This window comes from Dipodomys spectabilis, unplaced genomic scaffold (genome assembly GCF_019054845.1).
Source record: "Dipodomys spectabilis isolate Male_0828 unplaced genomic scaffold, ASM1905484v1 ptg000108l, whole genome shotgun sequence".
NCBI classification, from domain to species: domain Eukaryota; kingdom Metazoa; phylum Chordata; class Mammalia; order Rodentia; family Heteromyidae; genus Dipodomys; species Dipodomys spectabilis.
The window spans coordinates 712,519-784,307 of record NW_024870785.1 but is presented as its reverse complement, the minus strand read 5'-3'; the positions used below and the strand labels follow the sequence as shown (position 1 = coordinate 784,307).

The 71,789-nt window shown below is 49.0% G+C and overlaps 1 protein-coding gene across 1 annotated transcript; it reads right to left on the bottom strand.

The window, feature by feature from the left end:
• Window positions 1-38,787: 38,787 nt before the first annotated feature.
• Window positions 38,788-65,383, bottom strand: LOC122114410 (transmembrane and coiled-coil domain-containing protein 5B-like). The gene is made up of 11 exons (XM_042687575.1): window positions 65,302-65,383; window positions 46,879-47,028; window positions 46,511-46,628; window positions 46,126-46,176; window positions 45,504-45,572; window positions 44,522-44,578; window positions 43,776-43,835; window positions 43,286-43,350; window positions 40,455-40,530; window positions 40,206-40,249; window positions 38,788-38,986 (listed from the first exon to the last, which is right to left on the bottom strand). Exons 1-11 carry the CDS (start codon window positions 65,319-65,321, stop codon window positions 38,788-38,790), a joined length of 909 nt encoding a protein of 302 aa, XP_042543509.1. The 5' UTR covers window positions 65,322-65,383.
• Between the last annotated feature and the right edge of the window lie 6,406 nt (window positions 65,384-71,789).

Genomic DNA, 71,789 nt, shown 5'->3' with positions numbered 1-71,789 from the left:
GGCCCCTTGCTCTGCTTGCCTCTGCCGGAGGCACGTGGTAAGCTGTGCACCTTAGTTCAGTTGAGGAAGTCAGCTTCTCAGGTGGGGCTCCATGTAAAAGTACTTTGTGTTTGGTGAGTCTTCATGTCTTCCATTTCCTCTCCATGAACACACTGCTGAAAGTTCCCCAGACTCTTTCCAGTAAGCAAGTAGATGACTTCACTCTAGCTCAAATGGAAATAGCTGTTGTGCCTCACCGTAATGAGAAGTGATGGCCTTTTAGTAGATGTTATTCAGCGCTCATGACATATTTCACAAATGCCTAAAATTAGCTCCAAGAATTAGCTGCAGTAATTCTGTCTGCTGATTGGAGATTTCCTAACTGATCTGGCTGTAAAAGACCACGCCAATCTTTCTGTACCCAGTCACTGACACAGCCGTGCCCTGTAACTATATGTGAGTCCACTACTGTTAAGACAGATTATCTTCAACTTCCAATACTGCACTTCACATTTTCCATTTGTTCATTCAGGTTTCTAGCAAGTCCCCTGCACTCTTCATTTCTCCCTCTCTCTGTGGCTGTGACTTCCTGCAGGAAGCTAGCTTGTCCTGATAGCTCCTTTTGGGCAACCTACCTCTAGCTGCAGCTACTTTCTAAAGGTATGGTTACTGCTCCCTCCCCCACTTGCTTATTCCTAGAAGATTCAATTCTCCTGTCTTAGGATTTTGGACACGTTATTGCCTGCCTGCTTCCTTTCTATCCACCCCTGGGAGACAGTGAAGTGCTATTGTTTTTCAAAGAGGAGATTTGTTTTGAAGAAGAAGATGGTCTCAATAGTCATGGCTCTTGAGGCTGGAAGTCCAAGAACACAGGTTCAAGAACTAAGACAGGCTCAGAAAACATGAATGAAAAATAACCAGAAAAGCAAAAAACTGAACCAACAATTGACAGACCTGCATTCTTTCCATCACCTTTCTTTTTCTTTTAGGTGTTAAATGAGACACAATACCTCCATGTGTTAATTAGGTATGAGAAAAGAAAGTGCCTTTCTGAACTAGAAACCTCAGCCCACTTAAAGGACACAAACACGCTGGGGTGGAGACCACCCATGGATCCTGTCCTCACCTTTGCCTGTCAAGAGGCTCTTTTCATTCACCCTATTTGGTCTTCCCATGCTAAGTAGATCTCTACAGCTGCTACCTTGTATGACTCCTGATTACTTGGAAATTCATTTAGTCATTATTCTAAGGGTCATAGTAGACTTGGAAAATAGAACAGAGAGTAACCTCTTCCTAGGACAATCTCCCCCTTTCCCAATGTGGTAAGGTCTTCTTAGTGTGTCATCTCAGAGTAGAAGGTAGTAGGGCAAGACAGCACGTGAGCAAGAAGGGACCCATTTGCTTTTATAGCAGACACACTCACGATAGTGACCCAACTCCTGTAATAATAAATCTATTCATACGGGTTGAACTCTCCTAACTTAACGCCTCCCACTGGGCTCCACCACCAAACAGGGTTACATTAGGGATAGGTTTCTTTTTTCTTTTTTTCCAGGGCTGAGGACCGAGGGCCTTGCGCACGCTGGGCAGGTGCCCTTCCGCTGGGCTAAATCCCCAGCCCCAGGGATAGGTTTCTAACCCATGAACTTTATAGGATGTATGCAAACTATGACAAGAACAACAAAATGTTGTACAAAGTTTTTAATCTAGGCTGGTAAAATATCAAATGGAAAGCCACTGATGAGCCTGGATCAGGAAACTAGAATGCTCAGCACCAAACATGAGGGAGATTAATTTGGCAGTAATGTCAGAACAGATTGGAGTAGAAGGAGATTGGACAGAAAATTCAAGAACAAGGAGTGGGGGCATCAAATTCTGCAAAGAGGAAAAGAAAGAAACAAATTAGAAGGTAAGATCACAGACTTAGAAATACTTAGTTTAATAAAGCAACAAAACACTCTCTGTAAGAGTTACTAAGGAAAGAAATATGAATAATAACCTGTATAAGTACTAAGGTATCGCTTTTGCTACACTTCTTTTTAAGACATGAAAAACCTAATGTGTTTTAGGTTAAAAAGAAGGAAGTACAGCCAGGCTCATGCCTGTAACCCTAGCCAGCCCTGGCAGGAAAGTCTGTGAGAGTCTTATCTCCAACTGACCACCAGAAAACCACAAGTGGCGCTGTGGCTCAAGTGATAGAGTGCTTGCCTGGAGCTGAAGAGCTGAGGGACAGCGCCCAGGCCCAGAGTTCAAGCCCCATGATAAACAACAACAACAAAAAGGAGGAGGAGGAAGAGGAGGAGGAGGAAGGAAGGAAAGAAGGAAGGACAGCTGAGCACAGTGGCTATGCCTATTATAACCAGGTACAAGGCAGTGGAGTTAAGAGGTTAGGGTTCAAAGCCAGCCTGGACATAAAGGTGTGAAAGGACTAGCAGCATGACTCAAATAATAGGCACCAGCCTAGCAAGTGCAAAGACCTAACTTCAAATCCCAGTACTCCCTACCTATTTTTAAGCAGTAAAAAGGAGGATATTGATGGTATACATGACAGACGGGACAGACAGACACACAAGTGGGAGCGCAGGGGAAGGAACAGACACAAGATCAAGGGCACCTGAGCAAGAAGCCACCTTGACAAGAAAGAGGCACCTGTCATGTTAAAGACCAGAGCCAAGCAAAGGAAATAAACAGTCATGACCGTCATCACTGCAACTTTTCTTTATAAGGACTCTATGATCTTCTTTGCCTTCTTATAAGATCACAAAAGAGTAAGCTAATCCATGCTTCAGGGGCAAAACTCCTGCCTTCAAAATTCTGACTTAGCTGAAATATTAACACTACAAGCTGGATTTTATTACACTAGGAAACTGCTACAAAAAAATTTAAAAACACAGGCCACATTTTGATCCATTTTATTATTCTAGTTGATAAATATCTAGTCCAAGCCACAGTGGGCTACCATACAAAAACAAGAAACTTCTCTTTTGGTCATTTTTATTATTGTGGTTTATTATTGTGGGGAATCACAGCACACTGAGAATTTTCAGACAGAATTCTTTTTTCCACATGGCTGCTTTAATTAGTAAACTAGCCTCTTTTAGAGAAAAGAACTATTCTTGAAGAGCTAGGGTCTTATCACAGAGACTTCTAAGGTTATTTCTAGGGAGAGAATTAACATTCTGGGAGAAAAATCCTCAGTCTTCCTTTCACTCCTGTTCTACCAGAAATGGAAGTAAGTGAGCCCGTCCTGTTCCTCTGCATCACCCCTCCCCATTTGTGTTCTCAGGCAGTCAGTGCTTGAAAACCAAGCACAGTACAATGCTGGTGCATAGCTGGCATGGGTCTCCTTGAGAAAAATTCACTTCACATTGACACAGAGACACTGGAAAAATACCACTGCCCTCTACACACACCTTGCAGAATTTTTTCACACAGATGACAAAGCTGGAAGAAACCCTTACCCATTCCCCTTATACAAGCTTAAATATTGTTTACCATCAGAGTTACTGGCTACTGGCTCTAAGGGCTCAAAACTCTACTGTGCCTTATTCTTATTGAATTCTCACGTATACCACCTGATTTATCTTGTCTAAGATCAGCAGGTAAAAACACTACCCTGGATTTTCCCAAGGGCTATCTACTGATGTGACCCTGGTCTGGGACAGCCTATGGCCTTCTGGGCCCATAGATAGCCTCATAGTTTCTTGGCTTCCTTGACACTACAGAAACTGACTCACTTGCCCCTCATTGGGAAGATGGTCTACTGAGATAAGATGGTCTACCTCAGGTCAGCTTCTCTGAACACAGGTGCTCCTGTTTGCAGGCTCTCCACAGTACAAGTCAGAGGAAGCTATGGGAGCTATGTAGGGAAAAGGCTGGCATTGTACAACCTCAGCAGAAGCTCTCCTTCCACCTCCTACTTACCTGGCAAGTTCTATCTCCTCAGCAAAGCCAAGCAAAAATGGGTCCTCCCCTGGAAACCAGAGGGGAAGGCTTCCTCCCTTGAGCATCCTGAACACTTCTAAAAGGTCCCTGAACAACTACTACTGAATAAGCATTTGAAGGAGACACCCTGTGTCATCTCCCACTGCTAACCCATTTTACAGATAGGAAATGGAGCCTTAGAAAAGTGAAGGAGCTCAACGGAAAGAACACTCCTGGAGGAATATCAATACCGAATTTCAAACTCTACTATAAAGCCATAGTAATCAAAACAGCTTAGTATTGGCATAAGAACAGACCTCAGGACCAATGGAATAGAACTGAAAACCCAGAAATGAACCTACAGACCTATAGTCATCTAATCTTCGATAAAGGAGCTAAAACAATAGAATGGAAGACAGACAGCCTCTTCAGTAAATGGTGCTGGCAAAATCGGTTAACTACTGGTAGAAAACTAAAACTAGATCCTTACATATCACCCTGCACCAGAATCAACTCCAAATGGATCAAAGACCTTGAAGTCAAAGCAGACACTCTGAAAACATTACAGGATGGAATAGGAGAAACCCTAGGTCTCCTTGGCTCAGGCCGAAATTTTCTGAATAGAGACCCGGAAACACAACAAATCAAAGAAAGGTTGGACAAATGGGATTGCATGAAGTTGCAGAGCTTCTGCATGGCAAAGGACATAGCTAGCAAGATCAATAGAAAGCCCACGGATTGGGAGAAGATCTTCACTAGCCATACAACAGACAAGGGTCTCATACCTAAAATATACTTGGAACTCAAAAAATTAAATCCCCCAACAACAAATCCTCAAAGAAACAACTGCCCAATAAATAAGTGGGCTAAAGGCTTAAAGAGAAACTTCTCTGAAGAAGAAAGAAGGATGGCCAATAGACACATGAAGAAATGCTCAACATCCCTAGCCATAAAAGAAATGCAAATCAAAACAACATTGAGATACCACCTCACTCCAGTTAGAATGGCAAAAATCAAGAACTCTAACAACAACAGATGCTGGAGGGGATGTGGACAGAAGGGAACCTTACTTCATTGTTGGTGGGAGTGTAAACTTGTTCAACCACTTTGGAAAGCAGTATGGAGGTTCCTCAAAAGACTTCACATAGAGCTCCCCTATCACCCAGCAATCCCACTTTTGGGCATTTACCTAAATGTTTACAAACAAGACCACACTAAAGCTACCAGCACAACTATGTTTATTGCAGCATTATTTACCATAGCTAAGATCTGGAACCAACCCAGATGCCCCTCAGTAGATGAATGGATCAAGAAAATGTGGTATATATATATATATATATATATATATATATATATATATATATATATATATATATATATATATATATATATATATACACAATGGAATTCTATGCCTCCATCAGAAAAAATGACATTGCCCCATTTGTTAGGAAATGGAAAAACTTGGAAAAAATTATATTAAGTGAAGTAAGCCAGGTCCAAAGAAACATAGACCCCATGGTATCCCTTATTTGCAATAGCTAGTATATGTATGAGTCAAGCGGAAAAGGTCAGATAATGTGATGTTAGGAAAATGAACCCTTAGATATGTATTTTAATGTTTTTTTCTTTCATGCATTTGTTTCTAACGCATTTATAAGATTCTCTCTTTGTTGCTTTGTATGTCCCTCCCCCACAGTAGTTATACTACTTTCACTATATTTGATGTCAGTATAACTTGTGGAGGAGATGGGGAAAAACAAGTCGTTTAAGGATACAGGTGGACCTGTTGCAACAATGAGAAGTACAAGTTGTCATGTCCAAAACGAGCTTTACAACGTTGGTGCGGGGGGGTGGGGGGGTGGGGGGGTATTGGGGGGGGAGGCTGGGAAGGGATGTGAATGGTAAACAAAGGAGGAGGCAACAATGCTTGATAAGAAATGTACGCATAATCCTGCCCATGTAATTGTAACCCCTCTGTACAGTATGTTCAAAAAACTAAAATAAAATAAAATAAAAAAGAAAAGTGAAGGAGCTTGCTCCATGTCAGAGTACTACTAAAGAGACTACATCAGGCTGCCTCTCCACCATTAGACCACATTAGACCTTAAGTATGGTGTGTGTGTGTGTGTGTGTGTGTGTGTGTGTGTGTGTGTGTGTATCTCATAGCATATATCATATATATCATATAGCTCTTATACCCAGTAGTCAGTACACACACACACATATATATATATATAATATATGTGTATATGTAGAGAGAGACCATATATGTATACATTTTACACACACGCACACACACACACACACAGTTGTTTTATCCCTCCTGCTCTCTGGATTGTAATATCCATGCACAGGCCCTTTTCCTCATGACTTCTAATACAAACAGCTAGGTCTGCTGTGTTTCAGGAAGAATGAACATTATAACACGTCCTTTTGTAGAACTTAGGATGTTACTTCCCGAGCCTCCGTTTCCTCAATAAGTGCCTACTAAACAGGTTTTCTGTCAAGACAAAAGTAGATGTAATTCTAGTGCACTTACCAGAGTCAGTTACACACAGAGGCCCATTCAATTAAACACATACTCCTGGCCTTGGGATGCCAGGCCCTATGAAAGAGAAGAAAGAAATAAAACAGCTCTCCTAGAGCTGGCATACTAGAAATCTAGCACATGTTGGTACTCATTCCTTTAGGACAGGGACTGAATTATTCACCACTGAATTTCTACACTGATCATTTCCTAGTACCAAACATACCTGCAATAGTGCTATAGAGAGTGACTAATAATGATCTACACAATTTCAGACACCTGAAGTACTGGGGATTACAAATGATTATGTTAAAATGGTGGACTGGCATTTACCAAACACTTCCAAAATTAAAATGCAGATACCTCCTCCAGAAGTTATATGCATGAAAGTATTTAATCCATAAAGCTACCACTAAATAAGTCACAAAACTGTATTTATCCAACAAACAGAATGTTTTCACCTAAATGACATAAAAATAAATTACCACACAGGAGGCAAGAAATGAGGAGAAAGTTTCAAAAGAGTTCATCTTTTTTTTAAAAACAAAGGTAATTAATTGAGACTGTCTGAAAAGTTATATAAAAACACAGAATTATTATAACAATAAGTATTTACTTATTTAGGTACATAGCACTAGGGTTTGAACTTAGGCCTCGTGATTGTTAGATTGGCATTCTACCACCTGAGCCATGACCCCAGTCCGTTTTGCTTTAGTTATTTTTAGATAAGGTCTTAGTTTTTTGCTCAGTCCAACCTGGAATGTGAGCCTCCTACTTATACCTCCCACGGATCTGGAATCACAGGTAAGAACCACCACTGCTCAGCTTTTTTTGCTGAAATGGGATCTTACTAATTTTTTTCCAAAGCTGGTCTTAAGTCATAACCTTTCCAATCTCTGCTTCCCAAGTCCTTGGGATTACAGGTGTGAACAACCAACACTATTCATTCTTATAAAACCGTTTCTAAATATCCAGATAGATAGATGGGTGGATATATGTCTAGAATCATATTCATATGAGATTAACAAGGGGAATTGTTATCTTTATTATGTTTGATGTTCTTTAAATTCTTGATAATTAGCATATATCATTTTCAAGAGAGAAAATTTATACCAGAATAGACTTAGTTCTTCCGAGTAGGAGTATAGATCACTGTTATTTTATTATTTGTATAATTTCATATTTTCTTTAAAATGATTACACAGATCTATTCTACACACATGATTGTTTCTTTTCCTTTTAATTTAGACCTTAAAGAAGATAGAATATGTTTTTACTTATGTGTGAATGGTGTCTTCAAAACTACTTTGAGACTCTAATTCACAAAGCAGAAAAGATTGTACTCTTTATGAATGCAATCCATTGACTTAAACAGTAATGTATGTTTACACTATAAGTGCTTTCACAGAAGAACAGATTATGAAAAATGTCAGAACGTCAAACTATGTCTGACCGAGTCTTTAAACCAGGATTTTCAAACGAATTGGCTTTCATTGCTCCTTTTTAAAGATATTGACATCTGTGTAGTGTTTGAAGTGACAAACTAAAGTAATCCAACTCTTATCCCTAGCTAAGAACAATACTCAAATAGCACCATTGTGTTGCAAGACTAACTTGTGACTGCAGTTTTGAGAGGTAGATAGAAATACCTGGGTCACTTGTTAAGGTTTATCAAAAGATGCTGCAGAAACTCTTTAATTTACCTGGGAGACAACTGGAAGAACATTTGGTATTTTGACTTATTCCTTAAAGTAATTCAAAGAATCTACTTTGCCTCATAAAGAAATTCAGTATTCCCTGAGTTTTCTGTATTAAATTACAGAAAGTATTTATCAGCTTCAGCAAACTACTGGCTGTAAAAACTTCAATTGCTACTAGTTTCAATTCAGAGAACAAAAATATATTTTTGTTTCCTTTACTATTTGGAAATGCTTTCTCTCAATGACATATTGTAGTCTTTGTGTGTACACACATGTGCATGCATGCATGCATGTGTATTTTAATTAAAGGAGGAAAATTTCCGTAAACTATATTTGGAAATGTTTTAACTACTGCATCTGTCAAAATGTGGGATGGTTTATTAGTCTAGGAGTTCATTATATTTATGTAGGAAATGATGGGATCTTTGTTTTAAAGAGAACTTAGTATCCCTCCCAACTCCTCTTAATGCTATACTCTCCCTCATAGCAGCCCTTATAAAACCAGTCTTCTCTTGAGCTTCTATCATGGAGTTCTCCTCTCTAGAAGAGAGTCTCAGCATTCCAGACAGTTCTAATTGTAAAAATCTTTCCCTTATTCTAGGCCAAATTATGTCTCTATTAATTTTTCCTCAGCTGGTGCTTGTGTTCCCTTTCTGAGTGTGTTGAGTAAATCTAGCTCTTTTTCTGTCTGATTGCCTTTTAACCTCTGCAGGGAAGCTCCCTCGCATCCTGGCACCTTGCAGCCACCTCTCCAGTCAGTCAGTCCTCCATTCGTGAGATTTCATCCTTGAAAATCCTGCTCATCATTCAACTATTTTCCAGTGGCCAGTGGTCCTCCAAAGCAGTGGCCAAAGTTAAAAACCAAAAGCCAAACTTGCTGAGTGCTCATGGCTTATGCCTATAATCCTAGCTATTTGGGAGGCTAAGACTGGATCATGGATTTGAAGCTATCCTGGGCAGAAAAGTTCACAAGACCCCATCTCAGTGGAGAGCTGGACAGGGTAGCGGGCACTTTTGGGAAAAAGAGGGGAGAGACTTGTGGGCCCTGGAGGAAGGAGGGCCAGCCTCTGCTTCCTGCCAGTGTCCTCAGAGAGGCACAGGACTCAGTAGCTGTGAGTGGTATACCCAGGCAGAAGGAACCATAAGAAATGTCATCAGGAGCTTCCTGTGGGCCAAGCACAACCTGGACACCATGGCTGAGCAAGTCACAGACACAAAAGGGGGTTACAGTAAAAACCTGAGTGGCCTGATTCCATAGTGACCACAGGGTCACTCTGTCCCATGCTGCACACAGTGCCAGGTCCTGAGCCTTGACACAGCTCTGGAGAATGCTGTAACCCCAGAGCAGACTGAGGCTAAGTTTTTAACCTCACAGATAGCAAAGACTGCAGGAGCAATGTACAGGGTTTATTAAAATAAAAGTTTATGCCTGCTTTTGTAGACAGACACTCTTACCTGCTGTGCACAGGTGGAAAAGACAGGAGCAAGCAAGCAGGAAAGTTCTGCATCCTCTCTCACTGTGACTCTAACTACTGTCTTTCTCAAGCAACAGGATGTGTCTATCATACATTGACTGTAAGGCTGATAGCCTTCCTTTTAAAGAATTGGTTTAGCATCTTTCTAGACCCTCTTCTTGTTCATGACCTTGGCTCTTCTGATCGCTATTTCCCTGGGCCAGGTCATGTTCCTGTATGTGTAGTCTCAGGCAATGGCTGCTTCCCTATTCTGTATGGTCTTCCTGCTCAGACTCAGCTCAGGCAGAAGCTCCCCACACAATTACTATGTAGTCTTCAGCTACCTCGCCACTCAATTTGTGACTACGGTTTCAAATTTTTGCTTTTCTTAACAAATTCTGTGTTCGTTTAGCTCTTAAATTTGGCAAATAGTGCTATCATCTGGCAACCGTGAATATATGTCTCAGCCAAAGATGGAAAAAACCGCCCCTAAACCCCCAAAACTGATACAGAAGCTGACTGTCTCCTTCATCTGTGTAGTGGGCAGAAACTAATGAACACAACCAAGCTGTCGGATAATTGGCACCTATTCTTGGCTGTGCCACTGACCATAATGACTGTGGGCACGTCCCTGCTCATCAGTTTTCTCCACTGTAGAACAAGAACATCATCTTGTCACCTACATTACCTCCTATGGAGTCATTTGGACATAAGAATTTTAGGGTAAGGCATAAGATATCATGCTTGGTAATACATTATTTTTTTTAAATCAATCTGCCTTAGTTCTCCTTAAGATACCATGGCCTGGTAAAGCTCCAGTGCTTCATAAATAATAATCATAAATATTAGACTTAATCTGTTTTCAGAGGTTAAATTTAGGACCAACTTAAAGGAAATAAGAAAGTTCCCCTAACGTAAGGAGAGTATCCATCGTGGGTGTGATCTCTAAACTTACCTATCTTTAGATAAAGCATGCCACCACAAAAGAGAAATGAGAGGAGATAAGGCATTGCCCGCCAGGGACAGGGTCGACGCCAGTTCTGTACATGAATTCTATTTTCTGCAGATCTGCTGGCGTGTAAAAAAATTATTTGCAAAACTTTCCAAATGTGAACAAGCTTAGAAAAATTTTAGAAGTGGTTTCCTTCATCTACAAAGATGACCATTTTAATGCCTAAAGAAAGCAACTGTTCTTCTCACTAGATTCATACTCAGAATAGTAAACTGTATTTATGGCTTCCCCTGCTTTAAAAGTAAAAAAATAAAAATAAAGCCCAGTAGTGTTGGCTGTGGTCCCTAGTATACCATGAGAAAGTAGAATGCAAGGCAGCATGGGAATACTACCCAGATCTCACTTAGAACAACGCCTTCACCTCTCTGACCCCTAAATTCCTCTCTATACAACTAGTGCAGTGCCATTTACCTATTGTCCAGATAGGTCATAATACTAGGTAGCCTAAGGAAGGGCTTTAAATTCTCTGCATTAAGCCTAGGGTGGTCATGGAGGGAGGAAACATAATGTATTTCCCCTGCCTGTCATTAGAACAGACTTTGGAGATTTTTCTCACCACAGATCAGCAACAAGTTACAAAGACTATGTATATGTTGTAATGGGGAGAAAGTAGTTTTATTAGAATCACAGGGCTGAGGCCACAGAGAAGAGCTTTCAGTCAGTTAACAGATCACAGAGAAGTGCGTTCAGTCAGTTAACAGATCAAAGTAGCAAAGTAATCTTTGGAAATAGTGACGAAGATTTCACTTACTGCCTTTTGAAGACTAGCTACATTAAAATATAAGATTTACCGAGCTGCACTTCTCACAGATCATCAAACACTGTGACAGCAATTGTTCTGAAATATTTTCTCTATTTTAGTTCAGAAGTTTCACAATATCAAAGAACAAAAACCCCTGCTCTTTAGCACTGAGAAACCAAGACCCTGGAATTCTTGGGACTGGAAGACAAACTCTTGGGATAATAGACCACACCAGACCATCCATGTGCTGCTTGAAAGGGCTCTGTGTCACCGATATGTTATGGTGCCTGTCATCCAGCCATCCCTCCAGCCAGCCAGCCCGCCATCTATCCACTCATTCAACATCATTGAACTTCACAGTAGTAAGTTATCAAGGTTTAGAGCAAAATTACCTCACTGACTGGACCACTGGGGAGGGCTCTTCCTAATAAGTGGGAAGGTTTTCATTGTCTTTGGAACATCTGACTCTTCTTCTCCTTCCTTCCTTTTCTTTTCTTTTCTTGCCAGTGCTGAGGCTTGAACTCAGGTCCTAATCACTGTCCCTGAGCTTCTTTTGCTCAAGGCTAGCACTCTATCACTTGAACCACAACTCTACTTCTGGCTTTCTTTGTAGTTTATTGGAGATAAAAGTCTCATGGACTTTCCTTGTCTACTTTCAAACTCTGATCCTCAGATCTCAGCCTCATGAGTAGTTAGGATTATAGGCATGAGCCACTTGCACCCAGTTATCTTTTTCTTTCCATGTTTCCCAGAGACCATCATAAATAAAGCACTGGAATCTGGATGAGTGTGAACAGAAATTCATGGGAGTAAAAGTACAGCAACCACCACTCAAGGCCTGTTTAACAACTGCACCTTCTGTTGGGTAGGTACTGAATGTACCAGTGCTTGGGTCATTCATGTTCCTGGTGATTATTTCACAAAAACATGCCTTAAAGCATCTTAATGTAATGAAGATTCTAGAGTAGGGCTATAAGTACCAGGATACTGATAATACCAATAAAATTGTTTCCTGTCTTGATTCTATCCACCCTCCCTAGATAGCCCTCTGGCTGTGTCTGCTTATTCTAAATTAATGTCCAGATCCCAAGACCCAACATAAATGCTAAAAGTCCTACCTACTCCCAAAGCATTTCCACTAATATTCTGTGACATGGGAGACCAGAGAAAAAGTATTTAATTTGAAAGATGTTAGTCTTCAACAATGATCATTGTTCCTAATAAGATAATACACAATATACATGCTCCTAATAAGATAAGACACAAAACAAGTCAGGTTTGATTAAAGGAAGGGAATAAAAGAGCCATTGGTTTAGGAGGAAAAAAACTTGGCTAGAACCCTGCTTCCTGAAGAGAATTTCAGAGGCCTTTGAAGAGCCTAAAGGAGGACCCGAAACCTCCCAACGCCACATAGGTATTCAGGCAATATATGTCCAATGTCTAGAGCAGTTCAGAAAGCCAGAGCAAGCTCAGAGCTTTTACTTTTTGCCAAAGGACTTGAAATATCTAAGTAAGAGGAAATGGTCCATTTTATAGACCCAGCTTTTATGGTGACAAGGTAAGAAGGTTAGTAGCCTACTTTTACATCCTCCCAGGAAAGTAATTATTATTTCACAGGACATTCACATTACTACCTTGTCAGCACTTCAGCCCAGACCCTAAACACAGGAATGTTTCAGTGCCTACACCAGGCCAGCCTGTTACTGCAAGCTCACATTGCTACACATAGAATTCCCATGGTTTCATATTCCTGTAAGATCAAGCAAATAAGATTAATGTCCGTAACTCTGACAACATGCAGGCTGGAACCTGCTCAGAATTAAGCTGATTTTTAGGACAGAGGCTACATATAGCTAAAAAGTATGGCCACGGTTAAAACTAAGCTCCATCGAGAGGCTATGAGTAACCTCCGGACACAACCGAACTACCAATGGAGACTCACTACACATTAGTAAGTTTTTACCACTTACATAACAGAGTTTTAGTAAAGGACATTGAAGGCATGATCATCTGAAATATACCATAACCCCAGATGACATGCATGAGTCTCATACTTTAACCTTAAAGCATGTTCTGCAAGGTATGAGAAACATCTTGCTGTCTACTATCAAGAATGTTTACAACTGTCACATCATATTCCAGCCTGTTCCCATGCCCTTTTCTTTGGGGACACCTCCACCTATTTCATATCTGGCTATAGCAGAAGACAAGAATATGAATTCTACCTTCACACAATCATAACGCCTGCAGAACCTCATCCCTCTGGCCAGAGCACTTCGTTCAGACAGATTCACAAGTGGCCAGGCCTGCTCCCCAGGACGTAGGAGATAGAGAAGAGAGTTGTCTTTGGACTATAGGGTTAGAAGGATGTGAGCCCAGAGTTTAAGATGGTACCAAGTGGAGGAAAAGACAGAAAAGAAAGAACAACATGGGAAAGAAGAGTAGAACTAGAGATACAAGCAAAGGAAATTCCCAGAGGCAAAGAGACAGAAAACAAAAAAAGCCTCTAAAGTCAGGGTCAGTTTCCTCATTAAACTACTAGCGTCTGTCTAAGCTTAATTATGTGAGCCCAAAATACGCAATTCTGCTTTGAATCCTAGCTTCTAGATTTTTATCCCATATAATGTTAATATAGTTGGCAATATACTTTACATTTCCAAGTATCTTCCCAAAGCAGAACTGTCAGTCTCCCTTTTTGAATGAATTGAACCACATTGATATTCAGTGGTTCCTTCCCATTTAAATTCTATTTGAACAAAGGTATATATTATTCTTAAAGAAGAAAAATACTGTAAATATAGGTTATTGTAGGCTGGTCAGTTACAGTCTCTTCAGTTCCCATCAACTTTTAAAGAAAAGCTGTTTGGCTTCCCCTGGAAGGGGCCAATGAATGTACTAACTCTGCAAAAGTACGTTGTACCAAGTCAATGCAGTGAACAGTCAGCAAGAAAGAAGCAGCCTAGGCCAGACCCCGAGGCCTAGAAGTCTCTGAAGCTACATCTCCAGTGCACTTTAACCAAAAGCTGGCTAAGCACTAGCACAGTCTGAGACAAACGCAGGTAACTTGAATCAGTGGCTCCCTTCTAAGGTGTAGTCCCACGAGGAGCTTGGAAAGCACCAGACCCACAGGAATATGTTCTCTGGAGTCTAAAAATGGTAAGGAGTAGGAAGAGATCTTTGTTGGCTAGTATTATTAATGGCAGTTAATGCCAGGAGTTACTACAGTTTCATTGAATCCTACAACTTCTCCTAGGAAGCAGGTAACCTTGCCTTCAGCCTAAAATGACAAACGGCAGCTCACGAGGGTGACTCAGCTAACAAGTGCCTGCCCCAGGACTTAAAGCTTCATGAGTTTAGCCATTATGATACACTGCCTCTCAACCTTTGCCCATTGTTTTCTTCCTACCAGACCACCACATCCTTAGTTCCTGCAGTTTGTCTAAGGACATTTTTTCTGGTCCTGCTACTGGCTCCTAATACAGTCAAGAAAAAGGAGGTTAACTTTTACATAGCTCTGATCATGGAGAACTGGGATACCTTTAAATACCTTTAAAGCAGCATCTTCCCAAATTACAGTGAACTTGGTATGACTTTCTCAGCTTTGTTAGTAAAGTTAGTAAGTCTGAGATCCAAACGACTTTGTGGCAAGCCTCATAAACAGCTGGGAAATGGCTGCCAAATCACAGTCAAGTGCCTACCTGCTGTAGACAAGAGCAAGTAATTCTCCCCCTCAGGAACTTAGATACCTAAAGTAGCATAATGCATGATGACACACATCCCATGAGCAAGCACAGGGAGTAGAGGCGCTTTGATACTACGAGAGCTGCTGAGGGAGAAAAGCAGAAAGAGAACCGCTGCTCAACATGGTCTCTGAAGGTTTGGGTGCAGACTATGACTAAGGCATTCAACTTCTCAGGTCTATCCCACGGGTTCTGCCTTGTGTAAATGTCAACACAAAACGCCCAGGGACTCTGCAAGTCAGCCTGTGGAGAGTTAATAAAAAGGGGAGGTCGGGGCTTTCTTTGGCAATCTCAGCTGCAAATGAGAATGAGACCCCCCTCCCCCACATACACGGTGCCACGGGGTAAGGGCATCGCTGGTTCCTGAGGGCAGAATCCAGAGCCACCATGTCTAAACACAGTGCCTTCTGAGACCTTGGAGCTGCTCTGATGGGCAAGAGAGCTGCTGCTCCTGGTGGCAGCAGTGACCACGATGATAAAGATGATGTCAAAGGAAACCTGTGAGGTGAGTGCCACTTACAAATGCAAGCACAAAGTAACAACCACTGCCACTGCGCTTCTGGTCGCTGCCAACACCATCTTGACACAGTTCCCATTCTCACCCCAGCTCCACTGCGGTGTCCCCACACCCTGGCCAAATGCTTCACAGCACAGCACCCCCTCCAGCACCAGAGTCCCCCTCCAGCACGAGTCCCCCCTCCAGCACCCCAGAGTCCCCCTCCAGCACCAGAGTCCCCCTCCAGCACCAGAGTCCCCCTCCAGCACCAGAGTCCCCCTCCAGCACCAGAGTCCCCCTCCAGCACCCCAGAGTCCCCCTCCAGCACCAGAGTCCCCCTCCAGCACCAGAGTCCCCCTCCAGCACCAGAGTCCCCCTCCAGCACCCCAGAGTCCCCCTCCAGCACCAGAGTCCCCCTCCAGCACCAGAGTCCCCCCTCCAGCACCAGAGTCCCCCTCCAGCACCCCAGAGTCCCCCTCCAGCACCCTAGAGTCCCCCTCCAGCACCAGAGTCCCCCTCCAGCACCCCAGAGTCCCCCTCCAGCACCAGAGTCCCCCTCCAGCACCAGAGTCCCCCTCCAGCACCAGAGTCCCCTTCCAGCACCAGAGTCCCCCTCCAGCACCAGAGTCCCCCTCCAGCACCCCAGAGTCCCCCTCCAGCACGAGTCCCCCCTCCAGCACCCCAGAGTCCCCCTCCAGCACCAGAGTCCCCCTCCAGCACCCCAGAGTCCCCCTCCAGCACCAGAGTCCCCCTCCAGCACCAGAGTCCCCCTCCAGCACCAGAGTCCCCTTCCAGCACCAGAGTCCCCCTCCAGCACCAGAGTCCCCCTCCAGCACCCCAGAGTCCCCCTCCAGCACCAGAGTCCCCCTCCAGCACGAGTCCCCCATCCAGCACCCCAGAGTCCCCCTCCAGCACCCCAGAGTCCCCCCTCCAGCACCCCAGAGTCCCCTTCCAGCACCCCAGAGTCCCCCTCCAGCAACCCAGAGTCCCCCTCCAGCACCAGAATCCCCCTCCAGCACCCCAGAGTCCCCCTCCAGCACCCCAGAGTCCCCCCTCCAGCACCCCAGAGTCCCCTTCCAGCACCCCAGAGTCCCCCTCCAGCACCCCAGAGTCCCCCTCCAGCACCCCAGAGTCCCCCTCCAGCACCAGAGTCCCCCCTCCAGCACCAGAGTCCCCCTCCAGCACCAGAGTCCCCTTCCAGCACCAGAGTCCCCCCTCCAGCACCAGAGCCTCCCCTCCAGCTCCCGAGTCCCCTTCCAGCATCCAAGAACCCCCCTCCAGCACCCCAGAGTCCCCCCTCCAGCACCAGAGTCCCCCTCCAGCACCCCAGAGTCCCCCTCCAGCACCAGAGTCCCCCTCCAGCACCCAAGAGTCCCCCTCCAGCACCCCCCCCCAGCCTCCACCTCCCCTATGCCAAGCTGGGATAACTCTGCGCCTGCCGACCTGACAGCGACGGGTGTCCTGCAAAGAGGACCGCGGGGTGGCCGCGGGGTGGCCGCGGGGTGGCCGCGGGGTGACGGCGGGGTGGCCCCGGGGTGGCGGCGGGGTGGCCCCGAGGTGGCGGCGGGGGTGGCCGCGGGGGTGCCGGCGGGGGGGTGGCGGCGGGGTGGCCGCGGGGGTGCCGGCGGGGGTGGCGGCGGGGTGGCCGCGGGGGTGACGGCGGGGTGGCCGCGGGGTGGCCGCGGGGGTGACGGCGGGGTGGCCGCGGGGTGGGTGGCGGCGGGGTGGCGGCGGGGTGGGTGGCGGCGGGGGTGGCGGCGGGGGTGGCGGCGGGGTGGCGGCGGGGGTGGCGGCGGGGTGGCGGCGGGTGGCGGCGGGTGGCGGCGGGGTGGCCGCGGGGTGACGGCGGGGTGACGGCGGGGTGGCCGCGGGGGTGGCGGCGGGGGTGGCGGCGGGGTGGCCCCGGGGTGGCGGCGGGGTGGCCGCGGGGTGACGGCGGGGGTGACGGCGGGGTGGCCGCGGGGGTGGCGGCGGGGTGGCGGCGGGGGTGACGGCGGGGTGGCCGCGGGGTGGCGGCGGGGGTGGCGGCGGGGTGGCCGCGGGGTGACCGCGGGGTGGCGGCGGGGTGGCGGCGGGGGTGACGGCGGGGTGGCCGCGGTGGTGGCGGCGGGGTGGCCGCGGGGTGGCCGCGGGGTGACGGCGGGGTGGCCGCGGGGTGGCCGCGGGGTGGCGGCGGGGGTGGCGGCGGGGGTGACGGCGGGGTGGCCGCGGGGTGACGGCGGGGGTGGCGGCGGGGTGGCCGCGGGGTGGCCGCGGGGTGACGGCGGGGGTGGCGGCGGGGTGGCCGCGGGGTGGCCGCGGGGTGACGGCGGGGTGGCGGCGGGGTGGCCGCGGGGTGGCCGCGGGGTGGCCGCGGGGTGGCGGCGGGGGTGGCGGCGGGGTGGCCGCGGGGTGACGGCGGGGTGGCCGCGGGGTGGCGGCGGGGGTGGCGGCGGGGTGGCCGCGGGGTGGCGGCGGGGTGGCCGCGGGGTGGCCGCGGGGTGGCGGCGGGGTGGCCCCGGGGTGGCCGCGGGGTGGCGGCGGGGTGGCGGCGGGGTGACGGCGGGGGTGGCGGCGGGGGTGACGGCGGGGGTGGCGGCGGGGTGACGGCGGGGTGGCCGCGGGGTGGCCGCGGGGTGGCGGCGGGGTGGCCCCGGGGTGGCCGCGGGGTGGCGGCGGGGTGGCCCCGGGGTGGCCGCGGGGTGGCGGCGGGGTGGCGGCGGGGTGACGGCGGGGGTGGCGGCGGGGGTGACGGCGGGGGGGTGGCGGCGGGGTGACGGCGGGGTGGCGGCGGGGTGACGGCGGGGTGGCCGCGGGGTGGCCGCGGGGTGGCGGCGGGGGTGGCCGCGGGGTGGCCGCGGGGTGGCGGCGGGGTGGCCCCGGGGTGGCCGCGGGGTGGCGGCGGGGTGGCGGCGGGGTGGCCGCGGGGGGTGGCGGCGGGGTGGCGGCGGGGTGACGGCGGGGTGGCGGCGGGGTGACGGCGGGGTGGCGGCGGGGTGGCCGCGGGTGGCGGCGGGGTGGCCGCGGGGTGGCGGCGGGGTGGGCGGCGGGGTGGCGGCGGGGTGGCCGCGGGGTGACCGCGGGGGTGACGGCGGGGGTGACGGCGGGGTGGCGGCGGGGTGACGGCGGGGGTGGCCGCGGGGTGACGGCGGGGTGGCCGCGGGGTGACGGCGGGGTGGCGGCGGGGGTGGCGGCGGGGTGGCGGCGGTGGGGCGGCGGTGGCCGCGGGGTGGCCGCGGGGTGACGGCGGGGTGACGGCGGGGTGACGGCGGGGTGGCGGCGGGGTGGCCGCGGGGGTGGCGGCGGGGTGACGGCGGGGTGGCCCGGGTGCGGCGGGGTGGCGGCGGGGTGGCGGCGGGGGTGGCGGCGGGGTGGCGGCGGGGTGGCGGCGGGGGTGGCCGGCGGGGTGGCCGCGGGGTGGCCGCGGGGTGGCCGCGGGGGTGACGGCGGGGTGGCCGCGGGGTGACGGCGGGGTGGCCGCGGGGGTGACGGCGGGGTGGCCGCGGGGTGGCCGCGGGGTGGCGGTGCGGCGGGGGGTGGCGGCGGGGGGGTGGCGGCGGGGGGTGGCGGCGGGGTGGCGGCGGGGTGGCCGCGGGGTGGCGGCGGGGTGACGGCGGGGTGACGGCGGGGTGGCCGCGGGGTGACGGCGGGGTGGCGGCGGGGGTGGCGGCGGGGTGGCGGCGGGGTGGCCGCGGGGTGGCGGCGGGGTGGCCGCGGGGTGACGGCGGGGTGGCCGCGGGGGTGGCCGCGGGGGTGACGGCGGGGTGACGGCGGGGTGGCCGCGGGGGTGACGGCGGGGTGGCGGCGGGGGTGGCGGCGGGGTGGCCGCGGGGGTGGCGGCGGGGTGGCCGCGGGGGTGGCGGCGGGGTGGCCGCGGGGTGGCCGCGGGGTGGCCCCGAGGTGGCGGCGGGGTGGCCGCGGGGGTGGCGGCGGGGTGGCCGCGGGGTGGCCGCGGGGGTGGCGGCGGGGGTGGCCGCGGGGTGGCCGCGGGGTGGCCGCGAGGTGGCCCCGAGGTGGCGGCGGGGTGGCCGCGGGGTGGCGGCGGGGTGGCCCCGAGGTGGCGGCGGGGTGGCCGCGGGGTGGCGGCGGGGTGGCCGCGGGGTGGCCGCGAGGTGGCGGCGGGGTGGCCGCGGGGTGGCCGCGGGGTGGCGGCGGGGTGGCGGCGGGGTGGCCGCGGGGTGGCCGCGGGGTGGCGGCGGGGTGGCCCCGAGGTGGCGGCGGGGTGGCGGCGGGGTGGCGGCGGGGGTGGCGGCGGGGTGGCGGCGGGGTGGCGGCGGGGTGGCCGCGGGGTGGCGGCGGGGTGGCCCTGGGTGGCGCGGGCGCGGCGCGGCGGCCGCAGCACCGGCGGCGGAGGGCAGGGAGCGGAGGCCGCGCAGCGGGACAAATGGACCGGCGCCCTGACGCCGCCGGCGCGGGGGGCGAAGCTGGGGCCCGCGGCGGGGGCCGGGGCCGGGGACGGCGACGGGGCCGGGGACGGCGACGGGGCCGGGGACGGGGACGGGGACGGGGATGGGGCCGGGGCCGGGGCCGGGGACGGGGCCGGGGACGGCGACGGGGACGGGGACGGGGACGGGGACGGGGCCGGGGACGGGGCCGGGGCCGGGGCCGGGGCCGGGGACGGGGCCGGGGCCGGGGCCGGGGACGGGGACGGGGCGGGCGGGGCGGGCGGGGCGGGGAGGAAGACGGGCGGCTTTACCTGACCCGCGGCCGCTCCGGCCGCCTCAGGAAGCCGCGCTCGGGCCGCGCTCCTGACCGAGCCGGGCGGCCGGCGCCGTCCTGCGAGGCCCCGCCCCCAGCACGCGCGGCTGTTTGGGGGCGGTGCGCAGCGGGCCGATTGGCGGGCGTCTGGGCCAATGAAAACGCCCAGCGGCTCCCCCGGCGGGTGGGGGCGGGCGCAGGCGCGGCGGGCCGCCCAGGGACCCAGCGCCCGGCGGGCGGTGTTCGCGCCCGCGCCGCGCACGGCGGCCGAGGGCATGGCGGCTTCGGGCCCGGGCCCGGCCGGTGGCGGGCGCGGCGGGACCCTGGCCACGCCGGCGACGTGCGGTTCCCCGCGGCGGAGCCCCCCCTCCCCTCCGCCGCCCCGGTGGGAACGGCCGGGGACTCCGGCCTTCTCCTGCGAGCCGGACGGACGCGGGTCCGAGCAGAGAAGCCGGGGCTGAGGGAGAGCATCGCGACGCCGACGCCGCCGGGTCCCCAGAGCGCCTCACCGGGACGACCGCGGGGGACCCGGCTGTCCCCCGAGCCCCACCCCGCTTCAGCAGACCCGGCTGTCCCCCGAACCCGCCGGTGAGACCCCCCCCCCCGCCTCAGAAGACCCGGCTCCCCCCCCCAGCCCGCCTCAGCAGACCCGGCTGTCCCCCGAGCCCGAGCCCGCCTCAGAAGACCCGGCTGTCCCCCGAGCCCGAGCCCGCCTCAGAAGACCCGGCTGTCCCCCGAGCCCGACCCCGCCGGGGGACCCGGCTGTTCCCCCGAACCCGCCGGTGAGACTTCCCCCGCCTCAGCAGACCCGGCTCCCCCCCCCAGCCCGCCTCAGAAGACCCGGCGGCTGTCCCCCGACCCCCCCCCTCCCCCCCCCCCGCTTCAGAAGACCCGGCTCCCCCCCTCAGAAGACCCGGCTCCCCCCCCCTCAGAAGACCCGGCTCCCCCCCTCAGAAGACCCGGCTCCCCCCCCCTCAGAAGACCCGGCTCCCCCCTCAGAAGACCCGGCTCCCCCCTCAGAAGACCCGGCTCCCCCCCCTCAGAAGACCCGGCTCCCCCCCCCCTCAGAAGACCCGGCTCCCCCCCCTCAGAAGACCCGGCTCCCCCCCTCAGAAGACCCGGCTCCCCCCCTCAGAAGACCCGGCTCCCCCCTCCCCCCAGAAGCTCCCCGCGAGGGAAGCCACCTCCAAATCTTGTCAGGAGCAAAGCCAGACCGCCGTGGTCTGAGGGGAAGAAGGTTTTTCCAGGGCTGGAGTTGGATCTTACTTGTGTCCGCTTGTCTTGTTGTCTTGAGGTAGTCCTGCCTTGAGCCGAGGCTGGTTTCATTGCTGTGCACCTGGGGCTGGCTTTGAACTTGCAGTCCTCTGGCTCAGTCTCTAGTGTGCTGGGCTTACAGGTGTATACCACCACTCCCAGCTTCCAGCTACAGTTTAATCTTTGTAGGAATCTCTTTAAGTGCACCAACAAAATAATACGGCTTTAGCCTTAAAAAAAAGCCACAAAGTGTATGATAACAATTTTAAGTACCATTCCAGCATTATTCTGACAGATTTATTAAGAGATTTCCAAGTCCTGATCTGGCCTCTTAATAAAATCCAGAAATCTTGTACTTGATCCAAGCTTAGAGGACAGTCAGGGCAGGAGACAGTATTAGTCAGATTTTCAACACTGTCAAAAAAATACCTGAGATGATCAACTTAAAATCTGAGAAAGGTTTATTTTGAATCACCATTTTCAGGGGTCTCGATCCTTGGTTGCTTTAGGCCTGTGGCAAGTCACAGTACCATGACAGCAAGAAAAAGCATTGGGGGACACTTCTTACCTTATGATGGCCCAGAAGCAAAAGAGAAAGAAGCCACAGTCCTAGAACCTGCTTCAAGTGCACCACCCCACCCTGAAGTTACCTAACCATGGGCCCAAAGCAATGGCTGTCTAGAATCTATCCAGCTCAATAACATCCATCCTTCACTTATGCCCAGATGGATCAGCCTTGAAGAAGTAATTTGGTTAACTAGCAAAGTAGGTAATATCCCCACTTCATAGATGGAGAAACTGATGAGCAACAGAGTAACAACTGAGATACAAGGGGGAGGGCGGAGAGAAATGGAATGCAGAAATTCACTTTGGCTCCTGTCACTGCCTTCAACAACCAGCAACATGCCTGTCCTCAGAACACCTCACCTTAGCTTTTTTTGAAAGACTAAGCCATCTCTTTCCTAGAAGAAGGAGTGAAAGAGAAATTTAAGCCAAGCTTTGGACTCAAATGTGTTCTATAATAAAGTTTCTCCATCCTGTGACCATGACTTGCTACAAATGAAAGCCAAAGGTGACAGAGTCAACAGCTAATGGCTTTCTTTTAAAAGTGAGAGATATGGGTCTTTCTAATGTAAGTTCCAGCTCTTCAAGACACACTGCATTTATAAATTGCTTAGCTGAATGGCAAAGACCTGCTACAGCAACTAGGAGCTGGCAATAAAGCCTAAGAAGTAGCAATAGGAAATTCGTGGAGCAGGAAGCAGGGCTAGGAAATGGACTTCTCTCAGAGAAGGGCTGCCTCTGCCTCTAACAGGAACAAACCATTCTAGAAAGTACCCAGTACTTCATCTCACTATGTGGCTCAGCCCAAAGCACCTTAACAATCTAGATTGCTTTACTAATTTGTCCCTGGCTGAGAATAGCAAAGTTATCACAAAGCACCTGCCACAGGACCACTTTCTTCCCAGCTAAATTTGTACACACTACTTTCCCCAAGATATATTTAGCCTTTATTTCAGTCGTAAGACAAATCATGTGAGAGAAAGCCCATCCACAGAAAACAACAAACATGAAAGCAATTGACAGCATCCCTCTGAAATGTAGGGCATTGGGAGCCAGCCTAATCTCCAAGATGCTTCTACCTCATCTGCCCTGGGTTGGATAATCAGCTTTTCTCATCTGAGCAGCAGATAAGTGCAACTTGCCTACAGCGGATCCATCCCAGTACTTACTGTTGTATGGATAATAGCTCCTCAATGCCCACTGTCTCCCTGGAAATGGCATTAAAATGCTGATCTTACCAATATATCTGAGGAACTCAGACAGAAAAACAAGGCATTGTGCTGAAATGTTGTCAAGGAGAATTCAAGGCCTGGGAAAAGTGAGAACTTACAAAGTAAAGATACTTGCTTGAGCCAGCAATGCAGCTTTGCACCGAAGGAGCTCCTCTTCTGATGTATCATCCATGTTCACTTATTACCAGCTCAATCCAAAGAGGATTGGAAATGACAGGTTATCCTTGTCACATTGCAATGTGTAGGAGAATGTTGTGGAGGCTGATAAAATGTTTTCATACTAACAAGATTTTTTTTAGCTTGCCTACAGAAGTTTTAAAAATATCTTACATGCCACCTGACATGCCACATGGAGAAATCCCTCACACTTAACTTCAGACATTGCATTTATGCTATCATTTTGTAGAAAGCAAGCAAGAACTTGAATCTCAAGCTGAAGCATGGAATTGCTGTCTGAGAAAGCTTAGGTTTGACTCCACAGGGAAACATCACAGTGACTACAGCTCTCTGAATACAGGAGTGTTGAGCAAAGTGTGACCCAAAGATCCATGCCAAGAGACACATCAGACACCAAAGCAGGACCTGCAGGAGGTGAAATCCTACAGTCTTGTCATTAGCTGGCAAGACAGGCTTAGTGGGTTGCTTTGGCAGAGGGTCATTTGGGAACCGTAAGAGCCACAAGACTACATCCCCAAGGGCAGGAGAGAGAAGAGCAGGCTCCCTAGCGATCTGCCCTGCAGTGAGCAAGCCCACAGTGAGAGCAGGGAATAATCTGGGCAGAACTTCAGACAATATGGTGTAATCATGTTCCGAGCCTAACCCCGTAGCATACAGAGGAATGGGTCGCACAGAGCCCAAAGCAGCAGACTACAGAGAACAGCTGCAGCCTCGGAATGTTTTTTTATTATAAGTGTTTTTTATTATAAAAGTATCACATGATTGTTGTGATTTGAAAAATACAAGAAAGCACATGAAAAGAAGAAGTTATGATAATCCCACTGCTTATTTAATTGTAATTTTTTCTTGAACCCTGCTGATATGAGGCCCTTTTCTAGGCACTGGATATGAAAAGTCAGCACTGCCTGCCCTGTTTGAGCTTGTACTGCCTGAAAGGAGAAGGATTAGTGATATAATCACACAAAGGAAAACAGCATCACTACCTAGCCTAAGAACCACAGGGAAAGGAATGTAGCCTCCAAAAGCAAAAAGAAAGGAGCATGGCCAGACTCACGGCATGAGCGGAGAAGCCTGAGAAGGCTGCCTAAGGAGTTGCCCAGGAATTGATTGGTCAAAAGAGAGCGATAGAGATCCAGGCAGAACAATGAATACAAAGCTCCTTGGCAGGAGAGACCCAAGTGTACTGAAGGACCAAGAGAAGTCAGAGTAAGAGAGCAGAGCAAAAGAAGGTGGGGCCAGGCTACCCGCAGTTACATGTACGTGTGTGTATGTTAATTTCAGTTCATTCCCAGCGGTGTTACCTTTTTAAACTATAACATCAGAGAAGTAAAAATTATACCATTTAAGTTGTCATTTAAGAGGACAAATATGCATCAGCCTTGTTTTTCACTTGTTTTCACTTGTTTTTCAGAAAACAAGACCTCTTTCCTGGTTGAAAGTTGCGTGGTATTGTTCGTGTGAATTGAAGGCATCTGGAATAGCCTCACTGTTGAAATATCACTTGTAAATGTTCAGCCAAGGTATGTAATATCCCCTTGCTACTCAGCCCTGAGGGAAGAAAACATTCATGTGCAAGAGCAACCTATCCACTAGTGTTAGCCATTAGTCTTAGTTCCATTTAATACATAGGACTCAGATAATCTTGGCTATTCACAAATGGCTGCATGGAGAGGAAAGAGAAAAGTCTAGTAAGTCTTGTTGAGAACAAATAAGAAGGTCGGGTCTGGGCTTGACAGGAAATAGGTTGATCTGAAAATAAGGAATAGTTGGACCCAAGTCAGGAACTCCATGAGTTAGGCTTTATGCCAAGGAGGAGGAAGAAATAGTTGGAAAATGGAACACCTCACTCACTGGCTTTCTGTCCATCTCTTCTGCACAGACTTTAATATTGGAAAATCAGTGGTGATTGAGGGTGTGTGCCAGATGGAAGTTCTATACATACATAGTATGCAAACAATTGCTCCTGGGGCTTAAAACACAAAGTTAAGCTAGTGGAAGTCTAAGGACTTGAGTTGTAGGAGTGAGGAAGAGAGATTTACCTGTTTTTATCCACTAGGACACCAGTGTCCTAGACCTGCCTAGAGCTTCCTGGGTCACTCATTTGGGCTTCCCATCCAACCATCACAGATGTTTCCGTCTCAGCCCCTGTTGTAAATATGCCAGTGGGTTCGATGTGAGATAATTACCTCACAAGAAGATTCACCCCATAATTCATCTATCTATAAAGGTATTATAATTATATGCAAAATATTTTGCTGTGTCTTTGGGTTCATGTTTTGGGTAGACAGCCCAGGCTCTTTACTAGGCTTTCAAAGAGCTCCATGATTCTAGAATTAGAATGGACATAAGCTATATTTTAAATGATTCATATTTTAAAATACCATCTACACATAATCCATCAGTGCATCATTATCATGGATAACAAGGTGATGTATCTCTTCCCTAGAAACTGCACAGAGGGGATGTACGTGTACAAATGTGAGTGAGTAAGTGAGCATCTGTCTAGAGGTACAGTGAGACCCCTTGGATGGGGAAGGACCAGCACAGTGGAGTCCCCAAACTCTCTGTGGGCCCTGGAGTTAGAGGTCTTCATCACAGACATACATTAGGGCTGGTGACTCTTCATTTCTGCTTTCCTTTCTTGCCACATTAGCTTTCCACTTTGTCCCTGGCTATCTTCCAGATAATCCCATCTCATTACTTCTAGCTTCAATTCATTTACAGTCATTAATAACTATTAATGGGAGTGTATAATCTTATGTAGTGGATGATTCCCTCCATCGCCACCCCCACCCCCGGCCCAATGAAAAAAAGCTTTTTTCCCCAGAGTTCTTTCAGTGGCAAAAAGATAGAATTTATAACTTGAATTTAAGGTTTAGAAAAACAATTCTTAAATGAAGAAGAATCTGGGTAAATTCACTAAACTAATAAGCTTGTAATATATTTTCCCATCTGAAGCTGATGGTTGTAACTCTGACACTCACAGGAGTCTCTTGCTACAGGTACCAATTATTATTGTAAATTCCACAGCAATGCCCTGCCTCCTGTTCATCTATTAACTTGTCAGCTGAGGCATCGTCTGTAGGCAACCACCAGGAGTGGGGGTTGTCCTCTAAATCTCTACTCAATACCCCTTCCCAAATCCATTACCCACAATGAAAAGTCACTGTTAGCAAAACTCGCATTTATCAGATTCCTATAGGAAATTCACACAGAAGCAAGAGAATGAATCTAGAAAACACTTCTCAATTTCAGCCTTGTTGACATTTGAGGGCAAGAAATTACTTGTTTGAGGTGATTATGCATTGTAGGATGTTTAACAGCATCTCCAGTCTCTATACACCAGATGCCAGGAGTATCAACTACCACTCAAAAATGTCTGCACACATTGTTAAATGTCCATTTGTGGCAAAATTGTAACCACTTTAACATTAACTGAATCATTGAATCTTACACCAACTCTTAAAAAGAGCCCAGTGCAAAAATTTAGATGAGGTGTAGAGCAGATGCTTGAGTTCTGTCCACCACACCACAGGTGTCCCAAAAACAAATGCTAAAATGCTTTTGAGCCAAGGTTCTTCGTTTTTTTCTCATCCATGTGAATCCTGCTTTGGGGACTAGAGCACACATTAAGTCATTCCCCGTTGCTTCTTCTTGATGGCTCCTCCCACTTACTGGGTTCATGAATGGATTTCACAGTAGACCTTTGGGACAGTTGTCCAGCTTCACTTCTCCCCTGAACACAGACGTACCTAATGCCTGGATACTAGAGTCATGTGAGGTATAACGATGCTGCCACCAGGAAGAAGACAATCATGACTACAAGCCGGAACTCATGATTCCTAAATATCACTTGTTTCAGGCTCCCACAGCCTCCTATTCAGCAGGAGCCTTAGCTTTCTGTTAGTGACGGGGAGGTGTCTCTCTACAGTATTGACAGGACTCCTGTCTTACAAAATTTGACTTCACTCTGTATCATTAGCTCTCTCCACGTTTGTTTGTTTGTTTTTCAAAGTAAGGTTGATACTTGGGGTGAGGCTAGAATTCAGGTAATCAAATATCTGTCTCAGTCATCTGAATTTTTATCTTCCCTAATTCAGCCTACTGGCTTCTTGCCATAAGGCACAAGATGAACATCCATCTCTTATACAATATGAAGGAGGATGGTCTTCACCCTGACAATACCTGCTACGAAGTTTTGTTTCAGAAATTTAGTTTGGGGTAACATTTTTAAATGAGTTTGTCCTGATAAACTACATAAAATAAGAATAAAGACTTAAGACATTTTATCTCAACTACATGAATTATATTTGGGAAGTCAGGAGGGGTAGAAACTCCTTTTTGGTTTATTTGCCTTTGCATTTCAATGATTTCCCTATATTTGCTGAACTAAAGAAATTAAACTAGTTAATAAAAGTTCTTCACAACTGAGCTCTGGGGAAAAATGGCCAGAGGTAGGGATTCTGAGTAAAGAACCCTTGTAAACAAATGACATTTGCAAAAGTAGTAAGTTGAATCTTTTTACATCTCTTTTAAATAATTTATTGTAGAGATCAGAAAGTCCCACCACCAAAACTTTACCAGGACACTTTTCAGTCTGGAACCATGATCCTCCCAGTATCAACCTCACATGGAGTTTAGGTTAACAGGTACATGCCACTGCTCCAACTATGGGTTGAGTAGGGGGTCTCATGAACTCTTTTCAAAATTTTTACTGTAAAGATGCTATACAGAGGGGTTACAGTTACATAAGTCAGGTAGTGAGTAATTTCTTTTTGAACAGTGTTACCTCTTGTCGGGTCTTCGTCTGTCCCAGGAAAGACGGATGGGTCCGGGTCAGAGGAAAGGTAAGTGTGCTGCTTGCCTGTTCCCCAGCCTCCCTTAACCCGGGAGACAATCAGAGGCAGTGGGGAGTCAAGTCAAGCAGGAACTCCTTTATTAACACATAGCAAGCACTTTTTAAAGCAAAAGAGACCGGGTGGCATGGGGAGGAAAAGGAACCAAGCAATCACTGTAAAAGGTCACACCCTATCATGCACCTAAGCTTCCACGAGCTGTTCACGCACTGCCCACTCAACTCCCTCTCAGCGCCATCTTTGCTGCCATGCGCCCCACAACCTCTTGCCTCATTTTCTCCCAGTATTTCCCCTCCCTCATGAACTTTGATTCCCTGGATAGTTTCAAACACAATCATCCTATTCTCAGTCTCCCAAGTAGCTGGGATTACGAGTAAGAACTATCAACTAACACATGGCTGTAACTGTGATTCTTTCTTTGTGTGTGTGCCAGCCCTGTGGCTTGAACTCAGGGCCTGGGCACTGTCCCTTAGGTTTTTTTACTTAAGGCTAATGCTCTATCACTTGAGCCACAGCTCCACTTCCAGATTTTTTTTTTTATGAAAGTGGTTTATTGGAGACAAGAGTTTCAAGGACTTTCCTGTCCAGGCTGGTTTTGACTAGAGATCCTTAGATCTCAGCCTCCTGAGTTGTTAAGATTACAGGCATGAGCCATCTGCACCTGGACTATAACTGTGATTCTTAAATTATCACAAGATGCAAGTGTTAACTGTGTAAAAAATTGACATTTGAAGACTAGAGAGCTAAGAGGTTACTTATAATAAATGACCCACAAACAGGATTTGCTGGGTAATTTTTTTGTATAAGGAAAAGCAAAATAATGATTTTCAGCTTGGGGTAAGTTACTTGGATCATTTCTGGTTTCAGCACATATAATGTCCTGCAGTGGTATGTAACATGATGCCCATGTTACATGCCAGTCTCAGACTTCAACCATTGTGGGTGCCTTGACCCTACTTTGAGAACACACCAGGATTTTGTCATCTTTATCATCAGCATCAGAAAACAAGTACTGCCCAGTACTGCCCAGGGCAATTTGTAGTCAAGCTTTGGATTCCACCCACAGATACTGTCTTCATAGGAGTTTTGTACCCCCTCACTTGGGAGCAAATTTAAAATATTGTGGCTAGTCCACAAGATTGCATACCTTTATTTCCATTAGTAAAAAAGCAGTTAGTCTTGCTGGTAAGACTCTTTTAGAAATTCATTTTATGGGGCTGGGAAGGGGGTTTAGTGGTAGAGTGCTTGCCTTGCATGCATGAGGCCTCGGGTTCAATTCCTCAGCACCACATAAGCAGAAAAAGCTGGAAGTGGCACTGTGGCTCAAGTGGTAGAGCGCTAGCCTTGAGCTGAAGAGCTGAGGGACAGCGCCCAGGCCCAGAGTTCAGACCCCATGACCAACCAAAAAAAAAAAAAAGAAAGAACTTCATTTTATCAGCCAAGCTTCTGGTATTGATTAGGTTAGGTATAACAGTTTGCAGTAGCTCCACTAGGGTATGATCTTCCTGATTAGAATGCGAGCTGACAGAATTGGCCTGCCAGCTGGAGCTGGGCAGTAGTTTAACTTACTCTAATACAGACTCATGAAATCACTGTCTTGGCTATCTACATAGCTCTCGTATCACTCCCTCTCTCTCAAGAATATTGATACACATTATAGCCAGATTTCTCGTTCTGTTTTATGTTCTCTCAGCACCAGACTACTCACCTCATTGCATGGCTGCAGTTGACACCTTTAACCCTGATCTCCCAGCTGCCCCTCCCACAACACTCTGCTCTTCCCTCTTCTTGGAGTGATTTTTTTTCCCAGTGATTTTTGCCTGTCCCTGACTCCTCTACTTCATAATTTAAACATTACATAATCAGAGTAACTGTCTAGTCCACCCTACTGAATCCAGATGACCCTCATCCTCACTCTTATGACCCCAGATTGTCTCTTACCTCAGGTAGCTTACAAGCTGGAAGCAGTTTTTTGTTTGTTTTTATTGTCATATTTTACCTGTAAAAGCCAAATGGGAGGTCAGGTGTCAAGTATGCCTTGTTTACTGCTGCCTCCTCTGTGACAAGTAGCTCTTGTGCCTGGTATGAGATCATTAGATATTTCATCCAGGGACTCTGTGATCCTTCTTATATTATACTGAGGTTGCAAATCCAATCAGGTCTTCAGAGAACAAAAATCCTTTACTATGTTCCAGATCTCTCATCCTTCATGCCCAAAAAACTCCTTTCAATCTGTCAGGAATAGCAGAGCTGCTTACATACTACTTCATAGGTTGAACAGGTCATTTCTTGCTGTTCAAGTTGTTGTTCATACAGGCTTATTGAATCTGAGATCAAAAGTCAGTCTTGGGCTGGGAAGGTGGCTCATTGGTAGAGCGCTTGCCTTGCATGCATGAGGCCTTGAGTTCAATTCCTCAGCACCACATAAGCAAAAAGAAAAAAGCTGGAAGTGGCGCTGTGGCTCAAAGTGGTAGAGCGCTAGCCTTGAGCTGAAGAGCTGAGGAACAGCGCCCAGGCCCAGAGTTCCCCCCCACCAAAAAAAAAGTCACTCTTTTGGGCTGTTCCATGGAGCCCTTGAAATACTGTTACCACCATGAATCACAAGATGATATTCTGTCAGTGATAGGCCTTGTGCATAATGGTGGACCCATAAGATTAAAGTGAGACTGAAGTTTTCCTGTTAGCTAGTGTTTTTGTTGTACCTTTTCTATGTTTAGCTACATTTAGATACACAAACAAGCTGTGTTCTAGATGCTTACAATATTCAGTTCATCAATATGCTGGACTGCTAGTAGCCTAGGAGGAAACCTTGGAAGCCCCGGTGGGCAGTAGGCTAGGATTGCTCTCACAGTAATGGCCCTCTTAGCACATAATCCCATCACTCAACAGTGGATGACTGCTTTTAACTTTTGTGGCTTAGACTTTGCCCATAGAGGGCACTAGAGAGATGTTGCTAGGAAAGGGTTGTGTTCTGGGTTGTTTGCTTCTATGATATTAAGTGCCTTCTGCTTCCTGCACTTAATACCATAGTCAATAACAGTGGGCTCATGTCTTATATTCTTTTTTTTTTTTTTTGCCAGTTGTGGGCCTGAACTCTGGGCCTGGGCATTGTCCCTCAGCTCTTAAGCTCAAGACTAGCGCTCTAACGCTTGAGCCACAGCGCCACTTCCGGCCTTTTCTGCTTATGTGGTGCTGAGGAATCGAACCCAGGGCCTCATGTATGCAAGGCAAGCGCTCTACCACTGAGCCACCTTCCCAGCCCTATAGTCTTACATTCTGTCATAAGACTTCAGCATCTCAGTAGAACTGTCTTGTCTGACCTATGGCTAATTATTTGTTAGTAAACTTGCTTATAATTTGTCAAAATCTAGTGACATTGTAGCAGAGAATTTGGGCCCCTGGATACTCTAAAACTACTGCAACTTATGAGTCGCTCTGAGATGTACAGAACACTAAATTGTGTCCACGCCATAGGAGTTCCAGTAGAAGCCACAAAAAGAATATGAACTAAGTCAAGCCCAATCCTCCCATCAAGGTTGAATAATTACAGGTGGTAATATTTTAAGACCAGAGTAATATATGTCATTCATGAAAAAGTGGCATTTTAGAAATACGGTCACTAACCCCCAGGCTCTGGTTCTCGCTGGATGCAGGAAGGCAGGAAGAGCCCTGGAGCAGGTGGTGCAAACACAGACTAACCGGGCGCTTCTCCAGCTTTCTGCATTTGCTGGTCCCATCCTGCTTCCATCCCCAAAGCCAGCATCTACCTCACTTCCACCTCTACTTTGTCCTCCTGTCTCCTCCACGTCGGACGCTTTTCCTTCCTCTGTTATGATGATGATCCTGGGATTACAATGCTCTCCTTTCTGGAAAATCCAGACTCTCCTACCCAAAATATTTAATTGCACCTGCAATGCCCCAGGTGAGATATTTTCATAGGCTCTGCGGCCTCAGCTGGGACATCATCATGGCTGAGATGTTTCTATGAGATTCTTATTTTGAAATGCTCATTTGAAGGTGAAGCCTTCTTAAGTTGTTGCTTTAGCATGGTTTCCATCATACAGGGGCCTAATTTGTTCTTTCCAAAGTGAGGTGAATGGAATGGCAGGAGTCAAGGCTGATGTTGCTGAAGTAATGGTAGAATGTGTGTAATTGTGGCCTCTTTTGTGAGGATTTTTTTTAGCCTAAATGAATTATAAACATACTAAAAATTATAACTTGGACATAGGTACCCCTCCAAGCCAACTGCTGTCAGTCAGGTCATCTTTTGAGTGTGTATATATGTAGGTCTGTTGTCATTGTCGTGTTAATTTCTATGATAAACTGCTCTTTGTTTATTATGATAAATATGTTTTGAGTTTTCAACTCCGTGACCGAGTCATCTTCCAGATGTTTTCTTCACCTGCCCTGTTCGTTCCTGGATCCAGTGCCCTTGCCCACCTTTGGCGACAGTCACCAATAAGCTCTTCCGCTTATTCTCACACTATGGTGTAAATGACTTGTGATGCCTTAGTAAGGCAGGTACCCAAGACACTTAAGACTAGGAAATGACTGGGCTCCAAGTAAAATTTAAGGCAGTAAGTGGAATGATTGTGCGTCCCTTCACTCTCCTGAGGGAGAGAGGAATAGGAGTGGTTGAAAAGTTAACAGATCACTCATCCAGTAGTTCTGCTAACTGATGGCTGACGTTGCATTTGAAGATGACATCAGTGTCTTCATTACTTCTGACCATGAAGGACAGACATTCTGGGAAAGCCGAGCCTGGCAGCTATTGCTGATTACCAACTGCATATCTCAGGCAGTTCACCAAATTATGAAGTGGAGGCCTTGATGAACTATCTGATACAATTTCTGCAATACAACAGGTGATCAATTAGTGTAAAGGGAATGCTGAGCTCCCATGGAGTCAGAATTTATACCTCAGAGAAGCTTTAGAGTTGTCTCTAACTTGATATTGTAACTGGGCCCACCACACACTTTAGAGCATTACCTGCTAAGTCTTGAATTGTCTGACACATAGTAGGTACTCTAGATATTTTGCTGAACAAAGCCTGTCAGACCAGCTCAACTCCTTTTTTTTGTCAGTTGTGGGGCTTAAACTCTGGGTCTGGGCGCTGTCCCTCAGCTCTTCAGCTCAAGGCAAGCGCTCTACCACTTGAGCTACAGCGCCAATTCCGGTTTTCTGGTGGTTTATTGGAGATAGGAGTCTCACAGTCTTTCCTGCCCAGGCTGGCTTTGAACGGAGATCCTCAGATCTCAGCCTCCTGAGTAGCTAGGATTACAGGCCTGAGCCACCAGTGCCTGGCCTCAACTCATTCTTAGGAAGCAGCATCATTCCAAATAACAGTGAGACTGAGCCTTCCAACAAGGAAGAGGCTCCCAGAGAGACCCTCCAGGACAAGGCTGAGACTGCTGGGTGAGCTGGGAGGACATTTGGAAGAAGATTGTTGAGTCACCCCAGGACCTGGATGGACTAGTTCATAAAATCAAAGAATGACAGGTTGGATGATTTAGAACTCACCTAGAAACCAACAAGAAGGGTCTATGGCTTACATAAAGTTAGACTGACAACGAAGGGCTGGGGCCTGGGTCCAACCCACCTCCTTGTGTACTGCTTTTTTTTTTTTTTTTTTTTTTAATCAAGACAACACTAGGGATTGCAAAAAGGTAGAAATGCAATTTGTTAATTTTCATGTATGTAGAGGAGGGCACAGAGTATGCCGCTGATAGATAAGAGTCCTGTTTCACATCATTCTCCTCTGTCAAGGAAACTGATCTTCATGATGATATGGGAACAGTCCAGAATTGTCAGCTGGTAATTAAGTTTTAAGAGAGGCTAGAAGATAGAGTGCCTGATCAATTTAATTAACTCAAAGAACTTCCTCTCCAGAGTACTCTGAGACTGGGGAGAGCACTGCCTGCTTCTCTGGAGGAAAGGGCTGCTAGCTGTGCAGGTCAACAAGAACTGCAGGGCCACTAGAAGCCACTGGAAGCACCTTCGCACCTACCATTCGGCAATTTTTATTCTATAAGTACTGTGGGTCACATTCCTTAATAGAGCCAAAGTTCTTAATGATTGGAATGGGGGGGGGGGAACTGAAGCATCAAAAATAGTGGGCGGTTCCACATTAAACATTATTTAGTCTGTATAAATAGAAAACACAGGAGATATGGATTAGGGTTTATGATGCCTGTTTGGAGGCTGGGGTGTAGCTCCATGGTACAGTACTTGTTTAGCGTGTACGAGGACACGAGCTTGATCCTAAACACCACAAAACAAACCCATCCTTTGCTAAGCCTCCTAGTGGTTCATATTCAGAGGATCGTGAATCTTGGTGTATTTCCTTGTAATACCTCTGCTTGGATAGCAGGCGGAACCTTAGAGGCACTGGTGAAGGCTAGGGCTCCCAGACTCTGCCCATGGGACATCACTGCAGCACTCTGTTCAGCAGTGTGGGCGCCCAGGGTAGGATAAGACCCTACCCAACCTAGAAGCCATATCTTGTGAGCTTGAAGGACTCTGGAAGTTCATTTTGTACCAGAGAAAGCTGTGTGTACTTTCAGTGGTTGGAGCATGCAGGCCTTTATTTTGCTGTGCCACTTTATAGGACAGAACTAACATTAGATGAAGGCAACCTTTACCAAACATCAGTGAAAGAAAACTAGCATTAATTGAATACTCAACACTTCTTACTAGGTTCTATACAGTGTTTTTTAAACCTTTCAGATATAGGTGGGTATTTGGGGCAAGGAGCTTCAGAAGACAGATCTCTAGCTCAGCACTGTTTCTTTAAAGCAGCATGCTCCCTCTCTGCTTCTGGGACTTTGGGGATGCCCACTAGACCCTCCTGAGCCAGTTTCCTCTTTGGAGGCAGACCTTCTGGGACAGCAAAGGCCCTGTGCCTTTGCAACATCATCTTCCTGCATCCATTTCTAGATGTCTGACTGGGAGCGGAGGCTACCCAGTTCACATTTTACAAAGCTGCTATTTCATATTCATGCCTGTGGGGCAGGCTGGGTGTGGAGAGGACCCTAAGAGTTCCTGTGGTTGGTGAGGGACCGCGTGGCAGGGGAAGGGAATGAGGTAGGAAATACCACTCCTCTCCCCTGTACCCTGGGCATGTACCTGTGACCTGGGAGTCTCTGACATGCTGGTGCACTTCAGCCTGGAAAGGCTCTGGCCCAACCAGGCTTCCACTCAGATAGTATTTCAATGAGCTGATGGACTTTAATATAGTCAGGAACTCTGTCCAGAGAGCAGCATGCAGCTCTGCTTGTTCGCCTCAGTCGGTCTTCTAAGTAACGCCACCTCGTCAGTGTGTACTGAGCTGGCTTCTCCCTGGCACTGCTCATCCTCACATGACCATCAGATGCCTTGCTGCTTCACACCGCGCGCGCACACACACGCACACACATACACACATACCGTACACACACACATACCACACACACATACATACTGCGCACACACAGCACACACACACACATAACACGCACACGCACCGCACACACACACATACCACACACACACACCGCACACACACACACCGCACACACACACACACCGCACGCACACACACATAGCGCACACACACACATACTACACACACACCACACACACACACCGCACACACACACATACCACACACACACCACACACACAGCACACACACACCGTACACACACACACACCGCGCACACACACACATACCGCGCGCCCCCACACATACCACACACACACACATACCACACACACACACTGCACACACGCACCACACACACACACATACCGCACACACACACATACCACACACACACACACCGCACACACACACCGTACACACACACACACAGCACACACACACATAACACGCACACACACCGCACACACACATACCACACACACACACCGCACACACACACACACCGCACACACACACACATACCGCGCGCCCCCACACACCACACACACACACACACACACCATGCACACACACATACCGCACACACACACATACCACACACACACACCGCACACACACACATACCGCACACACACACATACCACACATACACACACCACACACACACACCGTACACACACACAGCACACGCACACCGCACACACACACACTGCACACACACACACACTGCACGCACACACACATACCGCATGCACACACACATACCGCACACACACACCACACACACCACACACACACCGCACACACACAGCACACACACCACACACACACACACTGCACACACACACCGCATGCACACACACACCACACACACATACCGCGCGCCCACACACACCGCACACACACACACACCGCACACACATACCGCACGCCCACACACACCACACACACACACCGCACGCACACACATACCACACACACACACACCACACACATACCGCACACACACATACCACACACACACACCACACACACACCGTACACACACACACCACACACACACCGCACACACACCGCACACACACACATACTGCACGCACACACACACCGCACACATACACACTGCACACACACATACCACACACATACACACACACACACCGCCCTGAGAGCAGCCAGCAGGTCTGTTTTGATCCTTGCTCCATCCCAAACATTGCCTAGCCTAAGGAAGATACTCAGTGAACGGATGAATGCCCAGTGGAATGGTTAGAAACACACACAAGTGTCCCAGAGTAACAGCTAAAATGTAAGAGGCTTCCATATGGCCACAAGAGGGTGGTGTTGGTCCTTTTGGTTTTTTACATTTTATAGGAGACTCGTTCTGAGATCATTCTCTGTTCTTCCTACCTAGTCTCCAGAAAGAATATCTGGGACAGGATCATCAGCTAAAGCAAAGAGGCAGTGTGTCTTCAGTGAGACTCAGTTTATCCCATATCAGGTATGGTCTCTAGGAAGAAAGATCACTAGAGCAAGACCCCCAGGACTGTCTCCACCATGCCCTGTTTGTCATAGAGGTGCCACCATGTGGCCACAAGACCTTGTGCTTTTCCTACATCCCTCCACCTCTCTTCTGTGCAAGGATGTCTTGTGATCTGTCCTACAAAATGTGAGCTCCTGTAATGCATTAGTCATAGTTCCGATGTTCAGACTCTGGAAAAGAAATAGCATCCAAGGAGTTGTCATTCTTTTACTAGGTTCTACTCTGTAAGATGCCATGCTCAGGAACTATGAGAAGTGATCTGGGAATGAAAAGGACAGTCTTAAGGTCAGGGTCCACAGTGATGACACAGGAAGGGAGAAGAGGACATGGAGACCCAGATGGCACTAGGAGCTGTGGCAGAAGACGGGAGTTGTCTCCCATCAGGAAGACCAGAGGGAGCCTTGTTGGGATGCGAGGGAGACCGGGGTGAAGCTTTTGCTGTACCAAAAGCACCTCCCAGTTTCATCTACCGTTTAGCCGCACTTGAATTTTAGAATAATTTTATTCTCACTTAAGAAGAAATACCTAAGAGCATGAAAGCCGTCAGTTCTCAGTATGTCCCACACCTGCAAGACATCATGCCAAGTAAGAAGAGCTGTAGGGAGATAGTGTGGCGTTACAGGGTGGATGGGACAAGCCTTAGTCCATCTCAGCAGTTCCTCAACTCAGTGCCCTTCATTCACACGAGAGGCCAGGCAATGTTACAGCTTACACACAGGATTCCCCCCACTCCTGATATATAATTAAAAATATGAGCCAATATACAATAGAGGTACACATGTTTTATAGTTTATTGCAACACTATTCATAGTCAGCCTAGGTGCCTAACAATCAATAAATGGGTAAAGAAAATAAGTAGTATACACACAATGGAACTGTATTTAACCATAAAAAAGAATAAAATTATATCACTTGCAGGACTATAGAATTGGAGAGTATCGTGCTGAGATTAAACCAAGCCCAGAAAAACAACTATTGCATACATTCCTGCATATGTGGAATCTGGGCCTAAAATATCCTAACTCTGTGACGTGATTGTAAAAGCAGGATGTTTGGGGAAGAGTGGCTTGATGTGGGGGGGGGGGACCCAGTCAAAGCGTATTTATGCATGTGTGGAATATCACAGTGAAACCCCTTTGTAAGATTAGTTTAAGCTGATACATTTTTCTTTAAAAATAACAACAACCAGGAACTAGACAATGGAAATCCTTGAGGCCTGTTGTCATTCTTGTCTAAGAACCTTTAAGTATCTAGTGAGGCCCCAGGACTCACAGACCAACACAGTGGGCTCTGGTCAGACCTATTCTTTATTTGAAAGAGAGACACCCAGAGGATGAGCAAGGAAAGACTGAAAAGCTCAAATGTCAAGGAGCAGCTCTGAATCAAGGACTCTACTCCCCTCCTGCCCCTCCCCACCCCACAACGCAGGGTCATTGCCATGGCCTGTCCTTTAGATGAACTGTGAAGCACTCCATGGCACCACAGACTAGTGTGGCAGAACTTCTTCCACCTCTAGAGTGAGGAAGGGAAATAAGATGTCCCTCAGCTGCTTCAGGCTGTGTCTGCTCATCACCATGGGCAGGGCATCTGTGAGAAAGTCTGGGTTTACGTACTGCAGGTGAAAAAGCACATAGCCCAGCAGCCTGACGAAGATCATGACCATGAAGACAAGACACTGGAAATGCCTGCAAAGAGACATCTGTCATCAGCATGAGGAAAAGGACTACCCAAGGGTCACGCAGTGGTGCGGATCCCATACTACTAAGCGGTGAGTGGCTTGCGTCAGGTGAAGCCCCTAGGAAGGGGGAGTGGGCCTGCAGAAGGTGAAGGGGCCAGCGGGCCCAAGAAAGTGGTATAGTCTGGAGGAACCGAACACAGCCCTCCTGACTTCTGTGTCCTCCAGCAGGATAAATGCCCATATGGGAAAGCTGGAGGGTCACGTGAAGGAGCTTTCTGGGTGTGAGGCAGGACTTCGGGAGGTTATCAGGACTGCCACACTATAAACCTCCTGACAGTGGCCCTTTTCATGTCTTCTACAACAAAGCAGCTCTGGAACGTGAAATAAGATTTAACCATCTCTGGTATCAACATAAATGCAAAGTCATGACTGGCTGTTTCTAAGCATCAAGTGCCCAACAAAACCAAGTCAAACAGTAAAATGTGTGTTTTCTCATGTGCATCCAAAAAAAATCTACTCTACCAACTGGTCTAAGGCTTCAGTTCTTCAACTGATTCAAAATGGCATAAGTTTTTGTGAAAGTACTACATAAATCACTTCAGGATCAATCTTCTCATTTCACAGATTAACAGAACTCAAATGATTTCTTTATCTAGAATTACTCAGCCTACAGTAAAAGAACCCAGAATATTCATGTAACCTTATACTCCCTTTCCGAGAAGCTACTGGGTTAAGGGTCTGAAACCATTATAATTAAGGATCATGAGAACGGAAATTGCACAGAGGCTCATGCCTGTAATCCAAGCTACTTGGGAGGCTGAGATCTGAGGATCACAGTTCAAAGCCAGACCAGACAGAAACTCCGTGAGACTCTGATCTCCAATTAACCACTAAAAAGCCAGAAGTGGAGCTGTGGTTTGAGTGTTAGAGTACAAAAAAAGTTAAGGTACACTGCCCAGGTGCACACACACGTGCGTACACACATGCACACACATGCACGCATGTGCACACAAAATGAAAATTACATCCAACAAACTTCCTCCCTGGACTTCACAGAAGTAGCAATTAATTGTTCCAGCTATGCACAACTGTGTAACTCTAGTGCTTTAACTCTGGTGTTTTTAGGTAGGTGTGCTTGTCCTTATTACTTTGGCCAGTGTTAGGTCACCTACAAAGAAGATTATAGAGCCCCCTAGATTACATCAAAGTAAGACTGTGCCACTTACCTGTACCAAAAGATTCTCTTCTGTTTCTTAATGATGGTCCTTTCCTGTTGGAAGCAATAAAAGTGGAAGGGCTATCTCTTCAGATCCTGGCAGACAGGAGGAGGATGGGGCTGCTTGGGCTTGAATTCTGGTTCTGCCTTTTCCTACCCGCTATAGTTTAGAGCAGGACACTGGATCTTATTTCCTAACTTCAGGGCTATTATAAAGAGTGGTGACAGAGAGATGCCAGGAGGGAAAGGGAAGACTTACCATGTTACTTTGGATGGTTTCCACCAGAATTGACCCAGGCTTCACTATTTGGGAAGAATTATTCTGGGCTTTGGATCTGGTGGAAAAGATCAGAGCCAAGAATTAGTAACTCAACCCGAGCAGCTGATGGAACATTGCTTGTTTGTTATGTGGTGGCACTAGGGAGGTTGAACTCAGAACCTTGCACTTACTAGGCAGATGCTTTACCACGTGAGCCATTCTCCCACTGCTCATTTTGCCTTTGTTATTTTTCAGATAGGCTCTCATGTATGCCCTGGACAGGCTGGCCCACAACTCACCCGTTCCTGCTTCCCGTGCAGCTCAGATAGGTATATGCCACCACATCCAGTTATTGATAGAAAGGGGCCTGTGTCTATTTCTGGGATCATTCAGATCTCTGCCTCCTGAGTACCTAGGATTACAGACTTTAGCTTTGGCACCGAGCTTTAAAAAAAACAAGAACAGGATTTCGCTGTATCCCAGGATGGCCTCAGACTCATGGCCCTCTTGCTTCAGCTTCCTGTGTGGTGGTAGTATGGGCATGCATCACCAATCACCATGCATGGCTGAAACGTGCGTGTCTAGGACTTCTTTCTTCCTTTCTTTCTTTCTTTCTTTCTTTCTTTTTGTTGGTCGTGGGGCCTGAACTCTGGGCCTGGGTGCTGTCCCTCAGCTCTTCATCTCAAGGCTAGCATTCTATCACTTGAGCCACAGTGCCACTTCTGGCTTTTCTGCTTATATGGTGCGGAGGAATCAAACCCAGAGCCTCATGCATGTGAGGCAAGAATTCTACCATTGAGCTAACTTCCCAGCCCTAGGATTTATTTCTTGAGTTCCTGGTAACATTCATAATGCTTGACATCAAAATTCTTATTGCTTAGCATACAGAGAACTAGGGAAAATGTGGCCCATTCTTAAGAAAAAGGCAATCTGCCCAAGATCCTGGCTGAGTTCAAAACCACAGGTGCTCAGAGCAGTCAGTGAGCAGCCCAGCTAAGGATCTAAGATGTAACCTGACTCTCGACTGTGTCCAGGAGACTGGCTTTCCTTGGACTCTAACATCAGGTCCAAACTGGTTTTCTACTTTCTTTCTAGCAGCTTTGGCTGCCTTGAATTCTTGTTTATTAGCCCAGATTTACTTCCAGATCTCTTGTATTCTAGGTGCCCCAAGGTACACCATCCCTACCCCACAGCTATAAAACCCAGAACGAACCCCGCTCTGCTCTCCTTTCTCAAGTGTTCTCTACAGAATCTGCCTGTTTGTTCTTTTCTTTTGTTGTCCAGACTTTGGGGATGTTTTCTGCTAGAGTCACCTTTATCCAGTATTCTCATGAGGCTTTCTTTTCATAGTCATCAAGTAAGGGAGAGAGAGAGAGGTGGCACAGACTCTTGGTTCTTTCATGACAAGCACCCTGTGCCAGGAGATCCCACTTTCAAAAGCAACTGCACGCCTGCATAAAATAGACAGCGTGGTCTGATTGCCAGAGGGCTACAAACCCTGGGTGTAGAAAAGCCACAAGCCAGTTTCCTAATGTAGACCAGGCAGTCCTCCAAGGACATTGGCGGATTCTGGACTTGAAGCTTGCAGCAGGAGGTGGTAGCATCACTGGCTGGGGAGACACAGGCTGGAGTTCATAATGCCAGAGAACTAAGGCTGGGGAGGAAAATTGGAGGGCAGAGGGACTACACAGAAGTGAGCTCAAGTATCGCTGGAGCAGCAGCTGTTCACCGGTACCTACAGAAAGATGTCCAGAAAACAGCAGTGCCTAAAGAGTCAGGCATATGCTGAGCATGGTGGCTCACCTCTGTAATCCCAGCTATTTAGGAGACAGAAATCAAGAGGATCATGGTTCCAGGTCAGCCTGAGCAAAAAGTTCCTGAGACCTAACTGAACAGAAAGGGCTGGGCACAGCCATGTGCATCCTTCATCCAGGCCTGCCCCAGCACAAAGCAAAACCCCATGAAGAAGTAATGAAAACTAAAAGGACATAGCTCAAGAGAGAATGTCTGCCTGGCAAGTGCAAGGCTCTTCGTTCACACCCCAGCGCTGCCAAGCAAAGAACGGGGCATAGGCTGGAGCAGCAGCACCCTGCCGTGCTGTAAATGGTGAACTCAAGGCCCGTCAACCCCAGAGGGAAAACATGACCATTTCAACAGACCCACACAAAGCCAAGGCCTGAAAAAATAAGACACAGGAACTTTAAATGGAAGAGTGTAGATCTGGTACAAGATGTGTTCAAGAGAGTCCCAAGCCAGGTCTACTTTCGGTAGCACGCTAGCGTGTGATCCTACACACAGTACTGTGTGTCCATCTAGTCTCTGTTGTACAGTCATGGATCATGCACACAGTGAGAAAAGGCTATTAAAAAAGTTTGGAAAGTTACAGCTGCCCTTCAAAGATGAACTTCTACAGGAGCCTACTAGGCATAACAGTAAGTGAATCTAGCAAAGCTGATGGATAAAGTTCAGTGTGCGACAGGCGTTTCTGTAGCTCTCGCACGTGCGCGTGTGGTAGTGTGACAGGTGTCTCTGGCCAGTCTGGTGGTTTCAGCACATCCTGGAAAAGCGGATGGTGTGGGTGAAGGGACATCTCCGGGCTGTTTTCAGTCACTTCCCTTTCTCAAGGTAGCTTGAGTCGATTTTGGGGAATTTGAGTCAAATAAGAATAAAGGAAAAGGAAAAAACAAAAAGAGTGAAGGAAAAGAACACTAGAGAGAGACACAAGCCACTGAGGGTGCCCAGAGGAAAACATGGGTGAGTTTCTGGCCCAGAACACGGTGGGGCACTCTGGGACCCTCAGCCCTCCACAGAGGTGGCTTTCCCAAACTTACATTTCTTTCTCCAGCAGTAGTGCATCCTTTTCCTTTTCCATCTGCCTCAGAATTTCCTGATATTTCTTCCCAAGGGAGGAAGAGGATGTCATAAACAATAATTTCAGTGTTTTATCTTCATGTCATTGATGCGACTATTTTGCTAAGACTGATTTCTAATATTCCACAAGTGTGCCGAGGGTTGGGGGTTGTTCTCGTAAAGAACTAGGCCAGCCTACGGAGGAGGGTAGGGCCTTAGGCCTGCTAGAGCTCAAGTCCCAGCTCTAACAGGACTCCAGCTGTGTTCCCCAGAACACATCCCCAACTCCTCTGAACCGTGGGGTCCTGATCATAACAGGATCAGCCTCACCGAGTTATGGGAAAGACTATCTGGGAGCGATGCTGTATGCTGTCTGCTCTGCTGTCCTTGCTGTTGATATGACACAGGGGTCAGGCTCTGGGAAGCCAAGGATCCCATGACCTCATCCGACCTCCCCCAGAAGCACCGTACCTTTATGTAATGGGCCTGGTCCTCACAGAGCTGATACACAGATTGGTAGTCACTCTCTATCTAGAAAGACAAGAAAATGAACAAACCTTAGTAGTTAAGTCAGAGCGACGACAGGCTGCTTCCTGGTACATTGGACATTTGGTTGGTTACCTAGCAACTACATGCTGGAGGAGAAACAACTACCTCACAGAGCAATGACGTCATTCACTCAGAGGGTCTAACTATGAGGCCTCTGTGCGAAGCCCAAGGGATGGTATAGAGCTTCAGCCAGGGGACAAAATAGTTAAGAAACAGTAATACTAGTACTTTTGTACTTGAGTACTTGGTTTTTTAACTCAGAGCCTCGTACTTGTTAGGCACACCCCCAGCCCTTTATTTTTTGGATAGGATCTTGCACTTTTGCCCAGGCTGGCTTCTTCTTTTGCCCTGGGGCTGGCCTGGACTGAATCCTACCTATACCTCAGATAGGCACTATTCCCAGACTATTGGTTGAAATGGGGTTCTTGATTTTTGCCTCAGCTGGACTTGAGCTTCAGTCCTCATAATCTCTGCCTCCCAAATTGCTAAGCAGTCAGAATCATAGACCTGCAACCCCGTGCCAGTAGATGCGTCTTACTCTTTACCTGTGTAAAGACATTCATTTGCCAGGTACTTTTGCTCCCCACCCCCCGTGTCTCAAACTAGTCCTGGCTTTAGATTCTCGGGTTCCTCCTCTTCATATCCCACGACACCCTTGTGTAGACTACCTTAGCCATCTCCTTCTGTTGCTCTGTGCAGGACTCCGTTGACTTTTGTAGTTGTACCTGAGGAAGGTGTGTTGGTAGAAAGTTAATAACATTCTCTGTGCCATGCAGATTATGTAATAGCCATCCTCTCCAAACCAGTGGAAACTGGGGTGACAATGACGGTCCCACACTGAGGAACACATAATCCTAGTCTCCAGTGGGCAGGGTTATCACACAATCAGAGGAGTGACCTGCACAGTGTCATTAAGTCTCAGAGTGGCAGAGCTGCTGTATAAACCACTGAGCCAATCTCCATTCCTCAGCAGTCTTTTCCTATTGTTCATTCTGTAGAATATGGCATGCCCTCCAAACCACACATGGGTCAAAGAGACCCCAGGCCTCTTTTAGAGGAAAGCATAGGACCAGGGGGCTCCGCCGTATACGTCTGCAGATGTAGGGTTTTGCTCCTGCTGGAGTCCATTTTATTTGTTTACTTAACATATGTTTATTGGACATCTGCTCTCTGTCAGTCTGTTTTAGACTCTGAGGTATAAATAACATAGTTTCAAAGTTTCATGTTCTCAGTTGTTTTACCATCTACTAGAGGAAAAAAGTTAAAAAAAATAAAGCCCAATTGACCTGCAAGCAATGAGATTGGAGAATCAAATCACAGACACAATCTTATACAATTGTGAGTGTTAGTATCATCTTTCTACCAGAATATCTGTATTTGTGCATCCTCCTTTAGATCATAAGCTTCTGGAGGGAAGACTGCATGCAGGTCTGGTGCTCTTCCCTGCTCCTGCTGACATTACAGACATCTCTGCTGCTAGGGTGAGCGATCAGAGGTGTTAGGGTGTCTGCAGGCATGGAATTAAGTAGCAGGAATGAAGGCCATGTGTTCACTTCTGATACACCTCTCCTGGGAAAACCACGAGAGCAATTCTAGAAGCCAGAACTAACACTGCTTCTAGAAAATCCCAAAGGTTGCTGTTTTACTCACTTTCAGTTCTACCAAACTCTGCTTCAGAGTTCCTTTACTAAGAACAGCATTCTTAAATCTCTTTGAGACCTGAAACACATTGCCAAAAAACATGAGCTTAGAATGAGATACAAACATAAAGGCCAGGGGTGGTGGGTCCCAGGTCCCAGGCTCTGGTGTAGCTGATGGGAGTCTCCTGTTCCTCTAGAAGCTCTCCGGCCCATGCTGCCTGGACAGCCCTTTCTGTTCCCCAGCCCAGGAAAACTGCCCATGAGCACAGAGGAGGAAGAGACCGAGTCAAGTGGATGGGGAGGGAGGGCCCAATCTCTTCTGCCGTTGCAATCCGTTGGTCCTCTTGCCATTGTCTGAATTTCCCCCAGAGCAGGGGCTGTTTAGCCAGTCTGTCAGAAGATTCAGAAGGTGAAGGGAAGGGAGCTCCTTTGTGACTGGCAAGTTCAGGAAGCTCCATTAAGACTCCTAAGAGACAAGCCCGTTTCAAGAGTTGGCTTTGTGGTATGGGAGACAGCCCTCATCTGAGAATGCCCCGGTCTCCTTTCCATGCTCCATGCCCCTTCCCCTGTGTTTCTCCTGGGAAGGTGATGTCCTAGGGATCCAAGGAGTTCAAGACCTGTGGTCCCCTTACCTTCTTCTGAAGCTCCCCCAAGTTCCTGGCTAGGATCTTGTTCTTTTTTTCCTGTGGGGAGAAGGAAGTAAAGGGGGCAAGCATGCTCAGTTTTACACACACACACACACACACACACACACACACACACACACACACACACACACACACACACACACACACACACACACACACACACACACACACACACTATGGGCCACTGAGATAATTCTGAAAGAGTGTGGTACTGGATGGAGCCTGTGCCCAGCCCCAGGCTGAGCTTCTCACTCAGATCATGGCCCCCATGCGGTGAATTCTCTACAGATGCATAGGCAGGTGTGCACGGATGGTGGATGGTCCCCAGGAGACTGAAAGCCCTGATTTCTGCTTCTGGAAGGCTCTTTACCAGCTTGGCTGTCTCTAGTTCCAGACTCCTCAGGGTGTCCTCCTTGTCAGACAGGAGCTGGTCCGTCTCTTCCCTCTCTTTGACTCTTCCTACTGACAGGGCAATATCTCTTTCCAGACTGAAAAACAAGGTCCATGGTCTCAGCCTGTGCAAGAGATGCTAGGACCCCAGCTTTAAAGGGCTGCTTTGGCTGGGGGGGGGTGACTAGCGCAGAGCAAATGCAAACCCAATGTGGCAGCCTATTGCAACACTGTATCTGTAAAGCCTGTGTTTCAGGGCTTAAATAACACAAGCGAATTACCCTCTCCCCCCCCCCCCCCCCCCCCGGCTCCCCTTTCCCAAGCGGCACTGAGGTGAGGCTCCCCAACCTTTCAATGGTTTCCTCTTTCTCTTGAATTTTTCTAAGAAGCATCTGATTTGTCTCATCCAGTCTCTGCAGATCATTTTCAAGGTCTGAGTTTAGGTAGTCAAGGTTCTGCTTTACCACCACTAAGTTTGATATCTCCATCATCTTGTGCCTACAGGAAAATTGGCTTCATTACTCAGCCAGGAACAGGAAAACTCACTTGACCACCACTGTTGTTTATGGGCCTGGTCAGTTCTACTTCATTTTCCAGGATCAACTGATTTCTACAGGGTTTTGCATAGAATAAATTTCTGGAGTCACGTCACATTTTAATTTTAAATATTATGATCAACTCTTACTAAAATGCAACTCTTTTGGGAAGCAAAGGGAATATGTATATTTGCCAGTCCTGGAGCTTGAACTCAGAGCCTGGCTCTGTCCCTGAGCCTCTCCGTGCTCAAGGCTAGCACTCTACCACATGCCACAGCGCCGCTTCCAGCTTTTTCTGTGTATGTGGAACTGAGGAATGGAACTCAGGGCCTCATGCATGTGAGGCAAGCGCTCTACCACTGAGCCACCTTCCCAGCCAGGAAATACTTTTATATGAATAATTGTCCTAAGAAGGGCTCGTGGCAGGTGGTTTCACAGAAAGGGTGAACGGTACAATGTGGGGATATGTTCTTCATCAGTGGTTCTCCACTGATGCAGACATGCCTGCAGCCCTGGGGTGTTTAACAGAGGTGTTCTAATACAGCCTTACTGATTGCAGCTCAGCTCTGCTGAGAATCATGCCAGTGCACACTGTGTGTTGTTGCTGGTGAGAGCGCACTAATGCGGCTGACGATCCGGGAGTTGGAGGGAGGGAAGGGCGAAGAACGCCTATCCGAGGTCACAGAAGTAGGCTAGGTGAGTCGCTTGGCATCCTAGCCTGTGAGGACCCCCTCGGAGCTCACCTTTCTTTTCCCAACTGAGTTTCTTCTGTTCTCAACAGAGATTTCCAGTCAAGCACCTGGATTTTCGGAAAAGGCATATTCTAGCTGAGGTCTCGCGGGACCCGCCAGGGCTGCCCGGGCGGGGCAGCATGTCATAGTGGGTGGACATGGGTGGGTCAAACAATGCCTCCCAGCTCTGTGCAGAGCAGAGGAGGATTCCAGAATAGGCACTTCGGAAACAGCAGGGCAGGCTGCGGAGCAACTCAAAGCCTCTCCTCAGCATCTATCAGCCCTGCATCCTAGTCCTCGGGGGTTTTCAGGACTTGTGGTGGTCCTCATTTCCCTTCCATGATCTCTGTGTGGCATGTTCACAGACTTCTGCCACAAAACCACACCATGCATCTCTTTTTAAGTATCTTTGTTGTAAAGGTGATAACAGGGTGTGTGTGTGTGGGGGGGGGGGGTTACAGTTACACAAGTAAGGTAATGAGTGAATTTCCTTTGAAACACTGCTACCCCCTCGTTCATTTTCTCCCACTTATCCTCCCCCACTCCTCCCCTGCCAAATGGTATGGTTCATTTCCAACACAGTGTCTAACCAGTATCTTTGTTGCATTAGGTCATCCTTTGTCCTGCTGATTCTGTGATTCCTTTTCCCCTCCATAGATAAGATAAAATTATATACAAGACAAAGGGTACGGAAAAGTAAAACAAAAAATAGAAATGGCTGCATACAGGACATAATAGCCTCTGGTGTCCAGTTCTTGGAGTTCACTATCTTCATTATCTTCATTATCTATAGTCCTATGCACTTAGTGATTAGGCTACTGTGACCCCCTGTTAGGAATATCATAGACATAGCCTCATTATTACAAATGAGGGAAACAATGCAACCTACTTTTCTTTAGGCCTAGCTTGCTTCACTTCATATATTTTTTCCAGGTCTTTCCATTTCCTTACAAATGGGGCAATACCATTCTTTCTGGTGGAGGTGTAGAACTCCATTGTCAAGCCATGCATCTTTAATCAGGACAGTTCAGGAGCTCTGGGACTGGAAGGTCAGAGAACAGTCCAGGAAGACTCTGAAAGAGGTCTTGTTCATGAGCAAGTGAGCTCTCATTCTTACCACACTAAATTCTTAGAGCTACAAAACAAACTCTTGTATTTTCCCTGGACTGGTATTGCAGGTCGTTGGGAAAGAAGGACCTAATATTTCATAAGTGAAGGACTATTTGGAGATATAGCAAGAAGGAGAGAAAAGAGCCATTTGTCTTTCTGAGCCTGTCTTCCTTTTAAAAAATAAACAAGATTGACCTATGTTTCTAGCCTACTTTTCACATTTGATGATGAGTTCATCTGACTTTCTTCATGTTCAGTTTATTACTGAACAAACAGTTCCTGTATCATAGATGTCCAAGCAGAATTATAAAAGGGCAGAAAACTAGCCCAAAGGACAGAAGGAGAAGAGAAGAGAGAATTGAAGTTCATCATAAAAAACCTGGAAAAGGAGAGAGGAGAAAAAAGGGAAAGAGGCAGGAAGATGGCACAATGGGTAAATTGGGAGTTAGATGAGGAGCAAGAAAGATACGTCAAAAAGTAGACCAGAGGGCTATTTTGGTCCCACATAAGTAGGATCTTCTTCATGTTAAGGTGGTGCAGAGTATGGGAGGGAGAATGAATTGTGCCTCCTCAAACCTGATACCCACAGATACAGAAAGGACAGTCGTGATCTGAGTCACATGGAAGCTGCCCCACAGACTCCACAGAGGGAAGAAGGGAGGGCCTGTGCCATCCAAAGCTGAGCATTCAAGGAAGCAAGTCCCTTCCAGGGGAACAGACCTGTGGGACAAACTGGACAGACCGGGTTCAGGCAAAGTCCTACACCCAAACCAAGTCGTCCAGGAGGCTGTGGCCAGTGATGTGAACAGCCAGTGTGGAGGCAGCAGCCGTGGCTTTCCCCCTCATATCTATGCTGGCTGCCGTGTTAGCGGGAAGGAAATCAGATGCAGGTAAATAAACCCTGGCTCTAGTTTCTGCTGGAGTCACTTGACATTGTTTAGTAGCTTGGGGAGAGCATCTAATTAAACATTTTCCATTTGCCAAATCGCACCATGTTCCATTGCTGATTGGTGGGGGCTTGTTTATTTGGAATACAGAGTGTTAAGTGTTGATTTTTAAGATGGCTGTGCTGTCAATCAAGCCAATCTATTAAAATTCAAACATTCAAATTAAGCAAATTAAGTCAGTTAAATTTAACACTGATTTGCATAGTGTCTACTGTTTGGATAGTATTTGAATTTTGCCTATGACATTCTTTTTTTGTCTGTCTGTTTGTTTGTACCAGTCCTGGGGCTTGAACTCAGGGCTGGGGAGCTGTCGTGCTCAAAGCTAATGCTCTATCACTTGAGCCACAGTTTGCTTCTGTTTTGTTTTTTGTTTTTCTTTGATAGTTTATTGGAGATAATACTCTCATGAACTTTGCTGCCTGGGCTGGCTTCAGACCAAGATCCTCAGCTCTCAGCCTTCTGAGTTACTAGCGTTTGCCTAGTTTTAGTCCTCTTTTTGTACGAGCACTTCTGCCTTCTTTTGTTTCTCATGACACTGATATTTTAAGAATTATAAATCAGCTGTTGCATAGAATATATGAACATATGAACAGTATATATAAATAGCTTTATACCAACCTCCTTAATACAAAAATCACCCAATCAACTCAATATCTACAAAAAAGGCCTTTGTCAAAATTCAATATTCCAAACTTGGAAAAAATTATATTAAGTGAAGTAAGCCAGGCCCAAAGAAACATAGGTCCCATGGTTTCCCTTATTTGCAATATCTAGTATATGTATGAGTCAAGCGCAAAAGGTCAGATAATGTGATGTTAGGAAAATGAACCCTTAGATACGTATTTTAATGCTTTTTTATTTCATGCATTTGTTTCTAACGCATTTATAAGATTATCTCTTTGTTGCTTTGTATGTCCCTCCCCCACAGTAGTTATACTACTTTCACTATATTTGATGTCAGTATAACTTGTGGAGGAGATGGGGAAAAACAAGTCGTTTAAGGATACAGGTAGACCTGTTGCAACAATGAGAAGTACAAGGTCATGTCGAAAACGAGCTTTACAACGTTGGTCGGGGGGAGATGGGGGGGGAGGGGGGAGGCTGGGAAGGGATGTGAAGGGTAAACAAAGGAGGAGGCTGCAATGCTTGATAAGAAATGTACGCATTATCCTGCCCATGTAATTGTAACCCCTCTGTACAGTATGTTCACAAAAAAAATTAAATTAAATTAAAAAAAATAAAAAAATTCAATATTCCTTTATGATAAAAGCCCTGAGAAAAGTAGGAATAGAAGAAAAATGCCTCAATATAATAGAGGTTATTTATGACAAACATATAGCCAACATCTCCATCTCCCTAAGTGAAAATAAACTGTATTCTCTTTGGAGTCAGAAGGAGACAAGGTACCCATTCTCTCCACTTGTATTTATTAGAGTGCTTCAATTCTTAGGCAGAGCAATAAGAATAAATAAAGGCAGGTGCCGGTGGCTCACACCTGTCATTCTAGCTATTTAGGAGGCTGAGATCTGAGGATTGCAGTTCAAAGCTGGCCCAGGAAGGAAAGTCTAAGACTCTTCCTCCAATAAACCACCAGAAAACTGGAAGTGGCACTGTGGCTCAAGTGGTAAAAGTGCTTACCTTGAGCTGAAGAGCTGAGGGACAGCACCCAGGCCCAGAGTTCAAGCCCCACGACCAAAAAAAAAAAAAAAAAAAAATACAAGCAGGAAAGGAAGAAGTCAAATTATTTTTATTTGCAGATGATATGATCCTTACCTAAAGGACCCTAAAATTCCATAAACAAAAGAAAATAAAACCTCCTAGAGCTGATGAAAACATTGTTTAAAAAAACACAGATAAGACATCACAAAACCAGCAGCTTTGTTTATATGCTGTTGACAAGCTGAAAAGGAAAGAAATTCCATTTGCAGTAGCTTAGAAAAATAAAGATACCTAGAATTAACCTTGGAGGTGAAAGAACACCACAGTGAAAACTATGAAACTATTATCAAGGAAGTTGAAGAAGACACCAAAGATGGAAAGACCACCCACGTTCATGGATTGGCTGATTCAATATTTTGAAAATGGCCACAGTACTGAACACAATCTACAGATTCACTCACTGTAGTCCCTATAAAATTCCAATGTCATTCTTCAGAAAAATAAATCCTATAATTTATACAAAAGACCACAAATAACCAATGTACTGCTGAGTAGAAAGACAAGTACTAGAGGGCTGGGAAAGTGGCTCAGTGGTAGAGCGCTTGCCTTGCATGCATGAGGCCCTGGGTTCGATTCCTCAGCACTACATAAGCAAAAAGAAAAAAAGCCGGAAGTGGCGCTGTGGCTCAAGTGGTAGAGTGCTAGCCTTGAGCTGAAGAGCTGAGGGACAGCGCCCAGGTCCAGAGTTCAGGCCCGCGACTGGACCCCCCCCCCCAAAAAAAAGAGAGAAGTGCTAGAGAAATCACAGTATCTGACTTCAAATTATATCACAGAACCAAAGTAACTATGACAACATGGTACTGGCACAAAAACAGACATGTAGGCAAATATAATGGAATAGAAGATACAGAAATAAGCCTACATAACTACAACCATCTGATTTTTTTCTATGGTGCTTAAATCATAGATTGTGGAAAAGACAGACTCTTAAACAAATGTTGTTAGGAAAACTGGTTATGTACATGCAGACAACTAAATCTAAAATCCTATCTTTGATTATGTCCAAAAATCAGTTATGTAACTACTATAGGAAAACACTTCAAGATAGAATCATAGGCCAGGACTTGCTGAGTAGGATCCTAATAACTCAGAAAATAAGAACAAGTATTGGCAAATGACAGTTGGGAAATTGGAAAGTTCTGTATGGCAAAGGAAACAGATATCAGAATGCAGAGGGAACCCATAGAATGGGACAAAATCCTTAGCAACCTATTCATTTCACGAGGTCTTAGTATTCAGAATACATTAAAAAACAAAAAATAAAAAGAACAAGTAATCCAATTAATGAATGGGAAATGAATTGACATTTTTCCAAAAAAGTACAAGTAGCTAATAAATACACAAATGTTTAGCTTCACTAGCCATAAAGGAAATGCAAATCAAAACAATATTGAGATTCTATTGCAGCAAAATTAGAATGACAAGCAGCAAGAAACAAACAGTAACAAACAATTTTTGGCAAAGATGATGGGAAAGGAACTCTTAGACACGTTGACTGGGATTGTAAATTAATTAGCCCCTATGGAAATCAGTATAGAGATTCCTCCGAAAACTAAAAATAGAACTACTCTAGACTGCTGGCTACCTTCTGAACTCAGTCCTTTCCTGTGACATTTTCCAAAAATGGCTCCTTCTAGAACCTATTACTCCTTGTCAGGTTGAGGAGTTCAAGTCCCTTTGAATTGGACCAGACTTCCAACAGTGGAAATGACAGCTTCCCCAAATGCTAGTTATGGGCTTCTCCCATTGGTTGGTAGTAGTCTCCAACAGTCATAGAAAGAGCTTTTGATCTTTTCTAAAATCATTAGCAACCCTTTTTCTTTTGCCTTAAGTATATCTGAGGATACTTTGAAGAGTTAATAGCAATTGATAAGCTGTAATGAGGGACTTGTGGTTTCCCTAGAGTTTGCAGCCAGTAGCTACAGAATCTTATTAGAGAATTTAATTAATCTATCTCCATTTACATTTTCACTTATGAGGAGAGGAGCCAGAGCAGTGGTGAAAGGATTTTCACAGAAATGAAAAAAAGAGTTACCTAATTTACCCTTCTCAAACCTTCATTATAAAAAACTCTAGTTTATAAAGAAATCCCATTCTGCTAAATGAGTCAAGATGCTTCTCTGCTTTTTTAAAATTGTTATTTTGTTGTTGTTATGGGGCAAATTATTTTGGCTAAGAGAAAATTTTAAAAATTATGACATTAATGTCTAATTACTCAAAAATGGATAGTATTTACATAGTTCTCTTTAATATATGATAATATACACTAATGTCACTTAATTGTATCCCCACCTAGCAATTTCTAAAATTCCCAAATAATTATTAACTAGCAGTAAACTCTCCTTATATTTTTGATCAGCTTGTAGAAACGTGGTTAATGCTAGAAGAGCACTGATGGAGAGCCAGCTATGACTGGTTATGAAAGTTTTACGCGGGACCTTTTGGAATAGAAAATTGATGTCTTAGAAAATGAAAGCAAACAACTGAAGTGAATGAGTTTACAGGACAGGTACATTTCAACATGAAAAGGGTTTACTAGGTATCAGGAGAGCTGGTCTTTGTGGGATGAACTAGGTAGGTGAAGTTGAAGTCCAATCTCTTTCCCTTGACTTTACAGGGCTGGTAACAGAACTCAGAGAAAACTAGATTATAACCCCTTTAATACAATCCCTCAGTAAACATAACGACAGTTAACCTCCTTTAAGTCTTTCCTTTTTATCTGAAAGTCCTGCATTTCTTCAATTCTCACTTGAAAGTTTAGCCTACATCTCCCCTCTTCCCAAAGCCCTCCCACAGCCTCCAAGTCCTGTGAGCAGTTCTGTACTCCAATCACTGTATTTTACACAGACCTCTCCTCTCATCACTGAATTTCACATAGGCCTCCCTTACATACGACCATTCCCGAGAGTGTGAGCTTCTGGAGGAAGGGTGGTGTTAAAGCAATGGAAGGATGTCCAAAGGTTAAGAGGTCCGAGAGTAAGTGTTGCTGCGATATCTGTGCAGTTCAGATGCAAGGAGCAGCTTGCTCTCCCAGCGTCATCAGAGCAGAGGCAGACAGGAAATGGCACCATCTGCAAACCGAGAAACAACGCCCACCAGTGAGTATAGGTTGTCAAGCGCTTTTTCTGGGCTGACTTAACAAAGCAAATGCCCTAAGAACTCAAATTGATAGCCTCCCTGTTTTATAATCTGTAGTCTTCAAACCAAAAATGAGAATTCTCTGAAATTAGCATCAAGCGACTTGATACAATGAGGTAGCTGTTTAAGACCAAACCAACATGAAGTAAAAACAACCTGGCAGTTGAACTTAGTGAACTTGAGTGAGGAAAAAGAACAAAGACCAGAAGAAACAGTGCCCCAACTGACAGTGGGCCAGGCTGGACATGGACCCTGGACACTTACTCTACTCTCTCTCCATCAAGTTACCGGGTGGTAAATCACTGCTCTCCTCATTAGTGTGGGTCCAGGATCCTTGGATCAGCTGTATATAAATTAGAAATAACTTTTTAGTATTACAAACACTACTTGAATCAATTCACCCTGTCAAAAACTGCAAATGCAGTGAAAATTCTGGTGCTCAAAATTTTGGGATATGCATTTTCTTACAAAATTGTCCCAAACAAACATGTTCCCATGTGTCATGTACCCTTCAAGAATGCAGTCTTTCCCAACTTCATATTCTCAGTTACTAGTTCAGTGCTTGAGAGGGAGTAGGCAAGTATTTGTTGGATGAATAAGTAAAGAAAGTAAGCTATAGTTCCTTTCAGCTGTCTACAGATTGAATGGATGTTCAATGCTAGGCACCACGTCTATTCAGTTGTTTATGTCAGGTAATAAAATGATTGGGACAGCAATGACACTATTAAACAAAAGTGGGTTTCACTCATCTTCATGCCATCATATAGAACAACTGATATGAGAGCTGTCTTTAAAAAAAATAAGCCGTAGTAGAGCGGATGGATCTAAGATAATATTCCCTTGCTTTCACATTAGCTTGGGATCCAAGAAGTGATGGTAAAGAATAAAAAGAAAGTATATTTTCAGTCCACGAGTATTATCCTTCAAGGCCACATCAGGTCAAGTCTGCATTCCATGCTTATAGAAGTTCCAGTTTTACATCTCACGATCAAAGTGGTCCAGAAAAAGCCTTCCAAACCGAACTCAGATTGATTTGGGTCAGAAAGCCTTTTGAGGCTCCCTGGATGGGGTTCTTGGTGGTAGATTTTAGACAGGCTGCCTTAAGCCATTAGTTCTTCCAAAAATAAAACACCTATAAATTCTTTCATTTTTCTGATAAAGACAGATTCTAGAGTTATAATTGCTACTTAAAATGAGAGAAGTGGGAGAAAAGTTATTTTAATTAACACTTGGCAGATATCCCTTATTCTACACATTTCTGATTAAAGTATTTGGAACCAGATTGAATGTCAACACACTCAGTAATTGTCACCATTTGTAGTAGCACATCGAGGCACAATTTACAGTTGTAACAGTGGGACCAAAGAAAAGTAATGAATAGTGACAATAAAGAAAGTGCTCTTATTAATTGGTGAAATTAGTTACACACAGACACCTTCCCAAAGGAGAGTCAGAGAAGGGGCTCACGCGAACCTAGCCATCTTGAAGTACTAATGTGAAATATCTCAGCTCTCTAAAGTTGATTAAAACAGCCACTCTCCTTCCTCAGGAAAGATTCCAGTCTTTAAGAGACCATTTCTGTCTTTTTCATGCAGTACTTGTGTGCAGTGTTTGCAAGGAATAAAGTAGCTCTTGAATGAGAACAGGGTTTGCTAGCTTGGGTTGATTTTCAAATTTTAATTATTACGTTAGTTATTTTATTGCACGGAGGGAAGCGGTTCCATTAATAAGAAAAATAGGTGAATCACAATGATACACAAGAAGCAATTCTTTTTTTTTTTTTTTTTTTTTGCCAATCCTAGGGCTTAAACTTGGGGCCTGGGCGCTGTCCCTGAGTCCCTCTGTGCTCAAGGCTAGCACTCTACTACTTAAGCCACAGCGCCACTTCCGGCTTTTCCTGTGTATGTGGTACTGAGGAATCGAACCTAGGGCTTCATGCATGCTAGGCAAGCACTCTACCACTGAGCCCCATTCTCAGCCCCAAGAAGTAATTCTTGAAGCTTTTGGGAACCCAAGGTGGTCTATGGGTCATATACTCCTAGCTTTCACCTGGCTGATGGAGCCTATCTCTTACGAAGTCTTGTTTTGCTCAGTATATCTATTTCACCAGGCTATTTCCTCATTAGTAAACAGAGCGGCTGATTTATACTGCATAGGGTTGCACAGAGTTTTAGACAAGGCTGCATTTCCTTTCCCTCCCTCCCTCCCTCTCTCCCTCCCTCCCTCCCTCCCTCCCTCCCTCCCTCCCTCCCTTCCTCCCTCCCTCCCTCCCTCCCTCCCTCCCTCCCTCCCTCCCTCCCTTCCCCCCTCTCTTCCTTTCCTTATTCACCCTGTCTTCTTCAAGTGCTTTTCTTTCTATAAGATTTTCACGTGTCCTGCCCTGTCCTCATTGTCAGAAGATGATCTGCTTCATATTCCTCTGAGAAGACAAACCCCATCTCTAAACGTCTGGGTGGAAGGAGTCCCACCTGAGGGACAGAGCCTCCTGACCACTCATTCCTCTTGCTGCTATGTAAGCATTTGCGCTAATACTTTGTTAAAAATTAGCACATTAGATCTCTAGATATGGTTTTTAAGCTGATGAGTTTGTTGCCCCTAGAGTCCAGCTGAGAACAATCTATCCTCAAAGCCATTAAATTCAAGCCCCTTTTCAAAAGTGTGGCTAATGTATTTGCCTTGCATGTCCTGGAGTGAATGCAGACTCCATTTCTCATCTGGCACAGAAGTGTGCCTGAATATAAGTTAGCAACTACACCCTGCTATTGAGATTATTTCAGACGACCTAATATCTTATTGATCACATTATAAAATAGAAACGTTTAGTAAGGCAGCCTTACAGACTTTTCATTTAAATTGGAGCATCTTTAAATTCCTTAATGTAAATGTGGGAAGAAATAGACATCTTCAAGGTCATTTGTGACTGTTCATCATATAATGTCTGAAGGGCTCATCGATGAACCCAGATGACCTGTGTCACAGGATCCGCAGAGGGGGACAGGGTGGCCAGGGTCCCCTTTCTTCTTGGGGAGCTGTGGATAATCCTTTGTTTCCATTCACATAATTGTATATTATTAACTAGTTGTTTAACTGTAGATAGGTATTGCTGATATATTTTTCGTATAGTCTACTGTTGAGTGACCTCTTAAGCAACCATCAGCCTCATTGTACCATCTAAGGAAAGGGAAGACTGTATAGAAAGATGCCATTTCTGACAGGCGCCTGCGGCTCACGCCTGTCATCCTACTCAGGAGCCTGAGATCTGAGGATTGTGGTTCAAAGCCAGCCTGGGCAGAAAAGTCTGTGAGACTCTTATCTCCAATGACCCACCAGAAAACCAGAAGTGGCGCCATGCCTCAACATGGTAGAGCGCTAGCCTTGAGCAGAAGAGCTCAGGGACGGCACCCAGGCCCTGAGTTCAAGCCTCATCCAACAACTACAAAAAGCCATTTCCATTCTGAAGGGTTTGTTTTCCTTAAACAGTTAAACAAATATCAATCTTCACTGAGAGAAAACTGGTAAGCCCGGGCTTGTCAACATTTCAGGTTTGGGGGGGGGGGGGGAACCTACAGGTGACTTCAGAGCTCTTCACCTTGAGTGGTTGTGGGTGTGGAGGAATAAGAATGTACAGAGCACAGGCACCACAATGCCAGGGCTCAGGGCTGCCTTCCCGGGAGACTCCTGAAGGAGGCCGCAGAACTCCTGGAGAGCCCTGGCGGGCTCTGGGCTCCTTGTCCAGCAGGGGGTGAGAGCGGTGGGACAGAGGGACACCGTGGAGACTGCGAAACTGCCCCCGCCCCCCACTGACCTCAGTCACCACAGGGAAGCCAGGGCCCGCAGAGGGCCTCGTGTCTGGGACCCAGATTGCAGGGGTGGGGACACAGCTCCGCCTGGAACTGGCCAGACCACAATGACAAGCGGCTGAGCCTGTGGCCAGACTACAACAGAGACCAGCAAGGTCCCAGAAGACCCCCACTACAGGCACACCATTAATGACCTGATAACGCCCTAGGAAGGAAAAGGGTAGATCAGCACTAAGGCTATCTACCCTGAGAGACAGAGTCATCAAAATATAAAATTTCTATCAGTCCCCAAAGGAAACTGAACTTTGATTAATCTGATTGCTTTACCAAATGGACATTGTTTAAACCCTAAGAGACAAAAACTTTAATTAGGAAGCTAATTAGCAAGTTTCTCTAGTACTTAGTGAGACCAGAGGCTTATAGAAAATCAACTACATCTTCTTTGTATATTTGAGTTATTTGTAACTTTGCTATACTGAGTGGGGGAAAATAAAGCTCCAGAAGAGCATCTACGAGTGTTACGGGCCCTCCTGCCCAGGCCGGCTTTGAACGACTGTCCTCAGATCTCAGCCTCCTGAGTAGCTGGGATGACAGACGTGCGCCGCCCCACACCCAACCTTTTTTATTTTTTTAAGAGATAAAGTAATATTGCTTTGTGTGAGAACTGTCCTTTTACTTGGTATCTGAAGTGCCAAAATAATTCCTGACTTATCTGGATTTGCTGGTATCAAAAGGCTGTCTCCGATGGACTTGGGCTGCCTTGGCGCAACTTACACTTGAGTTTTTCTTACGGTTCCATTGAAGCTGGCTGGTAACAGGATCAAACTGTCATGCACAGCTGGGAGGGCCCATGCAGTAAACGGGGACCAAACCCAGAGCAGGAGAGGGTGACAATGCCGGTGAGAGGGAACAGGGCGGGCGCCATGCAGCAGGGTTTTACCTCGGAGGAGGCACTTAGTGGTCACTGGACTGGCCTGATAGAGACCAGAGCAAGAAGACCTGTGACTCCAGGAATGGTGACGCCCCGCCTCTGAGTGCCTGGCCCGCCAATCACAACGAGCGACGCCCAGCCTCCGAGTGCCTGGCCCGCCAATCACAACGAGTGCCGCCCAGCCTCTGAGTGCCTGGCCCGCCAATCACAACGAGTGCCGCCCAGCCTCTGAGTGCCTGGCCCGCCATTCACAACGAGAATGCTTGCCGATCTGCCTTTGGCATGCCACACTCTCCCATCTTAATTGGACATAGGTGCAATGTCTGGCTGGCTGCACAAATAAAATTTTACCAGCTGGACCACAATTAAATTTAACTGGATACTTTAACAAAACGTGTTCAGCTCACCTATGAAATGCCCAGTGATTCTAGACTTAGTCCATATTCTGCCACACCTCCTTCCTAAAAATCATAGGTTTTAATTTGAAATCTCATCAGGGATTGTTTGCAATAATCCCAAACTGAAGTCCCTGGATACTCAGATACTTTAAAAAGTACCTGAGTGCTGTGTGAGAAGTTGGTTCCCACAACTTCTCAGGATGCTCTTGAGATTTCACCCTTAAAAATTTCTAGAGCGCCATTTTAGCTTATTTTGTTATATTTACGCATGCAGTTGGCTCATTGTTATTACGATATAGCAAGATCCTTGAATATAGGATGACAATCTGCAGATTGCTCAGTAAGTATCTGATGCATAAATGGATGGATGGATGAGACAAATTCATGGGAACTGTTCCTGTTCTAGTGGGTTTCCCTCAATTTTTCTCTGATTAGCTAATAATGTTGTGAGTTGTTTAAAATACTTAGAATACTAAGATAAATCAATAATGTGAGAGTTTAAAGACATTGAAAATACAAAAAAATAGGCAAACATATTTAGAGTAATTTCTCAATGACTTTTGTCACTATTTCAAATCCTTCCATTAAAAACATGACTATTTTCAAGTTGCAGAGTTTATAGCAGACATTTAAAGCCCATACATTTTTATTCAGATGATTCATGTTTTTATTACGCAACCTGCCTTGTGAGAAATCTTTGCAGAGTCCTAACACCTTTTTGTGACATGAGTTAGAGTACATTACTTGGTGAATGTGAATTTACTTATAGTAAATTCAGTGCACAGCAGCAGCAGCAGCAGCAGCAGACTGAGTTCAAGCTCAAAGCACGTGATCACTCCCCTTTCTAGACTGATAGGAATGTATCCTTTCAATTCGTGTTTTCTAGCCTCCTGGCCCACTCCCTGTCCTACCCTCTTCCCCTTGTTCACAGTTACAGTTACACAGACCTGTTGGGCCCCCTGACCCAAGCCACATCCAGCCCGAGATGCTCTCTCCAAAGTGTGCTCAATTGAATGTCAGGATTTGTCTTGGGAGTTGTGCATCTAACATGTGAACTTTGACATTCACGTCTGTCCTTTTCCCCAAAGTCTTTCAAATACTCAGAGGAAGACTTCCTCTGCATTCACTATTCTTAATGGATAGAGAAGTTCAATGAATATTACTGTGGAACTTCAAGATCCCAGACTGCTTTCTGAATCATTTACAAGAAACATGAATGGAGATATAGTTAGGTGTTAATTGTCTCTTCGCTCAGTGGCAAGTTATGGGTTTATATGAAAAGCCTATCCGAATCTTCAGCTCAACCCTGAGGGTAACAGGGTTCCAAGAGCTTTCCTAGTGTAACTAGATTAACTCTGTGCCACCAGAGGGAGCCATAAACCAGTATTTTGGTAGGTGGCTAGAGCCGGGTTAGAATCTGGAGTGAGCCCTAAAAGGCTCAGGGGAAAATACACAAACAAGAATGCATATACAAGACAAATTAAAATGTGCATCACGTGTCTACAGCCTTCTAGGTCTTCCTATGCACCGTTTCTTAGTTCTAAAAGACCCCGCTTTGCCTACTGTGGGCATATTCACTGTTCGTTGCTGGAGATTTTCATGATTTGCCTGTGTCATTTTTAATCTGTGCTTACTTATTTTAAAAGGTTATGTAGGTAGTAATTCGACAAGCAGTACCTGATACATAGGGATCCCCGGAGGCCTCTGCCTTACAACCTCCCTTCTGTTATTTATTACAGCAGAGTCCTTATGTTCTAACCACATCCATAACGTTGCTACCTACCTGTGATTTTGGTGCCCTCTTCTAAGACAAGAGGAATAACAGAGTCATTTTCCTAGTCGGTTTCATTTTCCCACACCTTTTTGCTCCAGCCCCCTGCACATGTGTCTTTTGATCCTGGGTGTCACTGATGAGATGGGGTATTTTCTCATTTACTTTGCTTTGAACTCAAACATGTACCAGAGCAGCCATTCAGTCCAAATCCATATTGCTTCTTATCCCTGAACAGAACATCAAAGCAACCCCCAAATCTGTCTCTAAACAGAACATCATAGCCTGAATTCAGCCCTATCAAGTCCCCGGTCTGCTAGAGGCAAGGTGCTAGGGCAGCCTCTGTCAAAGGGGAGTTTGGAGAGGGTCGTGGAGCAGGATCCTGTGAAGCTTCGGTGGTGGCTATCATCAGCCGTGAGCATGTCACTCACTGCACTCACTGCAGTCATCCCTAAGAATATCTCAGGAAGACATCTTTCCTGGGAAACAAACCAGGCAGCCACTACAATCTGTGTGACCAGCTTACGGGCCACGTGTCACGCCGCAAATACCTGGGCATCTCGGACTGTTTTCCTTGCTGTAGACCCCCAAAACAGCTCTGCCCCAAGATATTCCAGCACTCCATGACCCAGGGCAAACAAAGCTGGTGCCTTGTCAGCGCCCTTGGTCTTCTGGATTGAAGGGAAGTGTACCCAGGCATACACAGCAGAAGGCCACGGAAGGAGCTTATATTCTTTAGTAAATTGGTGGTGGTTCTCCTCCTCCTCCTCTCTTCCTCAACCTTTTGAGGAGAATGTAACAGAAACAAGAAAGTATATTTTAAAAAATTCTGTGTCCATTCTCAGCAGGGACTGTGGACAATTGGTCTCTCCTGTGCTTTGCATATTAAATATTGAACAGGAAGTCTATCTCTCAGCTCTTCTATTCTTCCCAACACAGAAAAGTATTAAATATGTAATAGTAGGAGGAGCTAATTTTTCCAGCATTTTCACATGTCGGGTGATATACTAACCCCCTGGCACAGTTCATTACAATGTGATTTCACCACAGTCCTTCCAGGTGGTAGTATTGCTTCATGTTACAGGAGGGAGAACTAAAGCTGGTAGGCCGTAAGACATTAGCTCGAGATCTCACAGACACCAAAGATGTGAGATCAGCATCGAGTCAGCATCTGCAGCCACACTCTAAGACCCTTAAACAGTGTACTAAAATAGAGAGTGCATACAAGTTGTATACCTTGGGTTTTACATCTCCAACTATAAATCTGGCATTTAAGAGCCTATTCAGTTAAAAAAAAAATACTTCCCGACAGATTCTCCAACAAAAGAAAAGCCCCCATAGCTGCTGGATTTTGTGATGTCAGGACCCCAGGAAAGGCTCCTTGCGTGGGGGACAGACCTTTCTCCTGTCTCGGGCCCTACCTGTTAGCCTCACACGGCAGACATAACAGGCTAAGGGAGGGTGAGCTCCTCCAAACTGCTTGGACTGTATGACAAACTGAATTAGCACGTCTTGAACATGCTCAGGGCCCTGTCATGATCTATAGAAGATCAAGAAGGCAGCTCTGATGGAGCTTGGTCACTAGCAAAAAGAACTGGACTCAAGTTGCAAGGGCACAACATTCCTGGGGCCAGCCAGTCACCCCAGGGCACACTTTGCTTCCTGTTTCAGAAAGAACATAAGGAAGTTCTAGAGAGGAGAATTGAAACAGAATATTCTGTTAGCTGGCAATTGCTTGAGAGCCCAGAAAATAGAAGGGGATTGTTGATGGTATGTGGTGTCAGGAAAGTTCTGGAGAGGGTGCCTGAAGGACTAGCTCAGGCCAAAGCTGGCCAGAACAAAAGCAGGGAAATGTAACAGGAACATGTAAAATTGTGGGAGGAAGAAGAGGGTCAGTAAGACTGTCAGACGGGAGTGAGAGGAACCGTCACTGCTCCCAAAGCCTTACTGACCACCTCTGTGGTCCAGGCTGGAGAAAGTATCTGGGCTGCCAGGGAGGGAAATAGAACCCCCGAGGCTCCAGTGGCCGGGATTACCCAGCATAAATCCTCGCTGGAACTGCCAGCCCGCTGGCGCTCCTCATCCCTGGGCTGTTTGTCGACGCAGCTTCCTGCTCCTCTCTTGGTCAAGTCTTGGGCTCTGGAAGGCTCTGCAGTCAGACTGCGTGGGCAGAGGCTTTGGAGGCTTTGAGGCGAGCCGGTGATCTCCACCTCTGGCTTCTGCACCTTTGGGCTGCTGCCTCTCCTCCACCGCGAGCTGTGCCTAGGGGTGAGCTTCTAGTCAACAGAACATGGCCAAGTGTCATTTGGTGGATTAGGCCGCAAAGGGCTGTGACAGCGGTCTTGCTGCTACTGGTATCATGTCTCCTTTGTCCGAATAAAGCAGATTGCTGCATTTCAAGCTGCCCTAGGTGTAGCCCAAGGCGACTGGAGAATTGAGGGTAAGGAGTCTCTTGATTCCCAGCCGTAGTAAACTCATTTGTCAACTATGAAGAATGATAATAGTTCTGACGGCCCAGGGCCTCTGTAGGACTAGATGGGTTAATGCATGGAAAACGAACAGAACAGAGCCTACCAGTGACACTGTCATCATCACCATCAGCGCTGAGTTCGGGGAAACATTTCTGAGCTCCTTCTAGAGGAAGCATAACGTTACCGCTGGGCAATTAAGAATAAACGCTCTCCCTTCAGCTGCCAACCATAAATTTTGAATATTAAAGACACAAGAGCTTCAAACAGGCCTCATCTGAAAATGCACATCATTATGCACCAACGCCCAGCCAGCCTCACTGAGCCCAGGATAACCGAAATGATGTCTAAATAATTTGAAATAGAGAACCAGACACAGAGTTTGTGTCGTAAGTTACTTTTAATTCCCAGATTTGTCCTTTTCTACTGTTTCCTGCAATGGTAACAGCCACCAGCACTGGATTTTCAGTGCACTTGACAGCAATTTGAAAAGCTGGCTATTAGAAGAAGGACAAGCTGCCATTTTTCTCCTTTAAAAACAAAACACTGGTCTATGGACCCATTGGACTAATCTGCTTGTTTCCTCTAAATCCTAGGTTGTACGTATGCGGTGGGTAGAATTTAAAATCTGATTTTTTTTCGAATCTCAAGGAAAAGCAGCGGGAGTCACTCGCAGCCCCGCAGGCCCCCCCAGACACAGCTCAGGAGCATTCTGCTGTGAGGGCTGGCACAGCAGTGACACAGAGAGAAAGAAACCTCAAAGGAGCGATGGCTTCCCGAGGCACAGGAACTCTGAATTCCACTGAAAATTATGCACCCTTGTCCTGAAGAGAAGATTTGCTTTGTGAAGTTCCCTGAGCTGAGGGAAGGAGATTTCACCAGCTCAGACACTCCAGAGGTGAGCTGTGCTCAGAACAGACTGTTGGAGACAAGATGAACGGGGGTGGCCACAGCTTCACACCCTGGGCTCCGATCCACGTGACTCGCCTACATTTTCACCTTCTAAAGTGTCGCCTGACACCTGACGTCAGTGACACAAAGCCACACGTGTCTCCCTTCCCACCCTGTGCCACCTACTCCACCAGCAATCGCTGAAACTGCAGCAAGTCAGGGAAGGTGGTTGCCAGCAGCAGCTTCAACAAATCTGTGCTATGGAACTGCAGGAAAAATTAAAATGCCGAAAAAAACCAAAGGCACCGAGTTTAGCCTGAGTTCGACTTACCTGGTGAAGTATAATTTCATAAGCCACTGGACTCCAATCTCATTTGGCCCAAAGGAAAACCCACGGGGAATGGCGGCTGAGCTCCACCTCCCAGAGGAATGAACAGTGAACTTCAGTATGCCATAGCAACAGAACACACTTCCTAAAGATGTTGACACAGTATTTTTCAGAACAGAACTTAGAAACAAACAGAAAAATGCTATTAGTGTTTGCCGTGAACTTGAAGTCCATGAGATCTGCCTGGAAATGATTTGCATCTTTTCTTTTTTTCTCTGTGTGTGGGGGGGGGTGGGGTGGGGGGGGAGGCTTCCTTCAAATGAGAATGGAACTTAAAAAATAGCTGACAAGGTCTGACCGATACACTCATGATTAAGCAGAGGCTGACCTGGAGGCAAACAGAAATGAGCTTTGGTTCTGCTGGTGGCTTGAACTCTTGCTTTGTTCTACTGTTCCAGCTGCAGACTCTTGAAAGATGAACAAGTCCAATTGACGGTAGTGGAGATGAATACCTGAGGGCAGGTGGGCAGCCTGTGCCGCCGAGGTCCTTCAGGTGTGCTCCCATCCCCTCACCTCCGGACACGTGGGCTACATGGCCCCTTTGCGTGGTTTAGGCTTTGAACTCTGAGCCAGGGTGACGTGTTAGCTTTAACCTTGTAATGTAATCCTCTGAATGCAAGGCATAAAAAAAAAGAGGAAAGGGAGGTGGGGAGGGAAAGGAAGAGGAAGAGAAGGAGAAAGAAGAGGAGGAGGCAGAGGAAGAGGAGACACCTGTGTTCATCTACAGGGAACTGCAACTTAGACACTTGCCTGGATTTAAACATTTTGATGTGGCTTCCAAGTCTCTGAAATGAAAGCATATAGAAACTTAGTAGCTGATTGTGGCCGTGATAAAGAGCCTCACTAATGATAATCACTTGCAAATGTGAGAAAAAAAGAACTACTATCAAATGTGCATCTTTCCTATTGGCACCAAACCAAAAGCAATATATGCCTCAAAGTCCTTTCTTTTCATAGGTTTATTACTTAACACTATCAGCTGCCCCGTTGTCTGTAAAAGAGGTGTGCGATTTAAATGTCAATAAAAAGCATGCGTGCGTGTGCGCGCGCACGTGCACACACACACACACACACGCACACACGCTTTTCTCTTAAATATGATGGTAGCTAGCAGAGTCAGCTACCTCGACTCGATAGCTCTTCCTGTCAATGCCTTGACTGGAGCCGATGCAGACCAAAGCCATACGCATAATTACTGGAGAAATGCACTTTCAGCACACAGATGATTCTTCTAGAGGCTAACATGGATACTGAAGATTGCTTCACTGTGGTGTAGCATGTAATAAACTGCCAGTAATAGGGGTGACGGCTTTTGTGAGATTCTGTGTCCTCAAATATGCGGGTCCTGGCTAGTTAGACTGCCTCCTCTGAGGCTAAGCAAAGATGTATGACGTTCATGGGGAGAACCAAGGTCGGAGATCTTTGGCTAGTAGATGAAGTGACGTTTAACTGGCTTTCCTAGACTGGAATCCCCAGCTTAGGGCTCGTTAGCATCTCTTGGGCAGGTGGTCACTATGAATAACGTAATGCATAGCAAATGAGATGTTTCATTATGTGGTGGTAGCCATTTTTCACTAGCTTTTTTTTTTTTTTTTTTTTCTGATCGGGGGCTAGAACTCGGGGCCTGGGCGCTGCCTTTGAGTTTCTCTGTGCTCAAGGCTCGCGCTCTACCCCTTGAGCCACAGCGCACTTGCAGCTTTTTCTGTGTATGTGGTGCTGAGGAATCGAACCCAGGGCCTCGAGCATGCTGGGCGCGCATCTACCGCCGCGCCGCCTTCCCGCCGCCCACTAGCATTCTGAAGCTCCATTATTGGGAAAAGGTATCTAAGAGTACCTTTGTGTGTGGAAGTCCTCGGGACCAATATTTTAAGAACCTGCCAAGGAGAAAATAAATACAGAACTGTTTCAATCTTCAGGCCTCAGCTCGTTAGGCGGGCGGCGGGGCTCCGCGGGGCGGGGGCGGGCGCGGGCAGCGGGGCTCCGCGGGGCGGGCGCGGGCGGCGGGGCGGGCGGCGGGCGGCGGGCGCGGGCGGCGGGCGCGGGCGGCGGGCGGCGGGGCTCCGCGGGGCGGGCGCGGGCGGCGGGCGGCGGGCGCGGGCGGCGGGGCTCCGCGGGGCGGGCGCGGGCGGCGGGCGGCGGGCGCGGGCGGCGGGGCGGGCGGCGGGGCTCCGCGGGGCGGGCGCGGGCGGCGGGCGCGGGCGGCGGGCGCGGGCGGCGGGCGCGGGCGGCGGGCGGCGGGGCTCCGCGGGGCGGGCGCGGGCGGCGGGCGGCGGGGCTCCGCGGGGCGGCGGGCGCGGGCGGCGGGGCGGGCGGCGGGGCTCCGCGGGGCGGGCGCGGGCGGCGGGCGCGGGCGGCGGGCGCGGGCGGCGGGCGCGGGCGGCGGGCGGCGGGGCTCCGCGGGGCGGGCGCGGGCGGCGGGCGGCGGGCGGCGGGGCTCCGCGGGGCGGCGGGGCGGGCGGCGGGGCTCCGCGGGGCGGGCGCGGGCGGCGGGCGCGGGCGGCGGGCGGCGGGGCTCCGCGGGGCTGGCGGCGGGGCGGGCGGCGGGCGCGGGCGGCGGGGCGGGCGGCGGGGCTCCGCGGGGCGGGCGCGGGCGGCGGGCGGCGGGGCGGGCGGCGGGGCTCCGCGGGGCTGGCGGCGGGGCTGGCGGCGGGGCGGGCGGCGGGGCTCCGCGGGGCGGGCGCGGGCGGCGGGCGGCGGGGCTCCGCGGGGCGGGCGCGGGCGGCGGGCGGCGGGGCGGGCGGCGGGGCTCCGCGGGGCTGGCGGCGGGGCGGGCGGCGGGCGCGGGCGGCGGGGCGGGCGGCGGGGCTCCGCGGGGCGGGCGCGGGCGGCGGGCGGCGGGGCGGGCGGCGGGGCTCCGCGGGGCTGGCGGCGGGGCTGGCGGCGGGGCGGGCGGCGGGGCTCCGCGGGGCGGGCGCGGGCGGCGGGCGGCGGGGCTCCGCGGGGCGGGCGCGGGCGGCGGGCGCCGGCGGCGGGCAGCGGGCGGCGGGGCTCCGCGGGGCGGGCGCGGGCAGCGGGCGGCGGGCGCGGGCGGCGGGCGGCGGGGCTCCGCGGGGCGGGCGCGGGCGGCGGGCGGCGGGGCTCCGGCTCCGGCTCTCACGCGCGCGCGTGGAAGCCGCCCTTTGTCTGTGAATGGGAGCGAGGTGGGGGCCGCCCCCTCCCTCCCTCCCTCCCGCGCGGGGCGGGGCGGGCGGAGCCGGCGGGGCGGGGCGGGGCGGGGCCACCGCGGTTCCGGCTCCGGGCTGAGCTGCGCGGCGCCCTCGCGGAGCTGCGGGCCGGGGTGGGCGGGCTGCCGGCGGCGCCGCGCTCTGCAGTGCGGTGAGGCCAGCCCGGCTCCCGCTCGCGGCGCCCGGTTCCCGGCGCCCGGCTCTCGGCTCGGCGCCCGGCTCTCGGCGCCCGGCTCTCGGCTCGGCGCCCGGCTCGCCGCCCGGTCGGAGATCCGCTGGGCGCAGCTGAGCTGAGCCAGGAGCGGCGGCGGCGGCGGCGGGGACGGAGCGGAGCGCACGGCGGCTGCCGGGCCCCGGCCCGAGGCCATGGCCGAGGGCGGCGAAGGCGCGGAGGACGAGATCCAGTTCCTGCGGACGGTGAGTGTCCGGGCTGCGGGCGACCTGCGGCCGGGACGGGACGGGGGCGCGGGGCCGGGGCGGGACGGGGGCGCGGGGCCGGGCGGACGGGGGTGGCCGGGGCGCCCGGGGCGACCCCCTGCCCCGCGGGCGGCCGGGCTGCGCGGGCTCCGGCCCCGCGTCCTCCCCGCCCCGCGCCCCATCCCGGGCGCCGTCCAGACCCCCGCCCGCCGCGCGGTACTGGCAACTTGGGGGAATCCCTGCGCGCCCAACTCCGGGCTCGGCCGGAGCTGGAGCTGCACCCGCGTGCTGTCCACGCCGCGTCCTGCTCCCCGCGCCCCGCGCCCCGCGCCCGGTCCAGGTGCTGCCCACGGAAGCCGCCTGGAGCTCCCCCGCCCCGCCAGCCGTGGGCGCCCGTCCCGCGAGCCGCGCGGCGGAGAGCCCGCTCCGGGGGACGGGCGGAGGCGGCGGCCCCGCGGGGCGCTCGGGAAGGCGCTCTGCGTGGGGAGCCCGCGTGTGTGCGGGGACCTGGACGTGGGGGGCCGGGGCTGTGTGCGGGATCTGGACGCGGGTCGATCCCGGAGTGTGTGCGGGATCTGGACGCGGGGCGAGCCGGAGTGTGTGCGGGATCTGGACGCGGGGCGCCCCGACGGACGCTTCCCAGAGCGGAGTTCAGCCGGGTGACCTTGACCACGTCCCGCAAACTCTCGAGCCAGCCTTAGTTTCCTCCTGCGGGACACGGGGGACACGGACCCGGCGTGGACGGCGGCCCGGCGCCCCGCGGGCGGAGTTCTGGGATCCCCGGCGCCCGGGGTTGGGGGGGGAGCGAAAGCCTTCCGCGCTGCCCAACGCCCGCCCGCCGCCCCGCCGGACCCCCGCCCGCGCCGCCGCCCCGCCGGACCCCCGCCCGCGCCGCCGCCCCGCCGGACCCCCGCCCGCGCCGCCGCCTCGCAGCCCCGCGGCCCCGGCTCCCCTCCACAGGTGCGGCCAGTCGCCGGGCAGGCGCAGCGCGCGCCCTGCGCACGCGGGCTGGGGCGGGCAGGTGCGGGCTGATGCGGGCTGATGCCTGCAAGCCTCAGCTGCTTTTGCTTTTCGCGAGCCGTCTTCTGGGAACTGAGTTGGAGACCACGAGACCCCCCTCCCCCCTCCCCCGACAGGGAGGTCACCTTGGAGAAGACCCAGAGGGCCGAGACCTGGGCACCGGGCGCCGCTCCGGAGGCCTGCCCCGGGCACACCGGGCGCCGCTCCGGAGGCCTGCCCCGGGCACACCGGGGGCCGCTCCTCCGCGCCCCGCTCCTCCTGCTTGGCTGTTCGGATGCACCTGTGTCCAGGGCTCGTTGTCCCGTGCGCCCCGGACTGCCGCCCTGGGCAGGTGTAAGGAGCCGGGAGCCCTGGGCTGGGAAACGCCACCCAGGCGCGTTCCTTGGTGTCTGTCCCACAGGACAGCTCCGTGCCACCCTCCGTCACTTTCTGGAGGAAGCAGAGCTGAGTTTCGGTGAGGGGGAGCCCAGCGGCCGGCCTGACTCCGGGGTCATGGCCGGCGGTCCCGCATCTGAGCGCAGGGGCGCGGGGCGCCGGCTGCGGGAGCGTGGGCGCTCGTCAGCATCACCTGTAACTATTGCGGAGCGCGGGCCGCGGGAGCATGGACGCGCATCAGCATCACCTGTAACTATTGCGGGGCGCGGGCCGCGGGAGCATGGACGCGCATCAGCATCACCTGTAACTATTGCGGGCCGCGGACCGCGGGCGCTCGTCAGCATCACCTGTAACTATTGCGGGGCGCGGGCCGCGGGAGCATGGGCGCTCGTCAGCATCACCTGTAACTATTGCGGGGCGCGGGCCGCCGGCTGCGGGCGCTCGTCAGCATCACCTGTAACTATTGCGGGGCGCGGGCCGCCGGCTGCGGGCGCGCATCAGCATCACCTGTAACTATTGCGTTGGCAGAGAACGCGTTCACTTTGAACTTAATGAAACATTTTGGCCGTGCGTTAATCAGCCCGAGCATTGTCCTGGCTGAGAAGATGGCTCTTTGACCATGGAATAAAATCGTGCTGGGAAACCGTGGACGTAGGCTCTGAAACCTACTTAAAAAGTAATGGACCACAGAAAGATATTGGATCAGAGATCCTAATCACATTTTCAGCGATTGTGGTGTCCTGTTTTATTACGATAGTACTGACAATGAAGTAGCCAGAATTACTGCTGGCATGAAATGAGCCAGAAGTGTACAGTGACCCGTGTGTGTGTGTGGGGGGGGGGGGGGTTAGACACCTGCTAAACATTCGTGCTCCTCTTGGTTGTTTCCTGACATACACTGGAGACCTGCTGTTTTGTTTTTTTTTTTTTGTCAGTCATGGGGCCTGGACTCTGGGCCTGGGTGCTGTCCCTAAGCTCTTCAGCTCAAGGCGAGCGCTCTACCACTTGAGCCACAGCGCCACTTCTGGCTTTTTCTGCTTATGTGGTGCTGAGGAATCGAACCCAGGGCCTCAGGCATGCAAGGCAAGCGCTCTACCACGGAGCCACCTTCCCAGCCCCAGAGACCTTCTGTCTCTTCAGTGGAAGGCAGGAGGGAGGAGGCAGGCCCTAAACAAGGGGCTAGAGGTTCAGAGACCTGCTGTCTCTTCAGTAGAAGGCAGGAGGGAGGAGGCAGGCCCTAAACAAGGGGCTAGAGGTTCAGAGACCTGCTGTCTCTTCAGTAGACGGCAGGAGGGAGGAGGCAGGCCCTAAACAAGGGGCTAGAGGTTCAGAGACCTGCTGTCTCTTCAGTAGACGGCAGGAGGGAGGAGGCAGGCCCTAAACGAGGGGCTAGAGGTTCAGAGACCTGCTGTCTCTTCAGTAGATGGCAGGAGGGAGGAGGCAGGCCCTAAACGA

What these genes read in the sequence shown, in the direction of transcription:
- LOC122114410 (XM_042687575.1), bottom strand. Translation starts at nt 65,321, where the DNA reads ATGAAATTATACTTCACCAG. An exon ending in AAAGAGGAAACCATTGAAAG is followed by an intron (nt 46,629 to 46,878) that starts GTTGGGGAGCCT and finishes CTTGTTTTTCAG; the next exon opens with TCTGGAAAGAGATATTGCCC. An exon ending in AACTAGAGACAGCCAAGCTG is followed by an intron (nt 46,177 to 46,510) that starts GTAAAGAGCCTT and finishes TTCTCCCCACAG; the next exon opens with GAAAAAAAGAACAAGATCCT.